The sequence below is a fragment of the Tachyglossus aculeatus genome, chromosome 7 (assembly GCF_015852505.1).
Source record: "Tachyglossus aculeatus isolate mTacAcu1 chromosome 7, mTacAcu1.pri, whole genome shotgun sequence".
Lineage (NCBI taxonomy): Eukaryota > Metazoa > Chordata > Mammalia > Monotremata > Tachyglossidae > Tachyglossus > Tachyglossus aculeatus.
This window is the reverse complement of record NC_052072.1, coordinates 44,074,197-44,145,711: the sequence shown is the minus strand read 5'-3', so window position 1 is coordinate 44,145,711 and position 71,515 is coordinate 44,074,197. Positions and strand designations below refer to the sequence as shown.

The 71,515-nt window shown below is 45.0% G+C and overlaps 1 protein-coding gene and 1 long non-coding RNA gene across 7 annotated transcripts; one reads left to right on the top strand and one right to left on the bottom strand.

Moving 5' to 3' along the window:
* Positions 1-23,838: 23,838 nt before the first annotated feature.
* BCL6 (BCL6 transcription repressor) lies at positions 23,839-49,622 on the bottom strand. 5 transcript variants are annotated; one of them, XM_038749217.1, is made up of 11 exons: positions 40,446-41,064; positions 39,711-40,275; positions 38,346-38,384; positions 37,151-37,322; positions 36,590-36,811; positions 33,753-34,739; positions 32,801-32,985; positions 31,061-31,228; positions 27,199-27,329; positions 26,651-26,788; positions 24,876-25,019 (listed from the first exon to the last, which is right to left on the bottom strand). In XM_038749217.1, exons 4-11 carry the CDS (start codon positions 37,309-37,311, stop codon positions 24,876-24,878), a joined length of 2,136 nt encoding a protein of 711 aa, XP_038605145.1. In that variant the 5' UTR covers positions 37,312-37,322; positions 38,346-38,384; positions 39,711-40,275; positions 40,446-41,064. The 5 variants fall into 5 exon arrangements, with proteins under 5 accessions (XP_038605147.1, XP_038605145.1, XP_038605144.1 ...); XM_038749219.1 differs by having other exon boundaries at positions 23,839-25,019; positions 39,711-41,064; XM_038749216.1 differs by lacking the exons at positions 39,711-40,275; positions 40,446-41,064 and adding an exon at positions 49,400-49,622.
* Positions 25,524-47,176, top strand: LOC119930663. Of its 2 annotated transcripts, none has more exons than XR_005451848.1 (6): positions 25,524-25,654; positions 26,468-26,568; positions 39,562-39,645; positions 40,940-41,015; positions 44,541-44,714; positions 46,101-47,176. It is a non-coding gene; the product is annotated as an uncharacterized LOC119930663 (long non-coding RNA). The 2 variants fall into 2 exon arrangements; XR_005451847.1 differs by having other exon boundaries at positions 46,047-47,176.
* Positions 49,623-71,515: the final 21,893 nt, after the last annotated feature.

The window sequence follows — 71,515 nt, the reverse complement described above, 5'->3', positions numbered from 1 at the left end:
GGTAGGGACCGTCTCTATATGTTGCCAACTTGTACTTCCCAAGTGCTTAGTACAGTGCTCTGCACACAGTAAGCACTCAATAAATACTATTGAATGAATGAATTGGTGTGCAAAAGATCTGTAACATATAAAAGAGTTTAAAGGGAAGCAGTGTTGCCTAGTGGAACGAGCGCACACCTGGGAGTCGGAGGACCTGGGTTCTAAGTCCAACTCCAGCACTTGTCTGCTATGTGACCTTGGGCAAACCACCTCTCTGTGCCTCAGTTACCTCATCTGTAAAATGGGGATTAAGACTGAGAGTCCCTTGTGGGACATGGACTGTGCCCAACCTTATCTTGTATCATGTATTATCGTGTAGCAACCCCAGTGCTTAGTATAGGAAGTAAGCGTTGAACAGATACCATTGAAAAAGGGAACTGTTTATATCTGGGTAAACCCTCAGGTAACCCAGTCTTCTAAATAACTATGTCTTAAGAGATGAATGTGGTTTACAGGTAAAATGGATAATTTTACATATTAATTGTAAATATGATTCAGATAACTAAATGTTCCGTACAGATTCATGTACGTTTTCACCACCAATGCCTCCTTAGATTCTTGTTCATGATGGCAACACAATGTCTGTTGCAATGATGTGTGTCCTTGGATAAACAAACACAAATAGGGACACGTTTTTTCTTAGTCAAGGAAAAAAATAAGGGCTAGTCAAGATCCCTTGTTAAAATTTTCATTTTTTATGTTATTTTGTTAAGCACTTACTACGTACCAAACACTGTACAAGCTAATCATGGCTTAGTTGAAAAAGCACGGGCTTGGGAATCAGAGGATGTGGGTTCTAATTCCAGCTCTGCCACTTGTCTGCTATGTGACCTTGGGCAAGTTGCTTAACTTTTCTGTGCCTGAGTTACCTCATCTGTAAAATGGGGATTAAGACTGTGAGCCCCACGTGGGACAACCTGATTACCTTGTATCTATCCCAGTGCTTAGAACAGTGCTTGGCACATGGTAAGTGCTTAACAAATACCATAATTATTATCATTATCTATTATCTCCCCCTCGTCCCCCTCTCCATCCCCCCATCTTACCTCCTTCCCTTCCCCGCAGCACCTGTATATATGTATATATGTTTGTACATATTTATCACTCTATTTATTTATTTATCTTACTTGTACATATCTATTCTATTTATTTTATTTTGTTAGTATGTTTGGTTTCGTTCTGTGTCTCCCCCTTCTAGACTGTGAGCCAGCTGTTGGATAGGGACTGTCTCTACGTGTTGCCGACTTGTACTTCCCAAGCACTTAGTACAGTGCTCTTCACACAGTAAGTGCTCAATAAATACGATTGATTGATTGATCATTATTCTAATCAAGCTGGACACAATTCCTCTCCCACATAGGGCCCACAGTCTTAAACCCCATTTTACAGAGGACTGAACTGAGGCACAGAGAAGTGAAATCAATCAATCAATCAATCAGAGTTGCCCATGGTCACACAGCCAACAAGTGATGGAGCTGGGATTAGAACCCAGGTTCTTCTGACTCCCAGGCCCATTAGGCCACACTGCTCCTCACTAACTGGGAGTATGGAAAATGGGAGGTTCACTGCTTGGCCCCCTATCCCTGGATGCTGGCCTTCCCACAGACAATGTCCCTGAACTCTCCTCCAATCAGGCCACCATTCTTCTAATCTTGTCTTCTCCCTTGGAAGACTTGCACCCATTTATTCAATCAGTCGATCAGACATTTGTCCTTATTTAGCACTCTATGCAGAGCACTGTACTAAGCACTTGGGAGAGTACAATGAGCCTACAGTGATTTTTCAGTCTTGATGATGGCAGGTCCAGTCATAGTCTCAAACTGCACCAACATGATGAGGAGTGTGAGAGTGGGGTGCACCTCCCAGGGGAGGAGAGTTCCAGAAAGCCTGAGACTGTGGGGGTTGTGAGTCCTAGAGAATGAGAGGGCAGTGTAGACACCATTGCAAAGGGTGGGCACATCCTCTCCCTCACCTGCCTCCCAGACTCCTCTGGGATTCATCTTCGGATCATCACGGTGACTCTGATCCCGGAAAGAATAGGGTTTGATCTCCTTCTGTATATAATCATTAGCTTCAAAGATTCAGTCTCACGGTGACGGGAAAGGATGCAAACCCTTTAAAGAAGGATAATGACCATTGCTCATGGAATCCCATGGGACTGAGATTGTGAGTCTCATGTGGGACAGGGATTGTGCCCAACCTGATTAGCTTGTATCTACTCCAGTGATTGGTTCAGTGCCTGGCATATAGTAAGCACTTAACAAATACAATAAAAAAGAAAGTAGAGGAAACACCAGGTAGCAGAATCTGGAGTTGGTTCCCTGAAACCCCCTTCCTTTTATATTTCTGTTGTCCTAGGAAGAAAGTATAGATCTGGTGCCAACAGCCTAGTTTGTCCATCATTCGTTATGACTTTTGCTGTGGTGACCACAAAGGTCTTCTCTTTAACTACTTTGCACATTTTATCAAACTGCCCAAGATGGCACCAACCTTACTGGTTCCACAGCTGATTATCTCCCACTGTAAGCTCTTCTGGTACAGATAATAATAGTAGTATTTGTTAAGTGCTTACTATGTGCCAAGCACTGTTCTAAGCACTGAGGTAGGTACAAGGTAATCAGGTTGTTCCATGTTGGGCTCACAGTCTTAATCCCCGTTTTGCAGATGAGGTAAATGAGGCACAGAGAAGTGAAGTGATTTGCCCAAGGGCACACAGCAGACAAGTGGCAGAGCCAGGATTAGAACCTAGGTCCTTCTGACTGCCAGGCCCGTGCTCTAACCACTAGGCCACAGTGCTTCTTTATGCGATGCCAGATCCAACAGTCTTGAACTAAGTGGAAAGTGAGCAATTTCATTCCTACTAAGAATGCGCTCTGCACACAGTAAGCACTCAATAAATACGATTGAATGAATACTAAGATTTGTATTGGGAATTTACAGACAGAAACAGCATGACCTAGTGGTTAGAGCATGGGCTTGGGAGTCAGAAGGACCTGGGTTCTAATCCTGGCTCTGCCCCTTTTCTGGGATGTGACCTTGTTCAAGTTACTTATCGTCTCTGAGCCTCAGTTACCTCAATTGTGAAATGGGGGTTAAGACTGTGATCCCCACCTGGGAGGTTATTACCTTGTATCTAACTCAGTGCTTAGAACAGTGTCTGGCATATAATAAGCATCTAATACCATAAAAAAAGGAAAGGCTTTGCAAAAAAGTCCTTCAGAAAGAGCCCGCCAAAAGACTTCGTTCCCAGGTCAGTTCAAGGGTTACAGTAGGAATCAGGACACACGGGGCGAACAAGATGGGAATTATGGAGCAATGTCACTGTCTCATTCCCCAGCTCCAACCCTGCCATGAAGAGTGACTGTTGAGATGGTGGGGACTCCCAGAGAGAACTAGAACTGAACCACACAGGACAGTCTTCAGGTACATGCTGACCTCTCCTTTGAGTTCTGAAATATCCCAACACAGAGGGGACGCCTAGAAACCAGTCTCCCCCGTGACCAATCTACCAGCATCCCAGGTGTGTGGCCCCAGGTCAGATCACCTGAAGAGACAGACAGTTGATTTCTCTTCTGGTAACAAGCCTCTCGTGACTCCCCGGTAACACTTCCTTTTGCACAGGCAATGTAGGGATCATTATGTTCTTTTGTTTGGAGTCCATATTGGCCCATAAGTGGGGTGAAGGGAGCAGAGAAAGCTTAATGACTGTAGTAGTAGTAATCGTGTTTCCTGGGCACATACTGTGTGCAAAGCACTGCACTAAACACTGGGAAAAATACATGGATGAGAAAGCAAAATGGTCTCTGATACCCACTGGGCTGCCTTCCTGCAAAGTCTCATAGTAATTCCTAATTCTTTGACCATGTGGCCGCTGAGCCCAAAGAGGCTTGCACTGTTGGAAAGACTTCCCTATTTCATTAATCATGCTCTAGCCAAAATGTGAAAACTTTGCTCTGGCAGTTCCTAGGATAAGAGGGAAAAGCTAGAGGGAACTTATGACTGGGAAACTATTTATTTAATTAAGACCATGCTCCATAAAGATTACAGATGGGAGGAGCTGTTGGAGTTTATGAGGTGATGTGGGAGTCTTCTGTAAAGTGGTAATGGTACTCTATCCACTAGGCTATGCTGCTTGGAAGAGAGAAAATGGAGACAATGGATGTGTATACAACCCATTTGAGGAACTCGAAAAGGAATGGAAGCAGGAAAATGGGGTGATAGCTGGAACGATTTAAAAAAGGCTTTTTTATGTATAGCGGAGCCTTGTGCATGTTGGAAGTGTGAAAGGAGTCATTAGAGAATGTAATGGTTGAAGATGGCAGTCAAGGAGGGAAGAAGGGTAGGGGAAAGTGTTTCTGAAATTCATTCGTATTTATTGAACGCTTACTGTGTGCAGGGCACTTGAGAGTATGATACAATAAACAGACACATTCCCTGCCCACAGTGCACTTACAGTCTAGAGATGGAGAAAGAGACAACAATACAAATAAATTACAAATATGTACATAAATGCTGTGGGACTTGGAGGGGGAAGGGCAAAGGGAGCAAGTCAGGGCAATACAGAGGGAGTGGGAAAAGAGGAAAGCCTCTTTTCTGGGTGGGGGGATTTGCCTTAAGTATGGCTCTGAAGGTGGGGAGAGCAATTGTCTGTCAGATTTGAGGAGGGATGGCGTTCCAGGCCAGAGGCAGGATGTGGATTAAGGGTTGGCAGAGAGATGGACGAGATCAGAGGCAGAGTCCGAGAGCCTCTTGAGAGATGGCTTGGAAGGTTAAGTGAATGGATCCAGGGGTGAGAGTTGAGTAGGTGAGGGGTAGCTTTGGGTAGCTTGTACTTAAAAGGTTCAGTTTTATCATTATAAACAATATAGAGAAACAGTGCAGCTTAGTGGATCGAGCACGGGCTTGGAAGTCAGAGGTTGTAGGTTCTAATCCTGGCTTTGCCACTTGTCATTCATTCATTCAATCATATTTATTGAGCGCTTACTGTGTGCAGAGCACTGTACTAAGCGCTTGGGAAGTACAAGTTGGCAAAGTATAGAGACGGTCCCTACCCAGCAGCGGGCTCACAGTCTAGAAGACTGTGACTTTGGGCAAGTCACTTAACTTCTCTGTGCCTCAGTTACCTCATCTGGAAAATGGGGATTAAGACTGTGCACCTCACCTGGGACAGCCTGATAACCTTGTATTTCCCCCAGTACTTAGAACAGTGCTTGGCACATAGTAAGCGCTTAACAAATACCATCATCATCATTATTATTATTACTATTATTATTATTATTGGAGGTCATCAAAGGAAAAAGAGGTGGGAGGAGGAAGTACTGGGGGCTTCAGGAGTGAGTTTCTGAAGTTTCAGGAGTTCTGAAACAATTGGTGGGGGCAGTGGACATGGGTATAAGCTTGTGGGCAGAGAATATGTACGTTCATTGTACTCTTTCAAGTGCTTAGTACAGTGCTCTGCACATAGTAAGTGCTCAGTAAGTACGACTGTATGAATGAGTGTGGGATGGAGGAGGAGTAAAAGTAATGTTGCTGAGCAGAAAGAAGTGAAGAATTAGAAGAATTAGAGCAAGCAAGAATGAATTCAGTGTGGTACCTGGAATTCCTCCAATAGCACCCTGTTGCATGAGCATAGGAAAGGAGAAAAACACTAGGGAGATGGAATTTAGTTCGGTAATGAAGGGTTGGATTTATCCTTCAAGGGAGGAGAGGGAAGGTAAGGAGTCCAGGAGTTGGTCCCTGTTCTTACTAGAATCCTCTAGACCGTAAGCTTGTTGTGAGCAGGGGATGTGTCATTTATTGTTGTATTGTACCCTCCCAAGGGCTTAGTACAGTGGTCTGCACACAGCAAGTGTTCAAAAAATACAACTGAGTGAATGAATGAAAGCCTTATGTCTCCCTCCATGGAGCTTCTGCAAAGAATTCACCTCACAAAGCTACTCTGCACATCCAAATGGCATCTGGACATAATGTCCTAGGGAGATGTGTGGTGGTCCTCAGGGGTGAACATCAAGCAGTTTTTCCGGGCCTGGCCAGGACCTGCCAAAATCTGGACATCCTGAGCTTTATTGTGATTCAACTGTTTTGCCACATGCATTAAAGCTGGTGTCCTCTGGTATTGGGAATTGAAGATAGTTTACTCCAGGGAGGATAAGGGCACTGTCAATCAAGGTCACTTTGGTGCTTGCCTGAGTCTCGTACTGAATCCAGGAGGAGGTGAGAGGAACCTGTGCTAGGTTCCTGCTACCTTTTAGGGTAGACCACAAAGCAAATTTTCTTCTCAATGAGAGCCCTGCTTCTGCATTCACAAATAGAAACCACTCCAACTTGTTGGGTAGGAGAGAGGGAGAGTTGGGAGTGATCAATCAGGACTTGTTTATGACTGTTTACACGAGTTTGTTTTTTTTATCTTGGGTGTGGTGATGGAGGCAGAGTGAGATGGAGTTTAAAGCACACATCCTGCCGCTGGAAAAGTCATGGAAGAGACTCTTTTCTGTGGAAAAGGAGAATGAGGAAGTGAGGGAGTCCAGGAGGCTGTGACAGAGAGGTGGCCAAAAGAAAGATGCAATGGGAAAGAGGAAGGATTGCTCCTGACCTACAACAAAAAGGAGACTTTTCTTCAAAGACATTTTAAAGAAGCAGCAACATTGTGTCCTTTGGGAAGGGTGTAGGGAAGAACAGCCTTTTGATTAAATAAAATGAGCCTGGACAGGCAGTATAAAGATATTCTATGATTTGATGAAACTGAATAGGTGGGCATATGAAATTCAAAGGCAGTAGGAGATAAATCACACTGAGGAGAAGGGTAGAACCTAGGAATACTTAGTACCTACCTGGGTACCAAGTAGCCAAAGGCTAAAGGACAAAGTTGGGCAGGAGAGTTGGTAGGAAAGAAGTTAGGGGGCTTTAGTTTATAAAGGAAAGAAGCATGAAGTGAAGAGGAAAATCATCGTTGGTGTTACTATTTTGTGGGGAAATAAAAATGCAGATTTTTAAGGAGAGATCAGAGGATAACCTACAATAATAATAATAATGGCATTTATTAAGCACTTATTATGTGCAAAGTACTGTTCTAAGCGCTGGGGAAGTTACAAGATCAGGTTGTCCCATGGGGAGCTCACAGTCTTAATCTCCATTTTACAGACGAGGGAACTGAGGCAGAAAAGTGACTTGCCCAAAGTCACACAGCTGACAATTGGCACAGCTGGGATTCAAACCCCTGACCCCTGACTCCAAAGCCCATGCTCTTTCCACCAAGCCATGCTGCTTCTCTAGTGCAGGGTAGAAAAGCTATTCCAAATTAGGGAAAAGGGCATGCTGCATTTTGAAAGATATGAAGGTTTATGAACTATGTCATCAGGTGATTTTTATAATATTCAAATGAAGAAAAATGTCATGAGGATCCTATACAAACCTCTTAATCCCTTTTATCTGGTCCAGGCAGCTCTCTGGTCTCTTCACAGGTGATGGAAGTACTTTCTCTTCTCTATCAACCGATCAATGGTATTTATTGAGCATTTACTGTGTGTACAGCATTGTATTATGCACTTGGGAGAGTACAACATAAAAGAGTTGGTAGACAAGGTCCCTGGTCCCAGTGAGCTTACAGTCTAGAGGAGGAGACAGATATTGATATAAATAAATTACAGATAAGTATATAAGTGCTGTGGAGTTGAGGGAAGGGTGAATAAAGGATGCAAATCCAAGTATAAGGGTGCGGCAGAAGAGGAAATGAAGGGCTAGCCAGAGAAGGCCTCTTGGAGAAGATGTGCTTTTTAGCCCATCTATGCAGTCCTTGTGCTAATTCTTACTTGTCCCTTGCAGACTCCAACTCCTGATTGCTTGATCATCCTGTTTGTCCTGCAGCCTGCCCTATCTTCATTCATTCATTCATTCATTCAATTGTATTTATTGAGCACTTACTGTGTGCAGAGCACTGTACTAAGCGCTTGGGAAGTACAAATTGGCAACATATGGAGACGGTCACTACCCAACAACGGGCTCACAGTCTAGAAGGGGGAGACAGACAACAAAACAAAACATGTGGACAGGTGTCATCAGAATAAATAGCAATAAAGCTAGATGCACATCATTAACAAAATAAATAGAATAGTAAATATGTACAAGTCAAATAAGTAGAGTAATAAATCTGTACAAACATATATACAGGTGCTGTGAGGAGGGGAAAGAGGTAGGGTGGGGGGATGGGGAGGAGAAGAGGAAAAAGGGGGCTCAGTCTGGGAAGGCCTCCTAGAGGAGGTGAGCTCTCAGTAGGGCTTTGAAGGGAGGAAGAGAGCTAGCTTGGTGGATTTGCGGAGGGAGGGCATTCCAGGCCAGGAGGAGGATGTGGGCCGGGGGTCGACGGCAGGACAGGCGAGAACGAGATATCTTCTGTCCTCCTGACCACATCAGCGAGTGTTTGTTTCCTGGTTCTTAACTCATGGTTCTCATCTTTCATTCCAGCCATTAGGACCCAATAACACCTCAGCTGTCTTCCTCCCTCTTCCCTACCTTCCCAGCTCCTTAGAAAAGCTTAAGGCTGTCATCCCTCCAGATGCTCACCCAGAGGCTGTGACTCACTAATTGGAAGTCAAACCCCAGTCAGACAGAATCCTCTTAATAATAATAATAATAATAATAATTGTGGTATTTGTTAAGCACCTACTATGTGACAGGAACTGTACTAATCACTGGAGTATACACAAGCAAGTTGGGTTGGATACAGTCCCTGTCCTACATGGGGATCACAGCCTCAATCCCCGTTTTACAGATGAGGTAACTGAGGCACAGAAAAGTGAAGTGACCTGCCCAAGGTCACCCAGAAGACAACTGGTGGAGACAGGATTAGAGCCTAGGTCCTTCTGATTCCCAGGTCCATGCTGTATTCACTAGGCCAGGCTGCTTCTCCTACAAGCTTCTTTCCTACAAGCCCAGGTTGATTTTCTCCCCAGCAAGAATCAGCACCAGTTACCTCACCTCCATTTTCCCACAAACTGCAGAGCTGCCCTGGGGCAGGTATGTTTGTGGGCCAGACAGAACAGTAAAGGAGAGGAGAATTTCCTTTCCTTTTTACTTTCTCCTAAGCTGCATATTACAAATAATAGGCAGGCAACCAAACTAATCTCTCATGAAATCCTGTAGCGAATGAATTATTCTCTGAGGTCAACAACTTACCCAAGCAAGGTGAACAAACTCTTCTGGGACTCTGATGTCTCATTTATTGCCCGGAAGGATTCATTGGCTAGCCTGTATCCTGCTGCCCTAGAACATTAAATTCCTATCACCTGGGTAAACATCTCTCTTCCCACAGAGCGGCTCACTCTCTGAAGCTTCACACGTTGTTACTGTCATGGTGACAATTAGCAGGAAAGATCTATGTAATTCTGGAAGTAGGCTCCTCTGAGAGGCTATCACTCCTGTCAGAAACTGTGGCTGGGGGAAGATCAACTCTGAAATCAATCAGTAAGTTGCAAGAGAAGCAGTGTGGCTTAGTGGAAAAGAGCCCAGAATTGGAAGTCAGAGTTTGTGGGTTCTAATCCCGGCTCCACCGCTTGTCAGCTGTGTGACTTTGGGCAAGTCACTTAACTTCTCTGTGCCTCAGTTACCTCATCTGGAAAATGGGGATGAAGACCGTGAGCCCTATGGGGGACAACCTGATTACCTTGTATCTACTCCAGCATTTAGAACAGTGCTCGGCACATAGTAAGTGCTTAACAAATACCAACATTATTATTATTATTATTGAGGTGTTAAGTGTAGAGTTCTGAACTAACCTGCTTTGCTTGTATACATCCCAGCACTTAGTACAGTGTCTGGCACATAAGCACATAACAAATTCCGCAATTATTATTATTGATAATAATAAGCACTTGGGAGAGTACACTACAAAGAGTTTTAGGAAAGTCTTCTGCATTTCCATTTTTTGATCAAATCAGGGAAAACAGAATGTAGAGGACAGAGCTCGACTGGAAATCATGATGTGGTTTTAGACTGACCTGATCACCTTTTCTCTGTTACCTTGGCTGATTCACAGTGTCAGTCACAGTGGCGCAGGTCCTGACCGTGTCTCCAGTTTCTGCAGCGACTGCAGGTCCTAGTCAGACTTCAGGTTCTGGTTCAGGATCATTGATACACGTCTCTAAATTGCTGACTTTGTGCTACAATCCAACCCGTACACTTCCAAAGCCAACTTATTCACTGTACCTCAGTCTTGTCTACCTCTCCAACCAACCCCTTGCCCATATCCTCCTCCTGACATGGAGCTCCCTCTCCCTCCATATACACCAGACCACCATTTCTTCCCATCTTCAAAGCCTCATTAAAATCACATCTCTCCAAAAGGCCTTACCCGATTAAAGCCCTCTTTCCCCCTATTCCCTCTCCCTGTTGCACTGTACTGCCTGTGGACTTGGACCTATACACTTTTAGCACTTGATATTTTCCCCACTCTCAACCCCACAGCACTGATGTATGTACTTCCCAAGCGCTTAGTACAGTGCTCTGCACACAGTAAGTGCTCAATAAATACGATTGAATGAATGAATGAATATCTGTAATTTATTATTTTAATGTATGTCTCCCCCTCAGGCTGAAAGCTCCTTGTGGACAGAGAATGTATCTGTCAACTCTATTGTATTTTCCAAGTGCTTAGTACAGCGCTCTGCACACAGTAAATGCTCAATAAATACCATTTATTGATGATCACAAAGACAGGAAACCCTTTCTAGGTGGTTTTGGCTTAAGACTGCAGATGCTGGAACTCCCCTGGTGGTATGAGTCCTCAGTCCCAAGTCATTTGATCAGTCAGTCAGTAGCATTCATTAGATTGCATTTATTGAGCACTTACTGTGTGCAAAACACTGTACAAAGCGCTTGGAAGAGTACAATACAACAATAGATACATTCCCTGATCAAAATAGGTTTACAGTATGGGGACGGGGGAAGGCAGACAATAAATAAATTGAGTGTTTGTTGTGTGCAGAGCTCCGTACTGAGCACTTGGGAGAATACACCACAGTACAGTTGGTGGACCCGATCCCTTCCTTCAAGAATGAGAAGCACATGGCCTAGTGGAAAGAGCATGGGCCTGGGAGTTAGAAGACCTAGGTTCTAATCTCGGCTCCGCCAGTTGTCTGCCGTGTGACTCTGAGCAAGGCACTTACTTAACTTCTCTGTGTCTCAGTTCTCATCTGTACATTGGGGATTAAAAGTGTAAGCCCCATGTGGGAGATGGACTGTGTCCAATCTGATTATCTTGCATCTACCCCAGTGTTCAGTGCAATTCGTGGCACATAGTAAACACCTAACAAGTGCTGTTAAAAAAAGGATCTTACAAAGTAGTGGAGCTTACAAGTTAGTTGAAATTCTTGGAAATCAGCGGTCCTTTGTCTCACTAGGCAAGAAGGACTCATGGGAACCAGGCCTTTCAGCATTCTCTGCCAAGAGAGCAGGGCACTTTCTTCTCCTTCCAGTGGGTCCCTTCTAGTCACGGTGGTCAGATGGGGTGATTCCTTCTCCTCCCAATACAGCATCCTCTTGGCCCCCCTTTTCTAGGGCTTTCACCCTTTGGGAAAGAGGCCCACATTTTCTTGTTTGGCCTCCAGAGACGTTTGTGGGCCCCCAAGTATGTTGTTCAGAGATGTAAGCAGAAGATGCAAGTGCAAATCAGGGGTTGTGATTGAAAACCAGGTCAAACATTCAGTCCAAGTGGGGTTTGTCAGTAGGTGGAAGCAGAACTCCCCTTGCAAAACCACTTGTTCTATTGGATGGGTGGGGGTTGTTGGAGCAGATTGAGGGTGACTAGGGAGGGGCTGCTTGATAGGGGGAGTAGTCCAAGGAATTTCTGTGGAAGGTGAATGTCGAGGGGCTAAGGAACTCTAGGCTAAGCAGTCCGGAGGATTATTAGGCCAAGGAAAACTGCTTCCCTTCCATGCCTGGGCTCTCCCTTATTCCATGGCTTAAATTAGCTGTTAGAGACAAGGGTCCCAGGTGGGTGTGGAAAGAAAGGGGAAAAAGCCTTCCTCAGATGGGTTTGGATCTATTTTTTTCTTCCCATGAAAAGGCTGCCTCTTCTTCTAACAGGGCATGATCCTGGTTAGGGTGTTGCTGAGGTCAGTCTGGGTTCCTGTCCCTTTCTCGGCAGAACCGGGACCACTAATAACAACAATAATAATAGTAATATTCATTCACTGCCATATTTATTGAGCACTTACTGTGTGCAGAACACTGTATTAAGCACTTGGAAAGTACAATTCAGTAATAAAGAGACAATCCCTGTCCACACCGGGCTTACAGTCTAGAAGGGGGGAGACAGACATCAAATCAAGTAAACAGGCATCAATATAAATAGAATTATAGATATGTACACACCAAAACAAGTAAACAGGCATCAATATAAATAGAATTATACTTATATTTATACACACAAATGATGTGGGTGGGGAGAGGGGACTGGAGCAAAGGGAGCAAAACAGGGTGATATGGAGGGGAGGGGACCTGAGAAAATGGGAGCTTAGTCTGGGAAGGCCTCTTGGAGGAGGTAAGCCTTCAGTAGGGCTTTGAAGGGGAGAAGTGTGATTGTTCAGCATATTTGAGGAGAGAAGGCATTCCAGGCCAGAGATAGGATGTGGGCCAGGGGTTGATGGTGGGACAGGCAAGAATGAGGCACAGTGAGAAGGTTAGCACCAGAGGAGCAGAGTATGCGGGCTGGGATGTGGAAGGAGAGAAAGGAGGTGAGGTAAGAAGGGCAAGGTGATGGAGGGCTTTGAAGCCAATAGTGAGGAGTTTTTGTTTGATCTGGAGGTTGATATGCAACCACTGGAGATTTTTGAGGAGGTGGGGTGACATGCCCAAAACGTTTCTTTAGAAAGATAATCCAGGCAGCAGACTGAAGTGGGGAGATGTAGGAGGTTGGGAGGTCAGAACGGAGGCTGATGCAGTAATACAGTTGGGATAGGATGAGTGATAGTACTAAGGTGGTAGCAGTTTGGATGGAGAGGAAAGGGCGGATCTTGGAGATGCTGTGAAGATGAGACTGGCAGGCTTTGGTACGGATTGGATTTAGAATTTGTTTAAAATACTGTGTGTCAAGCACTGGGGTAATGATAATGACAGTATTTTTAAAGCACTTATTCTGGGCCAAGCACATGGGGTTTTTTCAAGACAATCAGATCAGACACAGTCCCTTTCCTATACGAGACTTACAGTCTAAGGGGAGGGAGAAAAGATATTGACTGATCTCCATTTTACAGGTCAGGAAACTGAGGCACAGAGGACTTAAGTGGCTTGCCCAAGATCACATAGCAGGCAAATGACCAAGCTGGGATGAGAACCTAGGTCTTCGAACTCCCAGTCCTGTGTGTTTTCCACTAGACCAGGCTGCTGGATACAAGATAATCAGATTGGACACAGTCCCTGTCCCGGGGGGACAGGACATGTCCATCAACCACAGCAGCGTTTCCTGAGCCTCCCACCTGTAGTCAGATGCTTTGCTCCTGCCCTTGGCCCGGGCAAAGAGTTCAGGTGACTGCAGGATACCAGGCCAGGCTGACCAATAACACAGATATCCCAAACACTCAATTGCACTTAGCTTATACCCCTTGAACACCCGGTTTTCATCTTTTCTATGACTGACTACAGAAAGACACAGTCCTGAGGGCCCACGTGAAATTAGATGACCCTTTCAGGACACCAACCGATTTTCCGATGATGGTTGGAAACGACTGACTTATTCTGCCACCTTGTGGATATTTCTCAGGCTACAACAGCCGACTCCACCCAAAAATAGAAAAAATAAATAAATAAAAAGGTAATCTAAAAGCCAGTTGCCAAACAGGAGGCTTTGGGTTTTGTATTTAAACAAGGGGCAGGAAAAGCGAATTTATGACGGTGAGAAAGAGCATGGTGCCTGGGTTGTATTTTCAAGTCGACTATTGGTTGTTTGAGATATTAGGCTGGCTCTATCATTTGTAATCTGACGATGATCATTGTTTCCGTAACCCTCTTAGGCCTTTTCTGGGAGTTCTCCCCACCCTAAATACCTAAAACTCACTCTGAATCTTCCCCATTGCCTAACCACTTGGGTACTCTGTCACCCCAGAAGCAGCGAGGCTGTGTGAGCTCATCCTCTAGACAGTGAGCTCGCTGTGGGCAGGTATTGTCTCTTTTGATTGCTGTACTGTATTTTCCCAAGCTCTTAGTACAGTGCTCTGCACACAGTAAGCGCTCAATAAATAAGATTGAATGAATGGAAAGAGCACAGGCCTGGGAGTCAGAGTTCCTGGGTTCTAATCCTGAATTTCTGCCACTTGCCTGCTGTGTGACTTTGGGAAAGTCATTTAGCTTTTTGGTGCCTCAGTTTCCTCATCTGTAAAATGAGGATTAAATACCTTTTCTTCCTCCCCCTTAGACTGTGAGTCTCAAATGTGTGTGATCTAATTGTCTTGTATTGGTACATAGCAAGCACGTAACAAAACCACAGTTACTATTTCCCCACCATAGCACTTACATACATTTTCACTCGCTGCTTTGTTCTATCAGTAATCTTTTTAGTTTTATCTCTCTGTTTAGGCTGTAAGCTCCTTGAAACCAGGAATCATGATTACTAACTCTATTGTATTCTCCTAAGTACTTAGTACAGTGCTCTGCTCACAGTAGGTGTTCCAGTTTTACTGTTAGTTGATTAGTTGATGGTTAATGGGTTTTCTAAGCATTAACTCCATCAACTGCTTATAATCGGGCCTTGCTCTCTGCCACCTAATCACTTTTATTAACTTATCTATTTGTTATTGGTTTATCCATCCACCTATATTTATTACTTGTCTTTTATGTCCTTTTAGCTATTTTAGAGTCATCAATTTGTATCTTTTTATTTGTTCCTCTTCACAGGGGACGATGCTTTACTCTTTTTCTGTAGAGAACCAGCGTGACACAGTGGAAAGAGCCCGGGCTTGGGAGTCAGAGGTCATGGGTTCTAATCCCAGCTTTGCCACTTGTCAGCTGTGTGACTTTGGGCAAGTCACTTCACTTCTCTGTACCTCAGTTACCTCATCTGTAAAATGAGGATTAAGACTGTGAGCCCCACATGGGACAACCTGATCACCTTGTATCCCCCTCCAGTGCTTAGAATAGTGCTTGGCACATAGTAAGCGCTTAACAAATACCAACATTAATTAATTAATTAATTAATTAATTTCCCAAAGTACCTAGTGTTGTGCTCTGCACATAGTAGTTGCTTAATAAATATGTTGATCTCAGTAGCTCCCCCCTCTAGACTAAATACAATTTATTGTTGTATTGTACTCTCCCAAAATCTTAGTACAGTGCTCTGCACACAGTAAGTGCTCAATAAATATGATTGAATGAATTGAGACCTCACCATCTCTAACATTGTTCTCGCCTATTCCAATGTCGACCCCTGGCCCACATCCTCCCCCTGGCCTGGAATGCCCTCCCTCCACACATCCACCAAGCTAGCTCTCTTCCTCCCTTCAAAGCCCTACTGATAGCTCACCTCCTCCAGGTGGCCTTCCCAGACTGAGCCCCCTTTTTCCTCTCCTCCTCCCCATCCCCCCGCCCTACCTCCTTCCCTTCCCCACAGCACCTGTATATATGTTTGTACAGATTTATTACTCTATTTATGTTACTTGAACATATTTACTATTCTATTTATTTTGTTATTTATTCTGCTGACTTGACACCTGTCCACTTGTTTTGTTTTGTTGTCTGTCTCCCCCTTCTAGACTGTGAGCCATTGTTGGGTAGGGACCGTCTCTGTATGTTGCCAACTAGTACTTCCCAAGCGCTTAGTACAGTGCTCTGCACACAGTAAGCACTCAATAAATACGATTGAATGAATGAATAACAGAAATGCAGCCACTCTGGGGGGAAGTGAAGCAAGGGTCTGAGGCCTGCTAGCAACACCTCACTGACAAGGGCTAAGGAACCTGAAAGCACTGTTGCTAAATCCTGGCAGCTAAAGTGCAATTCATGGCTGCTCAGGCAGGCTCAAGAATAAAGAGAAGAGATTCCCTTCTCTTGGGGACACTTCTTATTCAGCCCAGAGGCAATTCTTAGAAGAATTTGGATAGATTCCTGGACTGTAAGCCAATTGTGGGCAGGGAATGTGACTACTGTTGTATTGTACTCTCCCAATTGCATAGTACAGTGCTCTGTACAAAGTAAGCAGACAATAAATAAGAATGAATGAATGAGTCAGGAGACCTAGGGGCTTCTAATCCTGGCTCTGTCACTTGCCTGCCACTTAATTTTTTAAAAGTCCATTCTAGAGATTTACTAATTTAATTCTGATGAAAATGTTGGACAAATGAAATGCTAAATAATACTGATTGAAAGGCAGGGGACTCTATATACCAAAAGCCAAGGTAGTGGGTCTAAATGAACCCACTTCTAGACTGTGAGCCCGCTGCTGGGTAGGGACCGTCTCTATATGTTGCCAACTTGTACTTCCCAAGCGCTTAGTACAGTGCTCTGCATACAGCAAGGGCTCAATAAATACGATTGAATGAATGAATAAATGGTCTCGAGAAAGTCACTTAACTTCTCTGTGCCTCCATTTCCTCACCTGTAAAATGGGAATTCATGAATAATACCTGTTCTTCCTCTTCCTTAGATAGATAAGCTCCATATGTGGGACAGGGACTCTGGTTTGTTTGTGTAATAATAATAATAATAATGATAATAATAATAATAATAATAATAATGGCATTTATTAAGCACTTACTATGTGCAAAGCACTGTTCTAAGCACTGGGGAGGTTACAAGGTGATCAGGTTGTTCCACGGGGAGCTCACAGTCTTAGTCCCCATTTTACAGATGAGGTAACTGAGGCACAGAGAAGTTAAGTGACTTGTCCAAAGTCACACAGCTGACAGTTGGTGGAGCGGGGATTTGAACCCCTGACCTCTGACTCCAAAGCCTGTGCTCTTTCCACTGAGCCATGCTGCTTCTCCTCAGTATATACTTCAGTGCCTACTATGATGCCTATCACATAGTAAATGCTTAACAAATGCTATAATAATTGTTATTATTACTACTACTAATGAAAGCTAATGTGTGTCGAACATCTGGAGATGGTAGGATCCCCTGTGCCCATGGATTTATTTTATGGATACAGAGCTTACAGAATGCAGAGTGGAGGTACGTCACACCAGTTGTCATTCAGGTGCCTCACCACTGATGTCACTCAGTTCTTTGGCCCTTCTCAGTTTTAAACTCAGTGTGAGCACTTGCTTCCTTACCAGGCTGCAAATCAGCGGGCACTGATCAAAGGTCTTTTCCAGCATAACTGCTCCTCTCGTTGGAGACCGCATCTCACCGCAGCGAGCCTGCAAGCTAACTTCGTGGGAGTAAGAGGTTTTAGGAATTCAGTACCACTCTTTCTCTCCCCAGCTCCTTTAATGTACCTGTAGCGCCAAGGTGGAGTCCAGCACAGCCTCTTGAGGATTCTAAATTCTAAGCTGTCCTCTGCCACTGAATCACTTTGGATTCTTGGACACATGATCTTCCTTCTGTGGACATTTTTCTCTTTAGAAAAAGACAGAGCCAAATCCTTATCCCTTCCTGACCTGCCTCATAACAGTCAGGAAAAGAAAATTCATGCTCCTCATTTTACAAGAGGGTAGTTGAGGTTCAGAAAAGACAGGTGGCTTGCTGAAGTAGGCTCTGGGGATCCAAAATCAGATTACTGACTCTTCCTCAGAGGGTGTTTGAGTGGCATCTTCAGGAGAAACCTTGTTTTTGTTTTCATTTTTCCTGGGAATGGTTCCTATTCAGGCTAGGTGGGAAAATGTGGATGAGAGCAGAGAAGAGGGACTCTAGCAAGAGAGAGAAGGCAGCTTTTGGGTATGTTACCTTTTTAAGAAATGGAGAGACCAACTGGAGGCTGATGGGAATCCAATTTGGAGAAAGTGGCCCTCTAAGCTAGAAAGGAGAGAAACCAGCCAGGGGCCTAATCCCCGACCCCCTCCATCTCTAGCCTGAAGTGTGAGGTGTGATGGCAGCAAGAGACCATCACAATTTTCAAAATGTTGGGAAAGCTGTGGCGGCTGTGACTGCTAGATGTTAGCCACCAGGAGCTGAAAACCACAGGGTCATATCCCGCTTATTGTATTTATCCTTATCCTTGTCTCTTGTTCTATTTTTGTGTTTCTAGTGTTGCATATTTCTTTATGGGTCCATGCCCATTCCTTCTGCCCTCTCTTATGCTTAGATTGGTAGTCAATTAATCATGTATTTTGAATGTTCTTGATCTTCCTTCTGTGGACATTTTTCTCTTGAGAAAAAGACAGAGCTAAATCCTTATCCCTTCCTGACCTGCCTCATAACAGTCAGGAAAAGAAGCACATAGGAAAAGAAGCATACAGTAAGCACATAATAAATTCCATGAATAACTGCTACTTCCACTAACCAAATGTGAAGGAGTTTTCTGAGTGACCTTTGATTTCTGAAGCAATATGTTGGTCATTGCTGTGAACTTCCTTTGGCCAGAGTGATGGTTGTCAGAGAGAAATGAGAACTTTGGATCCACCTAGTCTGGATCCTGACTTCCCTCTCCAACTTGTCTTGTAGCTAAACTGAGCCTCCACCTCACCAGTTGCTACAGGAGGCCATTTGCAGACCACCACTTACCTTATCCTCCAATCCTAGTCTCTTGACCATTAGTCCATCCTGGAATCGGGAAACCCATGGTCAAGTTTGTGGATCAGTTGATGGGAGGATCAATTTTTGTTGAAAGGAGAATAATAATGATAAAGTTGTGGAAGTTAAGCACTTACTATGTGCCAAGCCCCATACTAAGCCCTGGGGTGGATACAAGTTAATCAGTTCTCTCATGGGGCTCATAGTCTAAGTAGGAGGGAGAGAAGGTATTGAATCCCCATTTTGCAGATGAGGTAACTGAGGCACAGATAAGTGACTTAGCCAAGATCACCCAGAAGGTTCCTGGCAGAATGGGAATTAGAACCCAGGTCCTCTGATTCCCAAACCCATGCTTTTTCCACTGGGCCACACTGCTTCTCTGGGAGAAATGATGCTTGCTTTTATCCCTTCTCTTCCCAGGATCCTTGTTATTTCCCAGACACTATCTCACTCATCATTACTGTCTCCTTAAGGAATCATAAATTTCATTTTTACCACTCCAAAATTATGATAACTGGGACAAAGAGATTATGAGAGTGCCTGGCTAGTCCAAGGAAGCCCAGAAAGTGAGTGATGACAGTGCTGCTTCCCTTAAAATCAAATTGGGCTCACCCAAATAAATTCAGTGTCTAACATAGCTAAGGTTAATGAGAAAGCAGTTGGCTACAGATGGCTGTTGAGGGTACATATCTTAGACCTTGGTCTCCTGGCCCACCTTACTCTGAATCTGAGAAACTGGCTGATTTTAGCCTTGACTCTGGCTTCTTCCTTGTCAGAGCTCCTTCTAAGCAGTGACCTTCCATCTCATCTGCTGGCTTTCTGGACACAAACTTGACCATTCTCCTCCCTGTCTGCCACACTGGTTCAGTGGAGAGAAGCAGTGTGGCTCAGTGGAAAGAGCACAGGCTTTGGAGTCAGAGGTCAGGGGTTCAAATCCCGGCTCCACTAGCTGTCAGCTGTGTGACCTTGGGCAAGTTACTTAACTTCCCTGGGCCTCAGTTACCTCATCTGCAAAAAATGGGGATTAAGACTGTGAGCCCCCCGTGGGGCAACCTGATCACCTTGTAACCTCCCCAGCGCTTAGAACAGTGCTTTGCACATAGTAAGCACTTAATAAATACCATTATTATTATTGTTACCTAATCATTTCTCAGAGGAGTGGCCCAGTTTGGCCAGCTGAGACTTCACCATCAGCCTCAACAGGACCAGATCAGCTCCAGCCCAGTGGCAGGTGGTTAATTCTCAGCCATGTTGTGTTAAGCAGAAAATGAAGAACCAGGGGGTAGAGTCATGTAATCTGCAGGCTACATTGCAATTAGGAAGCAGGGGTTGGAAGGGGGAGGACAAGTCTCTTTGTCTTCATTTCCAGAGCAGAAAATCCCAGTTAAGACATGGAACCCTCTGGCCACAGCATCTCTCTCAGATTTATTTCTGGGTCATCCACCATTCCGGGATCCATCCAGCATCTGTCCAGAGCCTATAGGGAAGTTCCAGCCAAAGATGCCCAGAGGTCTCATGGAGGATTGGCGAAAGCTGGAGATTAATCTGTCAGTGGTACTTATTGATCATCTACTGTGTGCAAAGTGCTGTACTGACATACCATCACTGTCCATGCTTTCACCAGATCAAAGTAGCCCAGACTTATCCTAGTGAAGCTAGTAGCCTGACCCATGGTTGTTTCAACTGTCTGAATTTTCAGGCACCAGACATGATCCTTCAGCTTTCTTAAATAAATAGAGGTTAGGGCCAGAAACAAAGCTAGGGCAATAAATCTGTTAAGGGTATTTATTAATAATAATAATAATGATGGTATTTGTTAAGCACTTACTATGTGCAAAGCACTGTTCTAAGCGCTGGGGAGGTTACAAGGTGATCAAGTTGTCCCGCAGGGAGCTCACAGTCTTAATCCCTACTTTACAGATGAGGTAACTGAGGCCCAGAGAAATGAAGTGACTTGCCCAAAGTCACACAGCCGACAGTTGGCAGAGCCGGGATTTGAACCCATGACCTCTGGCTCCAAAGCCCGTGCTCTTTACACTGAGCCACGCTGCTCTGTGTGCAATGCACTGTACTAAGCACTGGGGAGAGTGCAATACAACATAATTGGTAGATATGTTCCCTGCCCTCAAAAGGTTGAGTGTGTTGGTGATTTGTGGTGTTTCTCTCTCCCTCTCCCCCCTCCCTCAAGAAGCTTCCCTTGCTGCCAGCAGCTCAGCAAACTGCCAGTCTGCAAACGGCTGTCAAACATCAATCAGATGTCAAAACAACCGAAAATGTACCAATGGCTGTCAAACGCTTGGCTCGGTCCAATTGCTTTCAGTAAGTGCAGCCTGAGGCCGTGAGGTCTGGCGACAAGAGCTGGAAGGCTTGGGCACTCTTCCCAGCTGCTGACACTGACTCACTTGGCGACCTTGAGTCAACCACTTATCTTGGCCAGCACTGCTGTAAAATGGGGATCGGGAAAGCCATCTAGTCTATCTTATAGAGGTGATGGCAAAAGAGACAAATGAAGTCCATTAATGGAGCACTAGAGAATGTACCTGAGGACATTTGGTATTATTAGCCATTTCATTTTGATTTTGTTCCACTTGCTGAAGGGCACATCCCCATCTGCATCCCCCTTCCTTTGACGAACACGGAGCAGATGAAGTCAAGGCCCAGGGCAGTATCTTGATAGTTCTCCAATCCAGCGCACAGCGGGGGGCACCTGCCTCTCTTCCAGAAGAAGCTTTTGAACACGCATTTAGGCTAAACTGTTGTATCTGTGTCTGTGACCAGCTCTCCATAGCTAAAATCCAAGTTTTTCCTTGGCTCTGAAGAGTACGCTGTATCCACCTGCCTGATTCTCTACTGAGAGAGCCTGTTTCTCCTTCCCCTGTTTTTGGTGCAAGAATGACTGTTCTGGGAAGCAGGAAGCCTGGGTTCTAGTCCTGGTTGTTCCTGTAGCTAATGTGGGTGAAGACTGCCCATGAACTTCATAATAATAATGATGGTATTTAAGTGCTTACCATGTGTCAAGCACTGTTCTAAGCGTTGGGTAGATATGAGCTAATTAGGTTGGATACAGCCCCTGTCCCACTGTCTTCATCCTTGTTTTACAGATGAGGGAACTGAGGCACAGAGAAGTTAAGTAACTTGCCCAAGGTCACACAGTAGACAAGTGGTGGAACTGGGATTAGAACCCAGGTGCTTCTAACTCCCAGACCTATGCTCTAGCCACTAGGCCATGCTGTTTCCCCCGTGTACTGCATCTCTGCTTGCCTACTCTCTCATTGCCCTCTGAGCCTCAGCGGGCAGTTGGCTGGCAGGGATGAGAGTGAGCAGCTGATGCTTGGGAAACCACTGGCACTAAATTCAATTCCTCCGTGCAGGTTCTCTGTCCGTAGGAGTCAAGTCTGAGACTCATCCGTCATTTCTGAAGGGAGAGGCACCTTCCAACCTTGAACAGAATTTCAATCAATGGTATTTACTGAGTGTTTACTATGTGCAGAGCACTGTACTAAGCACTTGGGAGAGTACAGTACAACAGAATTAGCAGACACGTTCCCTGTCCACCAGGTTTCCAAAATCTCCTATGAGTTTCACATTATTTCCGGAATGTTAGGTTAGAAAACAAACGAAATAGATTGTACCCTACTCAATGTATTGCATTTATTTTATTTTATGCAGAGTCCCTGAAACGCAATACAGTATGTAAACTTATATCAAAATATGCAAATTGGTAGCCTACTTTGATTTCAAATATCCTGAGGCCTTTAAAATAGGAGCAGAGTTCATTTTTAGATTTCATTATTTGCGAAGCCCTGGAAATTTAGACGTGCTAAACTTGCGTTACCCTTACATAGCAATAGAAGGTAACAATTTACGAGACGATTAAACTATGACTTTTAGCTTGAGCTATTTTAGTCTTCTGCGTATCTGGCTCTAGTGAATGACTGTCACCAGACAATATTGGGAAGGTGCTTTGCTTTTTTTTGGCAAATAATTCACTTGAGTTGGCTGAGTATCCCTGAAATGTCCTGAAAAGGCCTCAGGGTATAGAAAGTAATATTCTGGAGGAATCAAGCTTGGGTTGTCCTGTGAGAATGACAACCAAGGAAGTTTGCATGCAAAAAGCATTTGATACTGTCCTCAAGGCAGACAATGTGCTATCCTCTCTTCCTCCTCATGCCCCTCATCTAGTTTGGGATTAGTAGGATTGGGGGAGATGGGGAGAGAAAATAAGAAAAGGAAAGTGTCAGGTATTGTACTAAGCTCTTGGGAGAGTACGGTGTAGCAGACACATTTCCTACCCATAACCATTTGCAATTCTCTCGTGGGCAAGGAACATATCTACCAACTCTATTATATTGTACCCTCCCAAGTGCTTAGATGGTGTTCTGCACACACTAAACACTCACTAAATGATTAGCTGCCTAGAAATGGGATCTCTGTATCTCCCTTTTAAATAAGAAGATAACCTTTCCCTTATTAACCACCTCCACGAGGCAGAGGGGACATTCGACTTTTTGGAAGATCTCAAACCAGCACTTAGCCCTGTGTACAGAACGTAACTTGGTATTTATATATATTTATATATTTGATGCTTGTCTTTGTATGCTTAGAGTCATGCTTTGGAGGTGTGGTCTCCCAGGTAGGAGGGCAGGGAGCCTGTTTTTTTAGTTTGCTTTTAACAGCTTGTAGCACAGTAGCTAGCAATAACTGAGGCTCAAGAAAAGTCAAATATCCAAGTGAACCGGTAGCATTTTTCCATGTCTTTTAAAGGTTAAGGCAGCTTTATCTAGGGAGAAAGTCAGAGCTGTGGCTGCGGGTCCCAGATCAACACCCACCTCGCCCACACGTGCTTGAACATGCCACACTGATTTTCCTAGCTTCTTCCCTTGCATCGACCGTAGAGATATTAATAATCCCTGTTCCTCGCCTCCCTCCCAGAAAGACTAGGCGAGTGAAGCAGACAGTAGTTGTAGAGTGCTAAAAAAGAGCTTGAAATGATTGGTATTCCCAGGCCCTCCTAATATAAAAGGGACTACTGTAACCTAAGGTGAGAATTCGTTCCCTGGGAAGGTTAGAAGTGAGCGTCGTGTTACGGCAAACGCGAGAGTACCACCAGGACCCAGCAAGGAAAGACCGTGGAGCTGGTTTACATGACTTTTCATCATTTTATTCTCATATTTGTACAGCTATATTTTACAATGCAGTAATGCAGTTTAGACACAGCCCAAACCCTGTCTCCGGAGTATTTAGAACACAAGCATGACGCAGCATGTAATAAGACAAACATTCCCAAATAGAGTTTAGTTAGCGACAACTTTGAGTCGATGGGTCTGTCTGCACCTCATAAAGGAATTGGGCTCATATAGTCCATACATTGAAAACTTCCATGGAAAAAGGCACCGTGAGTACACATTGTACGTGTATATATATATATATGTATATATATATACTAACTGAAAACTAGAACAAAATTACACATTTCTTCCTTCTGCGGCTGTTTTTGTTTTCTTTTAATACACACTTTGTAAATTGTAAACCTTCACTTGCAAAAAAATACAAATACACTGATGCGTTTTAGACAAAATATTTTCTTACTTATACAGATGCAATACTTTAAAATATTTTGTAAGTGCTCTATCTCAATAAAGATTCTCAGATCCGTGTCTGCCTGCAGATACAAAATCGAGCCTTTAATGCATTTTTATATTTTTTAATATATCTTTTTTAGGTTTATATATATATTTATTTATATATATATATTTATATATATTTACAACTCTGCCATATATTCCTTCACCTTTGGTTAAAAAATTAAAGCCCTCTCTTTTATAGCATACTGAATTCTCTTTTAAAAGAATGCACATTTACATACAAAAGAAACATCTGTTCCCACAAAACATATACATTCCTCATTTTTCAGAACGAGTGAAGTCATATTCCAAAGCTTATACACACTCCACCGCGCCGCCACGTAAAATGACTTTTTCCGCTGACAGTATTTTACAGATAGACTGATCATTTCTTTTATGTCACTAGGGAAATTTTCTTTTTCCCCCACCTACGGTCTGCACTAATGGATGAAAGAGGCACTACATCATGGGATGAACATTTTTAAAGTGTTACAGTATCCTTTGGATAGCTTCTGGGGAGGGGGTGGGGAGGCAGGAGGCGAGCACTGCAGGTGAGCTTCAGCAAGCCTTGGGGAGCTCTGAGGGCAACTCAGCCGAGGAGACACGGTATTGGACCTTGGTGTTGGTGATGGCTCCGTGCTTCTGCCGCAGGTGAAGCCGTAACTGGCTCTTGTGGCGGAAGTGCAAGTTACACTTCTCACACTGGAAGGAACAGAGAGAGAGAAGAAGGGAGATCAGCACTGTCCTCAGCATCAATGGTATTTATTGAGCACTTTCTGTGTGCAGAGCACTGTACTGAGCTCTTGAAAAAGTACAAAGCAATGCAAGGTTAGCTCCAGCATCGACGGAGCCGGAGGCCATTTCCAAAAGGGTGTGAGCGTGTTTGTAAGCTCAGCTGTCCAAGGGTATCAATGATTTCCCATCACCATGCTGGGAGGTGGATGCTCACTTTTTTTCTCTGTGAAAAGAGCCAAGACCATTCCGAAGTGTTGAACCAATATGTAGCAAAGGGCAATTGGAATTGGAAGGTGGGGTTCCTCCTTAGAACAAAACAAAGGTAAAGGAAGGGAAAAGATGGGAAAATAAACTCTTTGAGGGCAGGGATTGTATCTACCAACTGTACTTTTCCAATCTTCCAAGCATTGTACTAAGTGCTTGGGAGAGTATAATAGAATTGATAAATGTGATTCCTGTCTTTGCAGAACTTAATCTAATGGAGGAGCTCACAAGTGCTTGAAGAGACTGAGAAAGGGGGTATCAGCGGGTCTCAAGTCTGTCTGGAGTGACCTGTTCACTGGTAGACCAGTACCTCAATTGAGATGCCCATCAGAGAGCAGGTGGTTCTTTCTCCTCCACTTTTTCTTGGGGTTTGTTTTTGAGGGAAAACTGATGTGAAAACTAGTAGTTGGAGAAGGAGAGGCTTGGAAGAGTCAGAGTTCTACTCTCCCAGCCCTGCCTGATTCACTCAGTAACAAAGGGTAAATGGCAGAAGGGAGAAATCTCGAAGCTAAGTTAAAAACCACACTGACGTTATAGGTTGTGAAACAAAGCCGTGTGACACCATGCTCAATTCCCTCCTTCCACACCTAGTGGAGAGAGAAGCAGCATGGCCTAGCGGAAAGAGCACGGGCCTGGGGGTCAGAGGATCTGGGTTCTAATTCCGGCCCCACCACTGGCGGGCTGTGTGACCTTGGGCAAGTCATTTAACTTCACTGTGCTTCAGCTCCCTCAACTGCAAAATGGGGATTCAATACTAGTTCTCCCTTCTACGTGGCTCAGTGGAAAGAGCACAGGCTTTGGAGTCAGAGGTCATGGGTTCAAATCCCAACTCTGCCAACTGTCAGCTGTGTGACTTTGGGCAAGTCACTTAAGTTCTCTGGGCCTCAGTTACCTCATCTGTAAAATGGGGATTAAGACTGTAAGCCCCCCGTGGGACAACCTGATCACCTTGTAACCTCCCCAGCGCTTAGATCAGTGCTTTGCACATAGTAAGTGCTTAATAAAAATGCTATCATTCCACTTAGACTGTGAGCCCCATGTGGACCGTGATTATCGTGCATCTACCCTAGCGCTTAGTATGATGCTTAACACAGAGCAAACACTTAGCAAATACCACAATTATTAACATTACTATTATTTCTGCATTACAGACTGGAGGCTGGGGTGATGAAAAAGGAAACAAGCTGTGAAAACACCCTCCGACTTCTGGTGTCACCATATCCTCTGCCCCAGCCCCCTGGTCTATCAGTACGTAAGTAGAAGGTGGCAATTATAGGGCCCTGAGGACTTGAGAGGTGCTCCCACCCAACTAGGTAAAAATGTGATGTACGTACATGGTAGGGCTTCTCTCCCGTGTGTATCCGTAAGTGGCTCTTGAGGGTCTGCAGGTGCCGAAAACGAGTGCCACAGATCTCACAGGGGTAGGGCTTCTCACCAGTGTGGATGAGCACGTGCGCGCGAAGATGTGCCACCTGTTGGAGAAAGAGACCATGTTAAAGACAGAAGGATTTAACAAGCAGCAGTGTGGCCTAGTGGATAGAGTATGAGCCTGGGAGTCAGAAGGATTTGGGCTCTAATCCCAGTTCTGTCACTTGCCTGCTATGTCACCTTGGACTTCTCTGTGCCTCAGTTCCCTCTTCTGTAAAATGGGGAGGAAGACTGTGAGACCCATGTGGGACATGGACTGGGGCCAAACTGAGAAGCCGTACCTACCCCAGTGCTTAGTATGGTGCCTGGCACATAGTAAGCGCCTAACAGATGCCATTTAAATGTTTTTTAAAGAAGGGATCAACACCATCAGTTGATTGAGGACTTCTGAGTCATCAAAGGCTCCAGGTTTGGAAAGTCTGAAACGCCCACCCCAAAAACCCATGGCCCTCACCTGGACAAATCGAGCTCCACAGGTCTCGCACTTGTACGGCTTCTCTCCAGAGTGAATGCGAGTGTGGGTTTTCAGGTTGGCCGGACGGTTGAACTGGGCTCCACAGATGTTGCATCGATAGGGTTTCTCACCTGTTGCCAGAAAAGTATCAGAGAGAATATATAATTGGAATGTCCCAATGGGAGACTGACCTCAGCCCCATTCAGTGTCTTCCCAGAACAATGGGAGGTCACAGCAAATATGAATCTTCACTGAAAAACTGGAGAAACTGGATACCCCAATAGGAAGAATATACACAGTGAGCTATGGTCCCAAACCCAGGAGTCCTAGTTCTCAAGCTAATGCTCTCCATCTTGTAGACCCCATATTCTTTTCTTCCCTTCCAGACACAGAATCTATATTTCTGTAAAATCTTAGCCAGGCTGATGATCAGCCTGGAACTCATTCCAGTTTCTTCTTCTGGGAAACAGAAATTTCCCCTCACCTTCTCTGAGGCAGAATCCCAACTACACACACTAGAGCTATAACCCATATATTAGACTTCTGAAAGCGGCACTAAACGAGCAAAGACCATTTTCTTTCAATCAAAGGGCCTGTGAAGCCCCAGAGTACAGGCTTTTGCTGGAAAAGAAAATGAAACAGTAATTTTAAAATTCTGCACAGTCCCCATCTAAGACCTAGTTCTAAGGAATAACCGAGTCCCAGAGGCAAGAGCCCCTGGCTTCTCTGTGAGGTCAAGAGGACCACTGTCCTCATTTTACATTTAGATTGGATTATTTACAGATCTAGAGAAGGGAAGGAGCCTTCTTAGGGATAATATGAAGGGGGTCTCTCGTGAGGGTGATATAAAAAGGGGTTAGCAGTCCTCATCCTTTTGATTCAAAAGGAACCTGAATGAAGAAAGGATATGGCCAGGAACTAAGGGATCTGGAATGCATCTTGCTCAAAGTATGAGGAAAAAGGAAGGTCACATGGTTTTGGGTCTTCTTGATACTAAGTGAGCACATCAGAATGCACATCTTGGAAAAGGCAGAGAAAGTTATTCACTTTAGGAATAAAAACACTCTCTGCCCCATTTCCCATAGCCTTGGTCCTGAGAATTCTGAATGTTGACATTGGATGGTGGTGGTGTCAGAGGGTTAAAAAACTAACTCCACCACAATTAAAACTATAATCTTCTCCAGTCAAGCAACTAAAAAAAAACTCATGGAGAGTTACTTGTGGGAGAGAGTGATTTAGGGTTGGGGAAGGCAACTTGGGAGTGAGGAATAATGATAGAAGCAGTGTGGCTCAGTGGAAGGAGCCCGGGCTTTGGAGTCAGAGGTCATGGGTTCAAATCCCGGCTCCGCCAATTGTCAGCTGTGTGACTTTGGGCAAGTCACTTAATTTCTCTGTGCCTCAGTTCCCTCATCTGTAAAATGGAGATGAAGATTGTGAGCCCCTCGTGGGACAATCTGATCACCTCGTATCCTCCCCAGTGCTTAGAACAGTGCTTTGCACATAGTAAGTGCTTAATAAATGCTATTATTATTATTATTATGCTTGCCTCTGTCGTACCTTAATGGGATAAGGTGAGGATGGACAGAGATGAAGCCCATAGAGTGCTCTAAACTTCTCAGAAGAGCCCACAGTAAATGTTCCTTTCACCGATTCCTAACCTGGCTCTTCAAGTAAATAAAAAAAAAAAAGACTACTCCTACACACCCCTGCCTTCAACTCTGCTCACCTCCATCCATCACCACGCTAAGGGTTCCTGCTCCTTACTCAACTAAGTAGAGAATAATAATGATGGTATTTTTAAGTGCTTACTAAGTGTCAAGCACTATTCTAAGTGCTGGGGTAGATACAAGGTAATCAGGTTGTCCCATGTGGGGCTCACAGTTTTCATTCCCATTTTACAGATGAGGTAACTGAGGCATAGAAAAGTTAAGTGACTTGCCCAAAGTCACACAGCTGACAAGGAAGTACAAGCCGACTTGTACTTCCCAAACATATAGTACAGTGCTCTGCACACATTAAGTGCTCAATAAATACAGTTGAATGAATACAAGTGGCAGAGGTGGGATTAGAAACCAGGACCTCTGACTCCCAAGCCCATGCTCTTTCCACTAAGCCAGAGAAGCAGCACAGCCTAGTGAAAAGAGCTCAGGTCAGGAAGCCAGAGGATCTGGGTTTTGATTCCAAGCGCTTAGTACAGTGCTCTGCACACAGTAAGTGCTCAATAAATACAATTGATGATGATCCTGGCTCCACCACTTGTCGGTTTGTGTGAACATGGGCAAGTCACCTAACTTCTGGGTGCCTCTGTTCCCTCATCTGCAAAATGGGGACTCAATGCCTGTACTCCCTCCTACTAAGACTGTAAGCCCCATGTGGGACCTGCTTATCTTGTAAACACCCCAGGGCTTAGTACAGTGCTTGACACCTAGTAAGCATTTAACAAATACCATAACTCCCCCATCCATGGGGAGGCCTAGGGCCAAGACCTGCTCTTCCCAAAAGCCATGTGGCCTAGTGGAAGAGCACAGACCTGGGAGACCTGGCTTCTAAGCCTGGCTCTGCCTCTTGCCTGATATGTGACCTTGGAAAAGTTACTTCTTTCTCTGTGCTGCAGTTGCCTCATCTGTAAAATAGGTAATTAACACCTGTACTCCCTCCTACTTAGACTACAATCCCTTGCTTCTTTCAATCATATTTACTGAGTGCTCACTGTGTGCAGAGCACTGTACTAAGCGCTTGGGAAGTACAAGTTGGCAACATATAGAGACGGTCCCTACCCAACAGTGGGCTCACAGTCTTGAAGGGGGAGACAGAGAACAAAACAGAACATATTAACAAAATAAAATAAATAGAATATGTACAAGTAAAATAGAGTAATAAATACGTAAAAACATATATACATATATACAGGTGCTGTGGGAAAGGGAAGGAGGTAAGGCGGGGGGGATGAGGAGGGGGAGGAGGAGAAGAGGAAGGAGGGGGCTCAGTCTGGGAAGGCCTCCTGGAGGAGGTGAGCTCTCAGTAGGGCCTTGAAGGGAGGAAGCGAGCTAGCTTGGCAGATGTGCGGAGGGAGGGCATTCCAGGCCAGGGGGAGGATGTGGGCCAGGGATTGATGGCGGGACAGGCGAGAACAAGGCACGGTGAGGAGATTAGCGGCAGAGGAGCAGAGGGTGCGGGCTGGGCTGGAGAAGGAGAGAAGGGAGGTGAGGTAGGAGGGGGCGAGGTGATGGAGAGCTTTGAAGCCGAGGGTGAGGAGTTTCTGCCTGATGCGTAGGTTGATTGGTAGCCACTGGAGATTTTTGAGGAGGGGAGTAACATGCCCAGAGCGTTTCTGGACAAAGACAATCTGGGCAGCGGCGTGAAGTATGGATTGAAGTGGGGAGAGACAGGAGGATGGGAGATCGGAGAGGAGGCTGATACAGTAGTCCAGACGGGATAGGATGAGAGCTTGAACGAGCAGGGTAGCGGTTTGGATGGAGAGGAAAGGGCAGATCTTGGCAATGTTGCAGAGGTGAGACCGGCAGGTTTTGGTGACGGCTTGGATGTGAGGGGTGAACGACAGAGCGGGGTCGAGGATGACACCAAGGTTGCGGGCTTGTGAGACGGGAAGGATGGTAGTGCCATCAACAGTTATGGGAAAGTCAGGGAGAGGGCAGGGTTTGGGAGGGAAGACAAGGAGTTCAGTCTTGGACATGTTCAGTCTTGTTCCCTGCTCCCCATGTGGAGCAGGGAATGTGTCCGACCTGATTGTCTTATATCTATCCCAGCGCTTAGTACAGAGGTTGGCCATGTAGTAAATGCTTAACAAGTGCCACAATCCTGATTATTCCTGTGGGGAGTGAGGGAGGGATGGGGCGAGTACCTGTGTGGACCGTCTTGTGGCTGGCAAGATTGCCCTTGTAGCGGAAGGAAGCTTGGCAGCGGTCACACTTGTAGGGCTTGTCGCTGTGAGTCTGCAGGGTGTGCCTCTTGAGAGAGGCCTCTTCTGAGAAGCGGCAGTCGCACTCGTTGCAAAAGAAAGCCCCATTTTCTGAAGGAGATCAAGGGAAAACGGTGAGCAACTGGGATGAATAAGCAGGCCAGCACTTTTGGTGAACCCAGGGCCCAAAGGGACCTGATAGAAGCAGCGTGGCTTAGTGGAAAGAGCACGGGCTTCGGAATGAGAGGTCGTGGGCCCGCCTCCGCCACTTGTCTGCTGTGACCTTGGGCAAGTCACTTAACTTCTCTGTGCCTATTACCTCATCTGTAAAATGGTGATTGGAAGTGTGAGCCCCACGTGGGACACCTGATTACCCTGTCTCCCAGACCTGGTCTCCCTCTGTCTCCCAGTGCTTAGAACAGTGCTTGGCAATAATAATTATTATTATTACTGTTATGGGATTTACTGAGAGATTCAGTTGATCTGGGGGAGCTGGTTATGGAGGGGAAAGGAAACAATAGCCTCCCTACCCCACTGGTTAGAGCTTAAGAGTTTAATGCATATTCCTCCCTCAAAAACCCAGAAGACTGATCTTCACCGTTTAAGAATCTATTTAATTATTCAGGATCCCTCACTTCTCTGGTGCGTTATCTAAGGAGCTCTTTGCCCTTTTTATGCTATTTAGCAAGCACTTACTAGTGTCAAGCAGCACTGGGGTAGATACACATTTATCAGGTTGAGACATTCCCTGTCCCACATGGGGCTCACAGTCTAAACTGGAGGAAGGAGGATTCAATCCCCATTTTGCAGATGAGGTATGAGACACAAAGAAGTTAAGCGATTTGCCCAAGCTCACACAGCAAGCAATCAGCAGAGCCGGGAAAAGAATCCAGGTCCTCTGATTCCCAGTCCTCTGACTCTTTCCACTAGGCCATGCTGCTTCTCGAGTCACTATTTCATTATTATTCACAAACACCCTGGAGGTAGAAAAGTAGTCAGAAATTTCCATGTATCTCATAGATGGGGAAACTGAGGTAGAGATAGGGACATAGGCTTGATCCTAGATCACCTAGTTGACACAGACCACAGAGCACAAGGATCCCGGCTTCCTTTAGAGCTTAGAGCTCAGCCCACTTCCCTCTGTGCTAGGGCTCTCAAAATGGGTGGATGGATTTCCTAGTAGTTGTGTTGCTAATATTCCCAGTATTAAGAACAGGAAATCTGCTACTGTTGAACATTTTCTGCGTGCCCATAGGCTGTATCTGTACAGCCAAAGCAGACATAATGAATCCTGGGATGTTCTCTCAGGCAATCTTTACCTCCCATATATCTGCCCTGGCCTGAAGTAAAGACAGTAAGCTCTTTGTGGGCAAGGATTGTACCTACCAACTCTATTGTATTGTACTCTCCCAAGCCCTTAGTACAGTGCTCAGTAAGTGCTCAATAAATACAACTGACTGAAGCACAATGGTCAGTTTTTACAACCAAATAATCCACCCCAACTCTGGTATCTTGGAAGTACGGTTTCCTTCAAGCCAGTGTTGGCATTGTCAATAATAACAAATGATCAGATGTTGGGAAGTAAGTGGGTCAAAAACAGGCCATAAAGACACCATGATGAGGGAGGAAACACATCCTATCAAAGGTTCCCCACCCCCAACCCTCATCCTAACCAGAACTCACCACAGCTGGAGTCAGAGTACTCAGACTGAGTCTCCCCGATCTCCTCAGGGAAGGTGGAGCCCGGAGGGTGAAGGCACATCTCAGCATGCTGCGGGGATTGGGAGCCGCAGGAACTGCACTTAGATGAGTGGGAGAACAGTGGTGAGTGGCTCTCGCTGCTGCTCCGTGGGGAGCCATCCAGAGATCTGGCAGGGTGAACAAATTGCAAAAAAAAAAAAAATCAAGAAATTATAATTAATCAATTAATAACTGAATTCATGCTTCTAAGGGGAAATCTGGTTTGCTCCCCAACTGCCATTTTCACCCCTTCTCACTACCAGGTAAGAACCCCAGTGTGCAAACCCCCTTGGCCTCATCCAAAAAACAGATGTCTCCTAGATCACCCTAGCTGCCCCGATCTGCAAGCTCTTTGCAGTGCTACTGGGAGTCCCTTGCTGGGCAGGACTATTTGACAATCCTGGACCTGGAAGGGATCTCAAGAAAGCAACTAGTCCAGCTTCCTGCCTTCAGGCAGGCAAACACCAAAACCATCCAGGACAGGTGAGGAGTTCAGAATTAGAGATTTCGCTCTCACAACTGGCAGCCTGGTCCAATTACTCCCATTTAACAGACAGGGAGGTGGCAAAGCAAGTGTTTCATCACTAGTCAATCAATGGTATTTTCTGAGTGCTTACTGTGTGCAGAGCACTATACTAGGTGCTCCGGAGAGTACAGTACAACAGAGTTGGGAGACGTGTTTCCTGCCCACAAGGAGCTCATAGAGTAGAGGAACTGTAAGCTGGGCTGGGAGAAGTCGGAAGGCCCGGCTCCAGTCCAAACCTGAGACCAAGCCCCACCACGGCATGTATGGACCGGTAGCTGGTGGTCCACGCCTTCAACCCTTCCACCACCAGCGTCCAAGGAAACACACCGAAGCAAAGTGTCCAAGGTGGTGTTTCCCCCACTGAATTACCTGTTGACGATGTTGTTAAGCCTGCTGGCCTGGGGGACGGTGGAATCCTCCCCGTTGGCGCTCATCTTGGTTGGGGACTGGATGTCAAGGTTCTCTGGCTCCATGGACTGCTGGCAGGAGGATGCCGGGACATAGGTGCGAGGGGAGAGGCGTCCCGGGTCACCCGGCTCTGCGCCGTCCGTCTTGTTGGTCTGGTTGAGCGAATTGAGCACAATGAACTTATACTTCTTCCAGTTGCATGCCTTTGGGTCGCTGGGGCTCTTGGCCACGGGGGAGCCCGAGCCCTGGCGGATGCAGGCGTTCTTGCTGCTGCTGGACTCGGTCGGGGAGTTGGGCTGGCAGTCCGACTTCTGGGGGCTCTGGGGGCTCACCAGGCCCTTCCGGTTCAGGGGCGCATTCGGGGCCTCAAAGTGTAGGCTGATCTCATCCTCCGAGGAGGTTCTCTCCTCCTCCTTGCCGGTTTTGTCGCAGGGAAAGTAAAGGTTGTTCCGGACCAAGGGGGCAGCAGTCTTGAGGCCCTCAGCCACACTGTAGTGCATGTCACTCCTCACCTCCTCAGGAGACGTTTCCTTGGGGGAATAGATGGTGGCGTGGCACAGGCTGGATGGGACCTCCATGGCGGCCCTGTTGTAGTCCGTGGGGACTGTCCTGGAACTATCGCAGGGCAGCCCTCGCTCTTTGGGGAAGGGGTTGGCTCTGGGCAGGTCCGTCATAGGCATTCTGACATCTCTCAGTTCATCGTCAGAGAAGAGAAAGTTGTTCACGGGAAGGTGGCTGTAGACAGGGTAGGAGGCGGGAGATGCAGGCAGGCTGTTGTACAAGTTGGGGGCGAAGGCTCGCCCGTCACACAAGGGGGCACTGCGGCGTGGCATGCTGCTCTCGCCCATCTCCCGGCCAGGGTACGCCATGACATCTTGGGGCAGCAGCATGCGGCCAACCAGAAACTCTTCCCGCGAAGGCTTGATGGCAGAGATCATCTCGGCTTCACTGCAGGGGGAGAAGAGAGAAGAGGGGGCGACATCGGACCCCGACCAGATAATCATTTTGGAGCTCAATTGGATCACAGTGGCTTTTTAATCAAAAGGAGCTGACCTAAACTGTGCGGGTAAGTGAACCCACCTTCCCGATCAAATCAGTGATATTTCATTCATTCATTCATTCAACTGTATTTATTGAGCACTTACTGTGTGCAGAGCACTGTACTAAGAGCTTGGGAAGTACAAGTTGGCAACATATAGAGACGGTCCCTACCCAACAGTGGGCTCACAGTCTAGAAGGGGGAAACAGAGACAAAACAAAAAAATATTAACAAAAAAAAATAGAATAAACATGTACAAATAAAATAAATACATGGAGTAATAAATACGTACAAACATATATACACGTGCTGTGGGGAGGGGAAGGAGGTAAGGTGGGGGGGGATGGGGAGGGAGAGGAGGGGGAGAGGAAGATGGGGGCTCAGTCTGGGAAGGCGGCCTGGAGGAGGTGAGCTCTCAGTAGGGCCTTGAAGGGAGGAAGAGAGCTAGCTTGGTGGATGGGCAGAGGGAGGGCATTCCAAGCCAGGGGGAGGTCGTGGGCCGGGGGTCGACAGTGGGACAGGCGAGAACGAGGCATGGTGAGGAGATTAGTGGCAGAGGAGTGGAGGGTGTGGGCTGGGCTGGAGAAGGAGAGAAGGGAGGTGAGGTAGGAGGGGGCGAGGTGATGGAGAGCCTTGAAGCCCAGGGTTACGAGTTTCTGCCTGATGCGTAGGTTGATTGGTAGCCACTGGAGATTTTTGAGGAGGGGAGTAACATGCCCAGAGTGTTTCTGGACAATGACAATCTGGGCAGCAGCATGAAGTATGGATTGAAGTGGGGAGAGACAGGAGGATGGGCGATCGGAGAGGAGGCTGATACAGTAGTCCAGACGGGATAGGATGAGAGCTTGAACGAGCAGGGTAGCGGTTTGGATGGAGAAGAAAGGGCAGATCTTGGCAATGTTGCGGAGGTGAGACCGGCAGGTTTTGGTGACGGCTTGGATGTGAGCGGTGAACGAGAGAGAGGAGTCGAGGATGACACCAAGGTTGCGGGCTTGTGAGACGGGAAGGATGGTAGTGCCATCAACAGTGATGGGAAAGTCAGGGAGAGGGCAGGGTTCGGGAGGGAAGACAAGGAGTTCAGACAAGGAGTTCAGTCTTGGACATGTTCAGTTTTAGATGGTAGTATTTACTGACTGGTTACTTTGGAAACAGCACAATACAACAGAGTTGGTAGAAACGATCCCTTCTCCGAAGGAGTTTATGATTTGGTGGGGGAGGCAGATGCTAAAATATAATATTTGCTAAAATGCTAAAGACAGATGCTAAAATAATAATTGTATCATTTGTGAAGCGCTTATTATGTGCCTGGCACTGTACTAAGCATTGGGGTGGATACAAGCATTTCGGCTTGGACACAGTCCCTGTCTGGCGTGGGGCTCAGTCTCAATCCCCATTTTACAGATGAGGTAACTGAAGCACAGAGAATTCAAGTGACTTGCTCAAGGTCACGCAGCAGACAAGTGGCAGAGCCTGGATTAAAACCCGTGATCTTCTGTGTAACAGGTAGAGAGAGACCTCCCTTCTCCTCCAACCATCAGGATAAATTCCATAAGAGAAGGCTGGAGCCTTCTGAGAGTCTATCCACCCTAAACCTCCGTGAGTAAGAATGGGGATGGGTGGCAGAGGAATTCAAAATCCCCCCCCCCCCCACCACCCCCGACGATTTTGGGATTGGTGTGGGCTCTTCCTCTGGGAGGCTGCTGCTGGGGGAGGAGAAGGAAGGGAGCCAAGACCAGTGGGCCCAGAGAAAGAGGCTCACCTGGCCTTGATGAACTTTCGGCACGTGTCCACAACGTGCTCCATCTGCAGGTAGAGTGCGGTGGCCATGACTGCCATGATGTTGCTCTCCCGCAGGTTCAGGCGAGATGTATACATGAAGTCCAGGAGGATGCAGAACCCCTCAGGGTTGATTTCTGGATCTAGGTTAATCATGTTCAGATTGCACTTCAACTGATCTGTGAAGATGCTGTAAAATAGGCCGCTGCAAAAAAAAAAGGGGGGGGGGGGCGGAAGGAGAGAAGAAAGTCACTTACTCATTGGGCTTCCAATACTTCCCTTTATGACTAGGAGTAGATTCCACTGGCTAATCAAGAAGTTCCCTCTCTCCAGGTTCATCTTTCCTTGGAAGCCAATCCAAGCCATGCCTGACCCCATTGCATCCCTAAGTTTGCTAATTCCCCCGCCTGCATGCCTAACTTTACTAGGGCTCAGAATGGACAGGAATTAAGTTAACTGTCCACTTCTAGCGGGAAGCATGATGTTGGCATGTGGGGCTTTGTCTCGACAGCCCACCGTTCTCTGTAAGGGTCTGTCGTCATACCTGCAAGCCATGAGGACCGTCTTGTGGGCCCGGAACTGCTCTCGGTTCACCACAATGACAACATCAGTCAAGATATCCCGGCTTCTGAGGCGGTTGAGGTTGAGGAGGACATCACTAGCATGGCGGGTGAACTGGATGCAACTGTCCGCTGGCAAAGCCATTGTGTTTGTGCCTGGAAAGAGAGGGATGGGAGAAAGCATGTCCAAAAGCCTGATTAGAGTCAGTCAAAGGAGGGAATTTGGTTCAGCGGGCTAAGCAAAAGTGTGTGAAACCAGGAGTTCTAATCTGTAATCACTGGATCTGTTACTGCATCAGCAAAATGGGATAAATTGTAATCATGATACTTTTTAAGAACTTATTCTATGCTAAGCATAGAGTAGATAGAAGACAGACTGTTCATGTATAACGTGGAGTTGGCACTCTACAGAGTAGAGAGCTGGTATTATCTCCATTTTATGGATGAGGAAATTGAGGCTCAGACTTACCTTCCCATGTCACATAGCAGGCCAGTGGAAGAACAGGGATAAGACCCTGAGTCTTCTGACACTGAGCCCACGATTCTTTCTACTAGGCCTCCTAAAGAATGGCAACATAATTCATTATTTCTCAGGATCGCTCTTAGAAGGAAGGAACTATTCCTTATTCTAATCTACTTTAAAAGGGTATTTGTTAAGTACTTACTATGTGCCAGGCACTGTACTAAATGCTGGGGTAGATACAAGTTAATCAGGTTGGACATGGGACTCACGGTCTTCATCCCTATCTTACAGATGAGGTAACAGACACAGAGAAGTGAAATGACTTGCCCAAGGTTGCATAGCAGACAAGTTCTCAAATTTCTCAAGATCTTAATACAGTGCTCTGCACTCAGTAAATATTACTGATGATGACCATGATTATATTTCAAGCATCTCTTTATTTAGATGTGGTTGCAGTCTAAAAGAATTTGAAAATGCAACCTCGCGCAACCGGGTTATACTCTGCAAGCAATGGGCACTCAGACACAATTTGTGAGAAAGTTCATGATGGTTAGGATAATGATGGTAGGGGTAAGAATGATGCAGGAAAGAGGTCTGTCCTTTTCCTTCCTCTTATGAAAAAATAGATTTTTTCCAGGTGGTAATGACTAAGAATACCCATTTATGTTGGTTCTAATGAAGGACATTTTAAAAGGCATCAAATTAAGTTTACCTACCCGATGCCTCAATTCACTGTCCAAGATTTCTTCTAAAATCTGCAGGGAAGAGAAAAACAAACAGAAAATCGATTTAGGAATGCAAAATGGGATACGGCATTCTTGTGTTCAGAGTCAGGTCTTGAGTTTTGCTTTGACAGGCACATTAGGGCAGTAGAAAGCCTCTTTAAAGAGCACAGTACGAGGCTTTGCAACAGGATAGCACAGGTTTCCAATGCATTCTTACTGCGACCACAGGCATCAGAAAACTACGTAAACACATCCTCTCCCTCCTCCTCAGTTACGGGAATAGGAAAAGGGTAGTTCCCTCCCAAAGCCTGAGACTGTACCACATCCAGAGGCGGTGTGGGATAAAGAAAAGAAGATAAAAAGCAGTGGCTGCTAATTCCCATCTTCATCATTCACATTATTAGAATTAACCTTTGAGCACCAACAGTGGAGAGGTGTTCTTTCAACATCTATTTAGAAATGACTCCTGTTGAGTGAGCCTACCCTAGAGTTCCGCTCTCATCTCTCCCATGAACATTTAAGTTGAGTTTTTTCTCCTCTCCCCGTTTCTGTAGAGCCGAAAGGCATTAAGTCCCAAAGCTTCTGAGATTTGTGATCTCCAATGCCATCTGCTGGATGAAGCTTCCAAACAGCTGGCTACGTATACCTAGGTATACCTGGTATAGGTACACCTAAGAGACTGGGAAATAAACATCAGCTAGTTGTGACCCGTGAAAAATTCACAATATTTTAGTGTTTCCCGTCTCACTCCTCAGGGAAATGGCCCAACTCTCCTAAAATGCAACGGACTCTGCCCTTTAAAATAAAAAGGGGAGTAAATGATTACTCGTGCGGAGGATGTCGCTCTTCCCCGAAACTCTTCTCTTCCAGTTAATGTTTGCCTTTTAGTCTTAGTGCACGGAATGAGACTTCAAGGCATTCATTTAAACTATTTGTATCTTCAAAGCTGCTCTGAATCTTACTAACTGGAGTCTCCAAAATGAGTCGTTTCCTTGAGGCTGCAAATGTTCTGACCTTTCTTTACAGCCCAGGTGCCACCCACACAACAACCTCACCAGCTTTAAGAGAAGCAAGCCATAAAGTTTGCCTCCTCTGCCTCGGAACCCCTTCACGGCATGCAGTAACAAATGAAAAAATACCAAACGGGTCTGTATGGCAAACGAGGCTTCTTCAACAAAAAATTCAAAAGCATCCTTTCCACTTACAGGAGGAGTCGCCTTTCAAACTCCCCACACTTTGGAGATCTGAGAAGTTGGCTTGAAGACAGTGACAGTCATTCGCAAAAATAAAGGTATTTTCCGTGTAAGATATCACGTTAGCTACCATAGTAGCCAGGGGAAGCCAATAGAATTTTACCTTGGCAGAGTGAACCAACTGCACCGATCTCAGCAATGGGAATTCTGCTGTGCCTGAGTAATAAATCTTCAGGGTCTTCCATCTTTTTTTAAGGCTTACTTTACGTAAGCAGCCCTGTCTCGGGAGGTCAGGGTTCACGAAAAAGGGTGGGTTTAAGCGCATATTTAACTCCCAAGGTCCTCCCCTCAGGATTTGACAACTCTGCTCCTCGGGCAGCTGTTCTTCACTAGCCCGGTTAAGTCACCCCAAATGACATTACTGCCTGGAAAAAAGAACTCTCTAAAGGAAAAACCAAGCGGAAATCCAACAGAAGAAGGGGGGGAGGGCTTGGACAGTGGTTCCCTATTGCAGCAGTGACCGAAACTCTTTGGAGGGTGGTTCGTTTACCTGGGTACTAAAAGAGGGAAGCCGGGGGGAGACTCCAGCAGAGGTATTACAGGAACAGAACCTTGGCAAGGAGTTTTCCTGCTTCAAGAGGGCTCTGTGCCTCCCAAAGTTCCTTTTCCCCTTCTCTTCCAATTTCTGCCAGGAGAGGGGCTGGTGTTGAACCAGCCGGGGGTGCATACTACAAAAGGGAAATCCACTTTCAAACCACTCTTCGCTCTAATCCCTCCCCAGACCCTGGTGGGACGCGAGGCATCGCAAGCCACATTCCTGCAAAGACTCGTAATCCTCCCCCATTCGCTCAAACACCCGGAAAAAAAATTTTAAAAAAAATTTAAAAAGCCATCGTACCTGACTCCAAACCATTCCCCACCCCCAGGGGCATAGCCGGCTCTGAGCCTCGTCCGTCTCGAATCCTGGGGAGATGAATGACTGGATCGGGGCTATTGTAGCATCCCTTAGTGTGTTTAGAGTAAAATAAAACTTTTCATGCACATCGTAAGCTAACATTTTTTTTTTCTACGGGGTAAAAGGAAGGAGGGGGGCGGAAAGGAGGGGAGGAGAAAGGGGGATGTTACAGCCCTCTCTCATTCCCGGAATGTAGTCGATTGAGACTAGGCGTATTTCAGAGAACGCTCTCGCCTATCACCAGCTCCAAACAGAAGTAACTTTCCAGGAAGTAGCGCTGGGCTTTGCTGGCTTCGGCCTGGGAGCTTTTTCTGCACGGTTCCCTCCCCTTGCCCGCAGTCCGGGCCAGCAAATTCCCGGGAGAGAATTCAGGAGCAGAGTGGCTAGGGGGAGGGGAGGGGTGGGAAAGATTACTAATGCTCCTCTCTCTTCCCCAGCCCGGAAATTTGCATTGCCGCCCCAGGGGAGGGACTCATCTCGCCTTGGGCAATACCCTGGAAGTGGCGCAACTTGGTAATAAAAACAATAATAATAATGACATTTGTTAAGCGCTTACTATGTGCCAAGCGCTGTTGTAAGTGCCGGGGGAGATAAAAGGTAATCAGGTTGTCCCACGTGGAGATCACAGTCTTAGCCCCCATTTTCCAGATGAGGGAACTGAGGCACAGAGAAATTGTGACTTGCTCATGGGATTAGAACTCCTGACCTCTGATTCCCAAGCCCCTGCGCTTTCCACTGAGCCATGCTGCTTCTCAGGGGAGACACTTGAGGGATGGAGGGGACGGGGGGAGAGGAAGCCCGGACTCTGGGGTCCGAATGCTAAGCAGAAACCGAGCCCGAAGGGAACCCAATCCGAAAGTCCCTTCCGCCTACGTTTTCAAGAAGGAGAAGCCGGCCCGGGTGGGTTTCTGCCCCGAGTTTGCAAGGATCGGAGTTGCCGAGGCAAACGGGGAAGGGGCTTGGGATTTCCGAGGCCCATTTCCCCGAAATCCCGCCTCCCCCCCCCCTCCAACTCCCGTCTCTGGGGGCTCATCGCACTGTACTCGACGCTTGGGGAAAGTAGTACAAAAAGAGCTCATCCCTGCCACAAGAAGCAAAAGACGTTTGCTTCCTCCCTGTTTAGCTGTCAAGGAACTGCAGGCGTAGAAAAATCGCACGGGAAAGAGGCATTGGGCAAAACGCGTGCAAGTGCATTTAACACATCTGCTAACTTATGTTGTCCTCTCCCAAACGCTTAGAACAGTGTTCTGCACATAGCAGGGGCTTAATCGATACTATCGAGTGATAGATGCAGGTGGATGACGCTGTGATGAAGCAATGGAGATGGTGATGCCCTTAGATCTCTCCCGGAGGACGACCCTCTGTTCAGGACCGACAAGTTGGACGAAGCAACTGATTATAGTTCTCGTGGCTTGCCAGTGGTGCGTGTGCTCATTCTCCCATCCCTAGCCGGATTGTTCCTACTGAGGCTCAGAGTGCAAGGTGTGAGTATAAGAGCAAGGGTACGGCACATTGCAGGGTGCATGTGTGGTCTTCGCCCACGCCGGACAGTTTAAGGTAAAGCCGGAACTAGAACCCAGCACTCCTGGTTCCCACCGCGGGGCTCTTGCCCCTGGCCCAACAGCAAAGTTCAGGTGATGGAAAACTCATTGCTCAACGGCTTGGGCATTCCTGCCAACTGATGGCGATTTGCTGCCCCTGGGCTTTGTGAGGGGGCGCTTCTGCAGGCATTGAGCTATTCTGCCCCTTTTCTGGGGCTGGATTGGCATAGCTAGGCAGAAGGAGATCAATCAATCGTATTTATTGAGCGCTTACTGTGTGCAGAGCACTGTACTAAGCGCTTGGGAAGTACAAATTGGCAACATATAGAGACAGTCCCTGGCTCAGTGGAAAGAGCTTGGGCTTTGGAGTCATTGGTCATGGGTTCAAATCCCTGCTCCGCCAACTGTCAGCTGTGTGATTTTGGGTAAGTCACTTCACTTCTCTGTGCCTCAGTTACCTCATCTGTAAAGTGGGGATTAAGACTGTGAGCTCCCCGTGGGACAACCTGATCACCTTGTAACCTCCCCGGCGCTTAGAACAGTGCTTTGCACATAGCGCTTAATAAATGCTAATATTATAATAAGCTTTTTAGATTTTTCTAACTTGCTGAAACAGGTGGCTGTGAAGGTGGGGGTTAAAACTCTTTGAAAAGTAAGCCAGGGTTCGCCAAACCTCTCGAGCCTAGAACCAATCAGAAAATAAAGGGTTTCAACGAGGATAAGGAGGGAGAGGGGGAGTACCCAGCATCTAAGGGGAGTGACATTGGTAAAGAGCAACAGATTCACCTAGAAGGCCCCAGGGAGAGCTGCAGGCTTTAATACAGTGGCATTGCACACTGCTAAACGATTCTGTTGTGTATGCATGTGTTTAAGACTACATTTGGTTTCCAAAGCGCAGCAGCTTTATTTATTAACATATTTGCTTCTGTTTGGGTGCCTCGGGTCAAACCGCCTTGTTTTTGTTCTAAAAACTCCACGCGCAGACACTTTTTTTTTTAAGAAGCAAAAATTGCACATCAAAGGAGCCTCGATGGTGCTGGTAGCCACTCGTTTCCCCTGTAGGCCTGGTGTCTAGGTCGCTCGGTAGCACGCCTGTCCTGACTTTCAGTTTGATCTATTTCCTGCCCAACACTACTTTGTGAGCAAACAAGCTTCTAGGAAATTTAACAAAAATTGAGGGATGGGTTTTATCGTAATTTGTACTTGTAAAACATGGGTATTTTGTCCTACCCTTCCCAAGGAGAATCTCGCAACATTCTGTCTTAGAAATGCCCCAGGAAATCAACGAGATGAATGGGCACTGGCAAGATAAAGTAGTTTGGGATTTAGGGACTCGAGTGGGTAACTTCAAGAAGGTTTACCTGACCTCGTTTGAAAAATACATCAGCACACCCTTCCCTCCCCGCCCCCCCAACAATGCATTTTAAATTGTATTTGAACATAGGGTAGCCAAGCTCTTTATTCATGTTAATGAAGATGGAAAGAAGTAACTGTCCTTGGAAAGCGATGAGTCAAACATGACAGCACTTAAAAAAATTTCCATGCATGAATTTCCAAAACGAATGCACGAGCCTTTCTCAAAAGACAAGCAACCTCCAATAGCGTGTGCTGTGAGAGCAGCTGAAAATGATCCACTATATTAACTGCTGACTCGGGCTGTGGGCATACGCACTTCCGAGTCCTGTCTAATACAAGGGAGGACGGCGCCCCACTATTTTAGAGAAGCAGCATGGCTCAGGGGAAAGAGCCCGGGCTTTGGAGTCAGAGGTCATGGGTTCAAATCCCGACTCTGCCACTTGTCAGCTGTGTGACTTTAGGCAAGTCACTTCACTTCTCTGGGCCTCAGTTCCCTCATCTGTAAAATGGGGATTAAGACTGCGAGCCCCCCCCAGGACAGCCTGATCACCTTGTTACCTTCCCAGCGGTTAGAACAGTGCTTTGCACATAGTAAGTGCTTAACAAATACCATCATTATTATAACGCACTTGACTTTTCCCTCCTAGTGGTCCAAAGCCCACATTACTCGATTTTAAGACACTTGGGACAGCAAGAGTGAATAGTCTTGGTTCAGAGACAGTCCGAGGAAGGGGTGGGGGACATTAAACGCACAAGCCTCCCTTTTCCTTGCCCTGACTGCCTGTAAAGTCTCCGAGAAAATTCAATAAGTGACGGTACAAGTCCTGCCTGCGGGCTGTGAGAACGACCGAGGGAGCAAAGATCATAGCCAGACTGGTCAAAAGGCAATCAGCTCTTGGGGTGTGTATGAATATATATATATATATATATATATATATATATATATATATATATATGTGTGTGTGTGTGTGTGTGTGTGTGTGTGTGTTTTAATAAGTGCTGATTAACACACACAAGCAAGAGATCTTAAAAAAAGACTTTGGGAATGTAAAAATCTGCAGCTCCCCTCACAAAAAAGGTATGATAACCGATGCTTTGATTGTTTTTCCCCCTTTCTTTAAATTCCATCATTGTTTGCTAGGTCCAGTTTATTTCTCGTGGATACTAGATGGCACCTTGAGGGCGTGGGAGCAACGCACAGGTCTGCAAGCAGCGTGGGGCTCCAACGAGCTGGACCTCAGTTTCCCCTTTTCCAAGCTCCCCCTTCGGACGACGCGGTGGTCATTTTCCACCGGTGGACGGCTCATCCCGTAAGGTCAGTCAAGTCCTCGGGGGTGAAGGGGGCCACGGCGTTTGCAGGGTCTTATTGAGTGGACGCCTCCTCCGGGCATCCCGCGAGTACGCGGCCCTTTCTTTCCCCGACGGAGATCCGCTAGTTCGCCCGGACCGGGGCGCCTCGCCAGGGAGCGGCCGCTAGGTGGCAGGCTAAGCCCGGGTTAAAGCCTCTTCCACTTATTTTTGTTTTTCCATCAACTCGTGGAGGAAAAAAATATAGGGGGGTGGGGGGGGGGAAGACCAAGAAAAAACAAAAACAAAGCATAATTTGGTCGAGACAAGTCAGTCTACCTTTGAAGGCGTCTCTAGCAACTTTATGAGAGGTATGTGCGTGCTTTCCAACCACAGGGCTTCGGAGAGTCCTAGAATTTTGGACCGGGGGGCAGGGAGAAGAGAGGGTTGTTTGTTTTTATGTTTTTGGCTTCCCAGGCCACACAGTCCTTCCTTCTGTCTACCCGCACGCAGAAGTCCAATCGCCCACACTTCCTTACAAGTTGTCATAAAGAGCCCCTCTTCCAGGGTATTTCCAACAATCCCTCCGTCCATCCCTTCCCCCGCCGCCCCCTCGGACGCGGCCTTGCACGTGGTCACTAAAAGGGGCTCTGCGGGGGAAGAGAAGTGTCCTGGGAAAGACCAGATCCAAGCTGACCGTCCAGGGGCACTCGCCCCTCACAGTCCTTTCATCATCATCATCAATCGTATTTATTGAGCGCTTACTGTGTGCAGAGCACTGTACTAAGCGCTTGGGAAGTACAAGTTGGCAACATATAGAGACAGTCCCTACCCAACAGTGGGCTCACTGCTCTGCACAAGTCACCATTAGATTGACTGATGGAAGGCGGTGGCCGTGGGGGGCGAAAGCTCCCTCTGCCCCGGATTCAGGACCGGCGCTCTCCCCGTCCCACCTGTTGCGCGAAGCGTTCAGCGTTGGCCGCGCAACTGTAACCGCCGCTGCTCGCCACCGTCCAGCAGAACCGCCGTCCAACCGCACCAACCGAAGTCTGCCGGCACCCCCATCCCCACCCACCCACGGAAGACCCTCGTGGGCCACAATATGCGTCTTTCCGCCGCCCCCCCCCCTCATACGCATAACATTTTAGAAAAATGTAAGCGAGATACATTTGGATTCAAGACACCGCGTCACGAATACCCACTACCTCCCCTTTTCCTACGATAGTGGAAAAGTAGATGCGTGGTTAGAGTTATTTTTTCATAGAGGGAGATCAGCCGCCGAGGGAATTTAAAAAGACATCTCTCTCTTTAAATTCCCGTACTAGGGTGAGAAAGGATCTGTCTCTCCCCCTCTCCCTAGTTCAGCCTTCCCAAGTTTTCACACCATTCCCGAATTTTGGATTTCTGCTACCAGGCCTCCGAGCGGATGACCTCAGAGGACCGACGGAGGTCGCTGCTGCTCTTTCTACCAACTGCCAAACCTTCAACCTTTCAAAACAAAAAAAGTTAGGGCCTGGAAGGGAGGGAAGGAGGAATTTTGACATCGTCACAGCTCCGATTTGCCCAACCGAATACTGTACTCCCCAAACTGGAACTCTTCAACAAGGTATCGGCAAACGGCTCCGCGGAGTTGGCAACCTCTCCTCGACTTAAATGTCTGTGCCTGCCTCCCTTCCCCCCACCAAACCCTCGCAAGGGTCAGAACCAGTTTCTTGGGACTCGGGTCCTCTCCAGAAAGCAGGGTCCAGAAGACCTCCAAACAGGCCCGATTCACAGCCATTAATTCAATCGTATGTATTGAGCGCTTACTGTGTGCAGGGCACTGTACTAAGCGCTTGAAAAGTACAATTCGGCGACAAATACCACTTCGCATTTAATCCCACTGGGATCCCTTTTTCTTTTTCTAAACAACCTCCATCATCGCCATCTACAATTCTCCGGCAACGAGCACTAGATGGCCATTTATATTCGACTTTCTATTTATAAGTGGGTCGAGGGGGGGGGGGTAAAAAAAAAAAAGAGATGGCGATGGATAGGAGAGCCCACCCCTCATCCCATCTGCAAAGCAGTCTTTTCTTTTCCACCAGGGGCTCGTTTGCAAGGACGACCCAAGGCGTCAGTTTACTAAAGAAGCCAAAACTTCCATCTCCCCACACCCCCTCCCAACCTTCTCAAAAAAAAGGGGGGGGGGGGAGGAAAGGAATGCGCTTCGGCTCTCTCCTTAGAGATCATGTTTGATGCCGCTACCTCCAGGAATAGCGTGTGGACAGGGGCCAGATGAACTTCAACTTGGGCTGCAGATTTACGAGGCTTTGTCGCTATGCCAAAGGTTGTGGTAGTAAATAGTGAACAAAATAGAGACCTGTCCCCTGCCATATGGGGCTCCTTCCCCTTCCACTCTTTTTTTAAAAAAGTTATTTATTAAAACCACCCCCCACACAAGCACCTTGCAGGGAAAAATAAAGGAAGCTATCTGTCTTTGGAGAGGAAGTCGGTAGCATCATTACGGTAAAGCCACGACCATTATTTCTAAGACGCTTTTATATGCTTTGGGTTTTCTCCCCCTTCCTTACCCCATCTCTCTTTCCTGCCCCACTTTTCGGACGAGCGTAAACCTAAGTCCGTCAGACCCTTCCTGAGTCCACTTTCAGTGTTTCTCCTTAAGAGGAATCGGTCGCAGGCCGCCCTCCTCGGGACCATAAACTAATTGAAAAATCCATAAAAGATTAGATCTGTTTTCTTTCGGAGAAGCAGAGGGCTAAATGACCGAATTAACGATGCTTCTTCACATTCTCACGCGCGGGTGCATCACACACAGATCTTCCCACTTGGGGCCATTCCCACTATTTAAAAAAAGATACCAAAAAAAAAAACCAAAACAGTCCTTGGTCATATCCGCTCCCACCTCTTAGCCTGACTAATTTTGTAATAACAGTGGCTTTGGGTAGTAAAGAATGGGGGGGGGGGGGGTTAACTATACTTATTGCAATGTTAACAACAAAGGATTCCATTTTCAACTAGTGATTTAATAACAGCGCGTCACATTTCCCAGGATCTAAAGTCAACCGCGGTGTTGAATATTCATTTCTAAAGAGACATTTTGCATGATCATTATTACACATAGCAACTTGTTGCCTCTCCAGAGTCAGTTTAAAAAAAAAAACCTGACACACACGCCCACACACAAAAAAAACATCGTGATACAACAGTCCCGATTCCCGCTAATCTCTTCCCAATCCCGCCATCTCGTCCCCTGTTCCTCGTAGTCAGGGACATCCACAGGTTGCCGAAACACGCCTGCCTCGCAGTCTCGCTGGCAAAGTCACTGGCACAGGGATCACGCTCCCTCCTGCTTCCTAAAGAGCGCTAAACCCTCTGCGAACTATCCTGCTCCCCTCCTCGGTGGGATCAGGAAGAATTGCGGAGACTTCTCCCTCCCCCTCTAATGAAGAGGGAGGTAGAGGGGGTGGGGAGCGGAAGACACAACCAGTCCATCTAGTAGTCTGAAGCCTGGTGTGTGTCTGCTACACCAAATCCCGCAATTTCCCCCTGTGTCATCTATTATATATAAATAAAACGCGAAAAAAAAAACAGCCATTGGAAGGCAACCCAGAGTCACGCAGAGCTCGAAACACAACAACACCGCCTGCGAGGAGTGCTTTTCCCCTTCCATACCCCATCCTACCCCACTTAGTTGTCCTGTCAAAGCCCTTGAACCTTCCCCCCACACAAAACTCCGCTGCAGGTGCACCCCATCCGACCCTTCCCCGGGGTGGGTTTAGAGGGGTAGCCAGGAGTTCCCCTTCCCTAAAGGCAATGAGAAAAAAAGCCAAAACGCTCACATGTTTGAATGCAAAAATAAAAAGGCATTTAAAAGGACATTCGTCTCTTTAAAAAAAAAAAGAGCAAAGGCCATTAAATGGAATTAGAGAACGACGCTTCATCTGGGATCATGACAAAACCAAGGAGTTTGCTTCCACATTTTTTTCCCCCCCAAAATCTCTGCTCCTCCCGGTGTCACTTAATCTAAACGGCTGAGGCTGATGGAAGAGAGCCAACCAACGCAGCGAGGAATCAGCCTCTTCGCCCGCTGAGAGAAAGGAGGGAAAGGAAAGGAAAGGAGACAAGAAAAACGGGGACGAGGGACAGGGAAGGGAAAAGAGGAAAGGACGGGAAAGAGAAGGCAGATCGCAACCGAGAGGAAAGAAAAAAAAATCAACCCTGTGCAAAAGCCACATAAATTCAGCAACACCGCAAGAAGCAGCTCTAAAACCCGTGTTCTCTCTGCCCGTCTGGTGGCAGTCACCCTACATTCACGGATCACCCCCAAAACATCACCTCGCCCTCCCTAGTCTCACCTCCCCTCCCACCCTCCTTCTCTCCCCCACCTCCTTTGCGAAGACCAAAACAACACGAAAAACACCCGATCTACTCAGAGCAATAGGAAAAAAAAAAAAAATCTATAACCTAGAACGGGAGACGTGGGACTAATAATCTGCATTTATTTTAACACCTGCTAGAAAGAAAAATATATATATATCAACAGATATACACAGGAAACTTGGAGCCCAAGCAATTGGCAAGAGCAAAAAAAAAAAAAAAGAATTAAAGGGTAAAATAATGATCATGAGCGGCAGCGGCACCAACAGCAGCAGCAGCAGGAGGAGGAGGAGGAGGAGTAGCAGCGGCGGCAGCAGCAGCAGCAATAATCACCTGGTCTCCGGGCTTTCCTAGAAACTCCTTGCATCACCACTTCTAAGAACCCCAGTTCTAAGAATCAACACAGCCCAATTCTCGGAATTTGAGCTGCCGACTTTACCACTGCAACACGGCAGGGGAGGCCCGGGTGTCAGGGCCGTCCCTCCCGGGCCGTCTCTCCCCGCCCAACCGTCCCCTAAATCGGGTTTTCTGCCTGCCCTCCGGCTGCTTAAAATCGCCTCTGTAGGGTGAGCTCGGCGACGGGAATATTGGGCGAGGGGCTGGGAATATCAACCGGCCACGTTCCCCTTTCTGGCCAGTTGGGATGGTACGGTCCTCGCCGCGGCTGTCACGTGGGGCCCTCCTCTGTGACGTCGACGGCTTCAATGTAGCGAGTTCGGCCTCTGAAATTCTGAGAACTAATTTGCTATTCGGTGACATAAGAAGGGGGGAGATCGCTCCCACCGCCTGCCCGGGGTCCGGGGCTTAATTCCCTGTCTCGCGCCCATAAACCCATCCTCTTCCACCACCGGCTCCTCCAGCTAAATGCACAAAAGGGGGCGAGAGGTTTGCACCACTATATAGGTCTGTGTAGATATTACCAATAAACATACATGAGAGGCAGAGGGAGCTGGTTTCCAGCTAGAATTTCACGAGAAAATATTTGCAGAGCGGTTTTGTTTTTGGTGGGCCTTTTTCTTTTTTCTTTTTTTGGTGTGGCTTTTTGTTTTTGGTTTTTTGCTTCTGATTTTGCCTCTCGCAAGTTGTGGGTTGCATGTAAATCCAAGGATCCGGCTTCAGTTTGGATTTTTCTTGTAGGTGTATTTTTAACCTCTCGGCTCGTACTTTGAACGGGGATTTATTATTTATCGTTATTGAAAGAAGCTTAAGTTTTGGTCGTAGTCTTAATCCCCCGTTTTTTCCTGCCGCATTTTTTTGGCTTGGCTTTTTCTAAAGGGGGAACAGGCTGCTTTGAACAAAATGCTCAGAGGATTATGTTGGGTTGTTGTTCTGTTTTTATTTCCCCCCCCTTTCCAGGACTGTAAATGGTGGGTTTGCTTTTTTTGTTGTTGTTGTTGACTTATGAAATCCATTTCATGTTGTAATATGTATGAATGCATGCGTGTGAGAGAGTGTGTCTCTGTACGTTTACAAGATCGTGTGAGCAAAAAATACACGCCCGTCTGAATTTTCTGCTTTTTCCTTTGAGGTCTTTGTCAGTTCAGACCAAGGACTTTTTTTTTTTTAAATGACTTAATCCACGTTTAAAGATCTGGCCTTGTTTTGCCAGTGGAGGAGACTAGTATCACGCATTCTGCATTTATCTGTGGAACAGGCAGTGCTGTAATGCAAAGCTGCTCTCTGCACTTTACTGATGATTTGTTGCAGCGTGAGAGAGGAAACAAGGAGAGAAACGAGGGGGTCCTTCACCTTTTTTTGAAAGCAAATGCAAAGCATAATTTCAGGTTGGATCTCCTCACTGACCTGATTGTGCAAATTGACTGATTTCTCTTATTTACTTAAATATTGTTAGGGCTTTCCCGCTTCTACTTATCCCATATTAGAGGTAACCCGGTTTCTTTTATATGTCTTTTTTTTTTACATGTGGGAAGGGGAAAATGCCATTTCATAATTCTCAACAATTAACCCCAAATTGGTGGACCAGTGAACCATAATGGTTCAGAATGTTCCGAGCTCAGCTGATCAGATTCCTTTGGCTAGTCATTAAATTACAGATGCGTTCCCAAGGTCTTTAGCCCTTATATAAAGTTATCAAACATGCGCTGTTTCTCAGTAAAGTTCTCAAAGTGTTATAAACTGTGCTGGGTTAGGGGAAAGAGGGCTGTAGAAATGCTTGCTGTGTTCCAGGCATACCTGCTGCCTGTCCTATCTAATAAAAAGTTAAGGCAATTGAGCTAAATGAACACACGGGACACTGAACGTGCTCACTGTTTACTGTGAGAAGAATCTGTCTTTGGTTTGAAAAAAAGACAACAGACGCTTATAGGGATGTTATCAGGGTCTCGTTGTTTGTTTGTTTTGTTTTTCCCCAAAGCTGGGAATTATGAAACAGGCGAAATGTTTTTGGTTTCTGTCCCCATGAAATCTGAATATCTTAGTACATATTGACTGATGGGTAGCTGCAGTCTCTGCAGAAAATAATACATGGAAGAGGATAAAAAAAATACTTAGGCCTAATCATTTCAGTGGTTGAAATTAACTTCCTACTCAAAGTATATTTGATTATGTCAAAGGTGTTTTAATCCCACCATAGTTCAAGGTGTTCAATTTTTTTTCACATTGTAACCACTCCTATTTTTTTTGAGGATTTGGAGCATCGATTCCTAAAATTCCAAACTGTTTGTTCAGTGTTAAAAAGAATCCACAGCAGGCATATATTTTTTTCCATGTCATCTTTTACCTGCTTAAAGGTAGTAGGATTGTGTACTCTTAGGCATTTTGCCTGTTCAGGTTGGCCCGGATCCCAAGCACAATCTCATCCCACACTTCTCCATCTCCCTCCTATAATTTTCAGTCACATTCCTCACAAATGTTCCCGTCATGCTTTAGCCCTCCATCCACACCAACCAACTTCCTTCCTCAGCCCACTCCGGCACTCCTAGCTGAACCCCACGGGGGCACTGCAGAGCAGAGGGAATGAAATATTCCCAACCTTTCCCTCCACCATAACAATCTCTGCAGTAGAGGGTGGAGGAGGGGGACCACTATGAGATCATCTTAAAACTTCAAGCTCTGGTCAGGCTTTCAGAGGAAGAAATTCAGCTTGGCCCAAATCTGATCACTAACCTGTGCCAAGGATGGTTGCAAATTTGTATCCACTTAAAAATTTTCTGTCTTCTCACACGTATCCTGGGGAGCTGAGGGGTGGGAGCCCACTATCAGCTTTTATGCGCTCTGACCGGTCAATATCAAATAAAGACATCAGTATGAATGGTAGCTTGTTTAAAAGTGATCCCTTAAAAGGTAGGAAAGACAATGGGTCAGATTTTAAGTGGGTCATTTTATATTCCTCGATTAATTGGGTGAAACAGGCCGATCGAACAACTCCGTGTTATCTGGATGTTCACGCCTTCCGAATAATGAAGTCTTTGGTATAAACTAAGGGCTGCTGATTGACCAAATCTGCCCCTGGGTTTCTGAGCCAATGAGCAGTTATTCAGTCCACTTAAATTTCCCTCTGTAATTTCCATAATCCTCTCAGCCCGTTCCAACAAAGCCTATAGCATCATCAGTGCGTTCCACTTCAGTTGTGGCCATCAGGTAAGGGGTATCGGCAAGGACCGGTTCAGTAGTGAAGTCATTATGGTTCTTGGGAGACAAAAAAAAACCCCAAAACTCCATAAAACCCCAAATCATTCAGATCAGTACGAGGAATATGCACGGTTCAGAAACACAATGACAATTCCACTTTCAAGGCCACCTGAAGTACATAGGCAGATTCTAGGAACTAAGTGGACCTTAAGAAAGAGGTGCCCTGTTCCCTCCTTACAGTATATAAATTGTTTTAATATTTATTGAGCACAAAAACTAAAATAGAGAGGGTCCCGGGAGTTTGCTATGGTAATGCTTCCCTTAGTTGCAGCTGCTGGATAAATATAATCCATACAACAAGATGAAAATATATTTATAATGTAAACCCTATTTAAAGAAAAGATCAGCTTCCACATCTGATTTCTTTCCTAAAAGCTATTTCCAGAGATCTATTACATTTTATTCAGCCACGAAAGAAAACTTAAACACTTGGAAAAATGAACTGGCCTCCAATCTCTCCTCCACGGTCCCCCTCTCAAACTCACACCCCAGATTTGCAACAATGATCTTAACACACACTTGCAGAACTCTCTCAGCTTGTCACTCTAGGACACGCAGTCCTGCCCTAACCACCCCCCAACCCCGCACCCAAGGAGGCAAGAATGGAACAGAGCAGCACTCTTGTCGCTCCTGGTTCTGGAGTTTGGAGAACTCAAATGCGATTTTGAGAGGGTTGTGTGTTTATAGAGAGGTGTCATTTTATATAATTAGGGTGGCTGGCACTGCACCCTCTGTGTTATCTTGTTTCCTAGTCTAACCTACTTTATTTATTTATTTATTTATTTTTGGTCAGAGGCTGCTGCTAAGCAGGAACTTATACTTGGTGCAATCTCGGAGCCCCTGGTGGGTGTCTGATTTCGGTCCGCATTCTGGTTTTCGATATGAGTGTAACCAGCGCAGGAATATCATGACACTGCTTAAGAGGTGTGTGTGTGTGAGAGAGAGAGAGAGAGTGTGTGTGTGTGTATGCAGGCGCCTATGTATGATGTTATCTACCTGACATTTAGTTTTGCCCATCCATTCCCTCTATTTGCATAAAATCACATGGCTTTAGATTTGGCATTACCACAACAAACTAGTTTTGCTTCACGCTTTGTTGCCACGCAGACGAAAAGAAGGTTTTCTTTCTGAATATGGGTCATGAAAATGACTTTAAGAACTAAATTTTTCCTATCCCTAGATTTATGCCAGCAATCCAGCTTCCAGAAAAGGACTGTTACAGTTTCATATCAATCCAAAGGTCCGGTATCTGCTTCCCAGACTGTTCTTTCTCCGTCCATTTTTTTTCTTTTTAAATTTAGAAGCCTTCGTAACAGTCAGCCGTTTCCCCCCCCAAACACTTATTTTCCTAAATGCTCCTTCAGTTTCTTTTTAAAGGACCCTGGGATGGAAATAAACTCTGGGATCTGAAAATAAATAAAAGTCTCAGAGTTACCAATGGCTTGTTTATTGCATTCGATCACTGTCTGTTTGGATAGCGAGGTTTTCACTTCCCATGATGTCCTAGCATGAGAGAAGGCAGCAGCTGGACTGTAAAAAGGAGAGGGAAAGGCAACACTTCAGTGTTTGTAAACTACAGAGGGTTTCTATTGAGCCTTCTTTGCTTGCCTCTGTCCCTCCTTACAATGTAAATCTAGAAGTGGAAAAACTTGATTTGCGTGTTGGGCCTGCATTTTTTCCCCCCCTCCTTACCCACGCCCTCTGTACACCTGACCGTGTTGAAGCCTATCTAAAGGCTGTCTGATTGCACCGAGCCCTGAAGAATGTGCACAGGGACTGCCCTGGTACTTTTCCATTCACAACCCCACAGTGGCTTTTCTTGTTTATTTCATCCTCCACACAGAAACCTTTCTACTGCCTGAAATCCTAGTCATTTAACTGCTCCCTGAGGTCAGAACACTGGTTGTTGTTGCTTGGGCTAGTCATAATAATATATACATATATGTACATATCCACATGCATATCTTGCTCCCGGTGTTCTATGCTCATGGGGGAGGGAGGGTTTAAAATTTAAACTACAAAGTAAAGTAGGCATGTGCCTAATCACCCAGAATCCTCCCCCTATCAATTTTTAACCAATCAGAGAGCAAAGTCTGGGATTGTGCTGAGTATGTCCAAAAGCCAATTGCAGATAAATGGGTGTTCTGGGTGGAGAAGCCCATCTGCCAGACCTTGTACTTTTGATCTCCAACATCACCAAAAACAAATATCACTCTTCCCAATTTTTTTGTCTGCTCCTAGAGCCCCTTTCGACTTGTGACAATTGATGATATAGGTACACTGGAAAGCCAAATGTTCCTTACAGTTTTAAGGTTCTGTGGGGTGGGAGGAGAGGTGTGTGTGTGTGAGTGTGCGTGTATGTATTTAAAGCATGTCTTAATATTCAAGTGATTTAAAAAAACAAAAAACAACAACAAAAAAACCTAGACAGAGATTCCTGCTAAGAAGTTTAGAGATGGCTCCACCTCCACAGAAATAAATGGCAATTTTTTTGATCTGAGAGGAAATAACAGATCAGGGGCATTCCTTCCTTTAGAAGAAAAAAAATGCCTTGATCTTATAGCACAAACTTTGATAGTGAAGTACATGCATTTCATAACTATTTCCTTCAGTTATTTGATCACCATTCTTTAAAAGAAAGGCCTAGTGCTTGTCCAGGTTAGTCAGTCAAATCAGTAAACCTTGCCTTTTTTGAGAAGCAGCAGTCTTCCCACTCCCTCTCAAAGATGTCATAGCCAGAGGCTATGATATTAGTATCAGCATTTACCTCAACGTTTGGAAGAATATGTTTCCAAAGGAACATTTTTGACCAGAATCTCCATTTCTTCATTTAGAGCAATCATTCACTGGAAGTAAAGAAGGGCCTTTAAGGACCTGCAGCAACTCTTTCTGGTCTTTTAAATCCCATTTAAATGCAAAGTTCTCTAATAACCTGATCCTGTGTTCTGGTTAGGGGAGAAGAGGGGCAAGCCAAGTGAGCCAAAAAAAGGACCAATATGACTGTCGACATCATCATCATTATCATCAAAAACAGCATTAATTGAATATTTCCTTGGGCAGAGGGCTATGTTGGGTGTTTGGGGACATGCACAGATCTTGCCCTTGAGGACTTTACAATCTAATGGAGGGGGCAGAAAAGCGGTGATGACCAAATAGACAAAAGGTTTAAAAAATAGTAAGTATCAATACAGTTGATGAATTGATAAAAAGTGGGTAAATAAGTACAAAGGTTAAGGTAGCTGATGAGGTGACATAATCAGGAATCTGAGGGATTCGTTCAAATGTTCTTGGAGGAGGTATTTTTTTAAGTTGGCTTTGAAGGTGGGGAAAGAATAAACACCTTGGGTGCAGTGATCATGTCTACCAGCACTATAGTACTGTATTCTTCCAAGTGCTTAGTGCACACAGTAAGTGCTTAATAAATACCACTGAGTCCAAGCAGAAGGAAAGACATGAGTAATAGGATGGAGGTGAGATTATCTCAGGTGAGGTATAGTTAGAAAGTTAGCTTGGAAGGAGTGAAGAATAGCAGAAGAGAGTGAAGAGATAAGAGAGACAGAGGAGCATCTTGAGTCCATTGGTTAGAAGTCTATGTTTTATGCAGAAAGAAATGGGTAGCTTGGGGAGGATTTTGAGGTGGGAAGGCATGTGCTCTAGATAGCATTTCAAGATGTGAACTGCTAGCTGTAGATAGTCTGAAGTGGGGGATGGGCTTGATACCGGAAGACCAAAACGGAAACTGTGAGGTGATGAGGGCTGTAACCAGGGTAGTGGTCAGAAGGGCGGAGAGGATGGTTTGTATTCGTGAAATATTATAGAGAAAGAACTGACAAGATTGACTGACTGAATGTAGGAGGGGAATAACAGAGACAAAGATGGCAACAGGTCTGTGAGATGGCGGTGATATTAACATAGGTTGGCAAGTCATAAAGAGGAGAATCAGTCAGTTGTATTTATTGAGTGCTTACTCTGTGCGGAGTACAGTACTGAGTGTTTGGGAAAGTACAATACAACTTCGTTGGTAGATACTTTCCCTGCCTGCAGTGAGCTTCTAGTCTAGAGGAGGAGGTTCAAGGGGAAAAATAAGGAATTTGTTTTTTGAAATATTGAGTTTAATGTACTAGTTTTCCATCTAGGTCGAGATTTCCTGGAGGTAGGGTGAGAAGCAGTTTGGCCTAATGGATAGATGGATAGAGCACAGGCTTGGGTGTGGATAGAGGAGGACCTGGCTTCTAATCCCAGCTCCACCACTTCCCTGCCATGTGACCTTGGGAGAGTCACTTTACTTTTCTGTGCCTCAGTTACCTCATCTGTAAAAATGGGGATTAAGGCTGCAAACTCAACATGGGACAGAGTCCGTATCCAACCCAATTACCTTGTATCTACCCCAGTGCTTAGTGCAGTGCCTGGCACATAGTAACAAAGACCATAATAATAATTATTATTATTATTAAAAATAATAATAATTTTATCACTATGAATTGTGAAGGCAGAGCAAGGCTGGAGATGTAGATTTGGAAGTCATCAATATCCCTTCAAGGCCCTGCTGAGAGCTCACCTCCTCCAGGAGGCCTTCCCAGACTGAGCCCCTTCCTTCCTCTCGTCCCCCTCTCCATCCCCCCCATCTTACCTCCTTCCCTTCCCCACAGCACCTGTATATATGTGTATATGTTTGTACATATTTATTACTCTATTTATTTATTTATTTATTTTATTTGTACATATCTATTCTATTTATTTAATTTTGTTAGTATGTTTGGTTTTGTTCTCTGTCTCCCCCTTTTAGACTGTGAGCCCACTGTTGGGGAGGGACTGTCTCTATGTGTTGCCGATTTGTGCTTCCCAAGCGCTTAGTACAGTGCTCTGCACATAGTAAGCGCTCAATAAATACGATTGATGATGATGATAGAATTAGTAGCTGAAACCCTGTGAATAGTCGAGGTCGTGAGACAAGGAGAGGAGCTCCTTAGACAAGTTCCAAAGCTGAACTTTATGGGACCCCCACAGTTTCAGAGTGAGGGGAGGATGAAAAGTCAGTAAAGGAAAAGGAGAAGGGGTCATGAGGGAGCAAGAGAAAGATTCTCGGATAAAGGAGTGGTCAACAGTGCCAAAAGCAGCAGAGAAGCTAAGGTGATTTAGAGCAGGATTCCAATGAGAGTCCATTCATTTTAACTGAAGGAGGACAGTGGAGACTTCCATGAGTGTGATGTCAATCAATCAATCAGTCAGTTGCATGTATTGAGTGCTTACTGTGTGCAGAGCACTGTACTAAGTGCTTGGGTGAGTACAGATTAAATGAGGCAACAGGGGAAATCATCACGGGTGACATGATAGTAGCGATGTCACTGTAATGATCCATCTGGGGTATTTGGCAGGTGGGTGGCAGGCTGCTGAGTTATGAGAGGGGCTCGGTTACTTGTGGTCCTGGAGTGCACCACCCCAGGGATAAATGCCATGTCCAAGGGGAGCTCTGGTGGCCCTTGAACTGCATCATGAAATTAGTGTCCTGATCAGATTTGGTAGTCCTACAGTTGGGATCCAGATCCTGGGCCATTTGTTCATTTTGTAGATAACTTGATTTCATCCTACTAAACAGTTGTCTCCAAGTCTGAGAAAAATGAATGCTGTTACAAAAATGCCCAATTTACACCCAGAGAAAAGTTTTTATACTGGGAGAATATGGTTCGGGCCATAACCAAAATTGAACCTCATTGAAATATACCAATATTGCTCCCCTAGTGTGGATTTTACTCTTTTTTCCCCTTTTAAATGAGACTGCCTCTTCATTTGCACAGGCCAGTCACATTGCTTGTATGGATTTTGAAGGTTGTGTCACGCAAGTAAAAAGCAGGTTTGTTGTGAGAACTCATCTGGGATCTTTAGGCACTTGTGTCTGAGTATTCTTGCTGCTATTGATATTGTTTGATTGATGGATATAAATAAATAGAGGAAACTGGAATAAGTTGATCCGTCATTTCATCCATTCTTTTATTCGGATTTTCCTTTTCCTCAGGGATGGGAAAGTTAAGTTTGAAGGGTCATGCATATCATCATCATCAATCGTATTTATTGAGTGCTTACTGTGTGCAGAGCACTGTACTAAGTGCTTGGGAAGTACAAGTTGGCAACATATAGAGACAGTCCCTACCCAACAGTGGGCTCACAGTCTAAAAGAGTGGGCTCACAGTCTATTCAAGATCTATGCAATCTTCTTTTCAGTGAGATGATCTTTCTTCTATCAAGGGGAAGCAAGTTGTCATAAACTTACATTAGCCTGCAATCAAGCAATAATAATTGTGGTATTTTTAAAGTGCTTACCATGTGCCAAGCATTGTACTAAACACTGGAATAGATAGAAGATGGTTGTCCCACATGGGGCTCACAGTCTAAGTAGGAGGGAGAGCAGTTATTGAATTTCTGTTTGGCAGGTGAGGGAACTGATGCACAGAGAAGTTGTGACTTTCCCAAGGTCACATAGCAGGTATGTGGGAGTACCCACTCAGATAACTCTCAGGCCCTTGCTCTTCCCTTAGGCCATGCTGCTTCAATGATTGTTATTGATTGAGGCCTATGGGAAGCAGCATGGCATGGTGGCTGGAGCATGGGCCTGGGAGCCAGAAGGTCATGGGTTCTAATCCTGGCTCTGCCACTTGTTTGCTGAGTGGCCTTGGGCAAGTCACTTCTCTGTGCCTCAGTTATCTCATCTGTAAAACGGGGATTAAGACTGTGAGCTCCATGCGGGACAGGGACTGTGTCCAACCCAATTTCCTTTTTATCCCCCCCACCCTGCAGCACTTAGTACAGTGCCTGACACATAGTAAGTGCTTAACAAATACCACAATTATTCTTCTTATTATTATCATGTGTAGAGAAGCAGCGTGGCTTAGTGGAAAGAGAATGGGCCTGGGAGTCAGAGGTCATGGGTTCTAACCCCGGCTCCACCACTTGTCTGCTGTGTGACCTTGGGCAAGCCACTTAACTTCTCTGGGCCTCAGTTACCTCAGCTATAAAATGGGTATTAAGACTGTGAGCCCCACGTGGGACAACCTGCTTACCTTGTATCTATCCCAGCACTTAGAACAGTGCTCAGCACACAGAACTTAACAAATACCATTATTATTATTATTATTATTATTATTATTATTATTATTTTATTATCATCATCACTGTATTAGATGCTTGGGGAAGTATAGAAGAGTAAGTATTCATGATCCCTGTCCTGAAGAAGCTTATAGTCTGCAGATTTATACTGGGGAGAACATGATACTCTTCCATCTCCTCAAGCAGAAGAAGGTTCTGGATTCACCCAAAGCAGCTGAGTCTGGGGAGGGGTGGGGACAAAGAGGTGATGAAGAGCATTCACGAAGGGGGTTCACAAGTTAAGGCTAGTCATGCACCATCTCCAGAGCCAAAGGGAAGAATCAAGATCACAATTTTTCTATCTTAGTTCCTGTCAGTGGGTCAATGTAAGGCCACCTTGCTCCAATATGAGGGATGTGATTTATCCCAGTGGAGAACTAGAAGCCAGAAATAAAAGGTTAAGTACACTGAACCCTGTCCTCCCTCCTGAAGTTCTTAGAGGCTTGACAAAGCCTTCTCAGAAATCACCTTCAACTCCCTCTGATACTCCATTTCCTATAGGTGTATACCAACTTCAAATGGAGAATTGTATCTAGGTGCTGCTGGTTCTTTTCTCTCTCTCCCACTGAGGCTCTTGGAGACATGCTAAGAAGGTGTCCGAGGGGAACAGGACAGTTGGAACTGATACTGATGCTCCCAAAGATACAAATGTCCTCATGTCAGGGCTGGTAGGCCGGGGAAAGTCAGGGATAGGGAGTAGGGAAAGGAACAGATGCATTTCATCTGTGCAGGGACTTTAGTTCACAGACGCAACCTTCCCTGACCACCTAGGAGGAGATTGGGTATTTTTTCTAAGGGCATTTATTAAACTTTTATTATATGCTAGAGCACTGTGCTGAGGGATGGAATTTATATGACCGTAAGCTCTTTATTTATTTATTTATTTATTTATTTATATTAATATGTGTTTCCTCCTCTAGACTGTAAGCTAGTTGTGGGCAGGGAATGTGCATGTTATATTGGTATATTGTACTCTCCCAAGTCCTCTATAGGCAGTAAACATTCACTGAATACCACTGATTGATTGATATAAGATGATCAGATCAGATACAACCTGTATCCCACTGAGGACCAACAAGAAGGGAGAACAAGTATCTTATGCCATTTTACAGATGAAGGAACTGATTGCTCACCATCTCACAGCAGGCCATTGCAAGAGACACGACAAGGATCTGGCTCTCCTGACTCCCAGTCCTGTGTGCTTTCCACTAGACAACACTGCCTCCCCACACGAAGACATTATCATGGCTTAGTGGAAAGAGCACGGGCTTTGGAGCCAGAAGGACCTGGGTTCTAATCCTGGCTCTGCCACTTATCAGTTGTGTGACTTGGGGCAAGTAACTTAACTTCTCTGTGCTTCAGTTACCTCGTCTGGAAAATGGGGGAGAAGACTGTGAACCTCACGTGGGACAACCTGATTACCTTACATCTACCTCAGCGCTTAGAACAGAGCTTGGTATGTAGTAAGCGCTTAACAAATACCACCCTTATTATTATATCAGGAATGTTGGCCCCTCCTATCCCTCCCCAAGTGCCTAGTTCAGTGTTCAATAAATGCTGTTGTTGATGATGAAGGTGGTGGTGATGATGATAATGATTATGATGTGGATTTGGAATTTCATGGTAGAGAAGCAGAGTGGCCTAACGGATGGAGCACGGGCCTGGGAGACAGAAGGACCTGGGTTCTAATCCTGTCTCCGCCACTTGTCTTCTTTGTGACCTTCGACATGTCATTTCACTTCTCTGTGCTTCAGTTCCCTCATCCGTAAAATGGGGATTAGGACTGTGAGCCCCATGTGGGACAAGTACTGTGTTCAACCTGATTTGTTCGTTTGTATCTACCCCAGTGCTTAATACAGGGCCTGGCACATAGTAAATGCTTATCAAATACCACAGTTATTATTATTATGGTATTTGGGAGAAATTAAATACAATGAAACATTATAGCCCTGATGCTTTTTGGTGATATTAAAAATTCAGAGGAATAGCATTACGGATTATAGCTGGAATAAGGCACGTTTGAAAGTTCTCCTTTCTGATTTTTTAGCAAGCAATCATTGTGGACTTCACACTTCCAGTACCATTTATAGCTCCCATTTTTGAGGATTTCTTCATCAGTGGTTAGTACAGTACTCTGAAAACAGTAAATGTTCAATAAATACTATTGATGAATCCATTTATTCACTCAAAGGTAGAGAAGAAAAACAAAACTAAATTAATGCCTTCTTGTTCTTGAAATGCAGAATTGGAAATGGAACCATTTCCCAGTAGTGGGAACTGAAATCCAGTTTTAGATCCTCCTTTTTAATGCCTTCTTCCTCTTTCCTTCCTCCTCCTCCTCTTGCCCCTCCCATTTCTCCTTCTCCCTCTCCTAAATCGAAAGATAGTTGCTTTGAGTTACCATGCCATTTAGGAAAGATATAAGGGGCATCTTAGGACTTCACGGTTGATTTCTACAATCAACCGGGTAACCTATGATCGTAGGGACGGGAAGCAAATTAGTTGATTTTTGAATCATTGAACTAAGGGGTTAAAATCCCTCTCCTCCCAACCCCCTACCACAGGACATTTGAACTGAAGGAATAGCTTATGAACTCTTACCTTTGTGTAATAATAATAATAATAATAATTGAATTTATTAAGCGCTTATTATGTGCAAAGCACTGTTCTAAGCGCTGGGGAGGTTACAAAGTGATCAGGTTGTCCCATGGGAGGCTCACAGTCTTAATCCCCATTTTACAGATGAGGTAACTGAGGCACAGAGAAGTTAAGTGACTTGCCCAGAGTCACACAGCTGACAATTGGTGGAGCCGGAATTTGAACCCATGACCTCTGACTCCAAAGCCCGTGCTCTTTCCACTGAGCCACACTGCTTCTCTACAAGTACCAGTGCCCATCTCCACCTACCCTCGCCCCAAACATATTTTATCCTGCGAATTCTGAGTTGAGCCCATGCTTCCAAACAGGAATTCTTGGACCTGGTTTCCCTTGCTTCACCAACCTGTGTATTTTTAGTGACAGTACAGATACAATAATATAGCAATTCCTCAAAACATAATGCTCTTCTTAGGAGAGCCCACAGCATATGGGATCTCATATTTTAATGGCATTTGTTAAGGTCTTACTACGTGTCAAGCATTGTTCTAAGCACTGGAGTAGATACAAAATAATCAAGGTGGACACAGAATGTAATGTTTTTCTTAGAAGAAAAAACATCCCTGCCTTCAAAGCCTTATTGAAGGCTAATCGTTTTCAAGTGGCCTTCCCCGACTAAGCCCACAATTCATCTTCTCCCACTCCCTTCTGCCCTATCCTTGCACCCTTTATTTGCTTCCTTTATTCTCCCCACCCTCAGTCCCAGGGCACTTATGTACAAATCCGTAATTTATTTCTTTATTTATATTAATGTCTGTCTGTCTCCCCCTCCAGCCTATAAGGTCACTGTGGGCAAGGAACATGTGTACCAACTCTGTTATGTTATACTCTCCCAAGCATTTAGTACGGTGCTCTGCATGCAGTAGGTGCTCAACAAATACAATTGATTGATTGATTGAGAGCCCCCAGTGCTTGAGATCTCATTTCTTCTATTTCTTGGAAGGAGAGGTGGAAGAAGGATAGATGGGACTTGTAAATAAACAAATTCAGTGACGGAACTGGCACTTTACCTATTAATTTGGGGAGCTTTCTACTGGACCAGTCATGGGCAATGTTTCTCTGTAGTCATGCTGATTAGAGGCAGGAACTTGGTGTATGGTTGAGGCTGGTGTGTTGCTTCCAAGGGGGACCACAGCTTTATCTGCTACTGCTTCTAGGGTCAAATCACTGCAGACGCCCTCTGAGTCCCTGTCCTATTCATTCATTTATTCAATCGCATTTATTGAGCGCTTACTGTGTGTCGAGCACTGTACTAAGCGCTTGGGAAGTACAAGTTGGCAACGTATAGATATGGTCCCTACACAACAGCGGGCTCACAGTCTAGAAATGCTGCTGCCATCCTACCTGCTGAGTGAGGACGACAGAGGAAGACTTGGGCAGAGGAGGGTATGTGGCTAAGGAGGAGACGCCATAGCAGTGTGTCCTAATGAATAGAGCATGGACCTTGGAGTTAGAAGGACATGGGTTGTCTTATGTGTGACCCTGGGCAAGTCATTTCACTTCTTTGGGCTTCAGTTAACTCATCTGTAAAATGGGGATTAAGACTGTGAGCCTTATGTGGGACAGGGACTGCGTCTAACCTGATTAGCTTGTATCTACCCCAAGGCTTAGTAAAAATGCCTAGCACATAGTAAGCACTTAACAAATATCATAAAAAACAACATAGAATTCAGTAATAGCAACAGTTAAATTTCACTGGAGATTAGAGAAGCAGCGTGGCTCAATGGAAAGAGCATGGGCTTTGGAGTCAGACGTCATGGGTTTGAATCCCGGCTTTGCCACTTCTCAGCTGTGTGACTTAACTTCTCTGGGCCTCAGTTCCCTTACCTGTACAATGGGGATTAAGACTGTGAGCCCCCTTGTGGGACAACCTGATCACTTTGTAACCACCCCAGCACTTAGAACAGTGCTTTGCACATAGTAAGTACTTAATAAATGCCATTATTATTATTATCATTATTATTCTAAAGTTGGCCAGGATAATTTGGCATCGATCAATCAATCAGTGGTATCTATTGAGCACTTACTGTGTGCTGTGCACTGTTTTAAGAGCTTGGGAAAGTATAATATAACAGAGTTGGTAGAAACATTCCCCACCCAAAGTGAGCATACTGTCTAAAGGGGGAGTGGGGTTCTAATATAAATAAATGTTTCAGATAAGTACGTCAATGCCATGGGGCTGAGGAAGAGGTGAATATTAAATGCCAAAAGGTACAGTTCCAAGTGTATAGTCAATGCAGAAGAGAGCACGGGATTCAGGAAAAAGAGGGCTTAATTAGGGAAGGCTTTTTGAAGGAGATGTGACCTTAAGGCTTTGAAGGTAGGGAAAGTGTTGATCTGGTGTATATGGAAGGGGAGGGAGTTCTGGGGCAGGGGGAAAGGGGTCGGCAGTGAGATAGATGAGATTGGGACACCGTGGACAAACTAGTGCTAGGAGAGTGAAGTGTGCAAGCTGGGAATGCCACCTTCGCCACGTGTACTGGGACTTTCCAACACCTATACTATGTTCATTATTCCATTGCCATCCTTTGTTCTGTTTTTGACATACTGAATAATCACTGTGTGTGCAGTCACAGTTTGGAAGCTGCTGGGGGTGGCATTCCAGTTAGAAAATGAACTTTCAGCCCCAGTACATTGTATTTGGAAAGTTCTGCTCGATATAATAATTATTAATAAGAGCAATAATAACGGCACCTGTTAAGCATTTACTAGGTGCCAAGCATGGAACTAAGTACTGGGGTAGTTACAAGATAAAAAGGTTGAGTTCAGTCCCTGTCCCACATAAGGCTCACAGTTGAAATAGGAGGGAGAACAGGTACTGAATCGCCATTTTATAAAAGAGAAAACTGAGTCACTGAGAAGTGAAGTCATTTGCCAAAGGTCCCACAGTAGACAAGTGGCAGAGCTGGGATTAGAACCCAAGTTCTCTGACTCCTAGGCCTGTGCTCTTTCTACTAGGCTATGCTGCTTTTTAGGCAACATATATGTTTCATTTTAAAGGGAAGAGGTGAGATCCAAGTCACATCTTTGCAAAAACTGCCAGGAGCCACTTTATTAACTAACCTCCCTCAATTTGCAATTTAATGTTTTCACTGCCCATCCCCACTGGTAATTCATAAGGTCTTAAGTTGTGTTGGCTGTAGTCCAAAAAGACATGCATAATACTGAGCATCAGCAGAAAGAGAATAGAAAACAAAAAAAAAATTAAGAAAACCATAGAAAAACCTTGGGTGGGTCTAGTCGCCCCTTCATAGGAAAAGTGTTGAAACCGGAAGCAGCTAGGCCTAGTGGGTAGAGCCTGAGAGTCAGAATGTCATGGGTTCCAATTCCAGCTCCACCACTTGTCTGTTGTGTGACCTTGGGCATGTCACTTACCTTCTCGGGGCCTCAGTTCCCTCATCTGTAAAATGGGGTTTGAGACTGTGAGTCCCATGTGGGACAAGGACTGTGTCCAACCCGATTTGATTGTATCCACCCCAGCACGTAGTACAGTGCCTGGAACATAGTAAGTGCTTAACAAATACCATTATTATTATTATTAATAAGAGAAAGGCAACTGAGATGATCAGAAGGATGAAATCGATTTCTTAGAATGAAAGAATGAAAATATTAGGACTTCAGTTTGGAAAGCGGTAGACTGAGAGGGGATATGATTGAAATTGACAAAGTCTTGGAAGATAATAATAATGGCATTTGTTAAGTGCTTACTGTGTGCCAAGCACTGTTCTAAGCAGTGGATGTGGTAGAACAAACCAATCAATCAATCATATTTATTGAGCGCTTCCTGTATGCTAAGTGCTTGGGAGAGTAGAATAGGACAGTATAGCAGACAAATTCTGTGTCCACAATGAGCTTACAGTCTAGAGAGAGTCCGACATTAGTATAAGTAAATTAATTATAGATATAGCAAATGCAAAATTCTTGTTTTCTTGATCCCACAATAGCAGTATGAGGGAGTGCTCATTGAAGTGTAAATATGGTGGATTCAAAATTAACAAAAGGGAGCATTTATTTACTCAGCGTGTAAATGAGCATGGGCTCTTGGAACCACAGGATGTTTTGCAGGCTGAAAATATAAGGAGGTTCAAGAGGAGTTTGGATCTATTCACAAGCTAATCGACCCTGTAAACCTCAGCTTTTTAGTGACATTTTAGAAGGGGGGATGACAACTTTTTGAGAGAAATGAACAGATTTATATATTAACAAAGCAAGATGCCTGTGCATTTTTCATCTGAAATGTTATAAAACGTGATTACATTGCAACCAAGTATTCCTTGTGACAAACTAGCATGCATTGCAGGATTCCCTCCTTACATGATTTTGGCAGCCTGGAAGTGAGTTTTTAGTTTGTCTCCAGAGTGGTACCAGCCCATGAATGAGAAGGAGACTTAGAGGAACTCAGAGCTAAAAGCGTCCTACTAGAGAAAGAAATCCAGAGGGAAAAATATGCTGTTGGTTTCCTACAACATTCTCAGTTCCTTTGCTTTATGCCTTTTCAATGTAAGCTTATAATGAAACTAATAGAATTTTATAATAATATAATAATTTAATAATCATTGAACAGGTGTAATGAACTAGCTAAGGGGAATCATTGCTCCTGTTCCTGGATGACCGCCATAATGTAAGCGCTCAATAAATACAATTGAGTGAATAATAGGCCTATTTGAGGGATGGTTGGAGATTTAACATCTTCAACCATGAGGAGGGATGTTAATGAGAAGGATGGTTGCCCTTGTCACGTTGTTCTGCCAAATACCTTGTCAGGGGCAGATTACTAAGAAGGGAGCATCACAGCCCTGTTGGGTGATGGCATTGCTTATTCTCTTAAGTAAAGCTCTGAAGCTGCATGGTCTAGTGGAAATATCACAGGACAGGGAATCAGGGGGCCTAGCTTCTAATCCCAGCTCCATCACTTGCCTTTTGCATGACCTTGGTCATGTCATTTAACTTCCGAGTTCCTCAGTTTACTCACCTATAAATGGGGACTAAATATCTGTCTCCCCCTTACACTGTGGGCCTCATTTGGGACAGGGAGTGTGTCCAATCTGATTGCATTATTTCTATCTCAGTGTTCAATACAGTACTTTGCACAAAGTAAGCACTTAACACACCACCATTATTGTTATTATTACTATTATTAATGGTGGATGAAAAGGAGGAGGGCATCCTCATTATCTCCCTACGTGTTTATGCCGAGAGTCGTTCCCCAAAAATCTCCCTTGGCCCTCAGCTGGTGTAATATCCCTTGCCTCAGTTCTCAAGATCAGTGGTTAATGAAACCCATTCCTCTCTCCTGTGTTGGAGGAGGCAAAGTCAAATATCAGAGCACAGTTGGAAAGAGAGTAACTAAAGACTCATATTCAGTCCAGACACCAATTAACAGGCCAGATCTCAACTAACAGGTCCTGTTGGGGCTTGCATTTCTGAGAACTTTGCATAATTGGCTCTATTTCCAGTCATGTTGCACTTAAGATAGAATCAGGCCTGTGATTTTCAACCAGGGTGTCATGACCTGGGGCTGGGAATGTCAGTAAAACTTATGGAAGAAGAAAGCAAAGATCAAATCAGGTGTTTTCTTTTTTAAAAGGGCAAAAATGGGAAATTCAAGCTTGATTTTTAAGCAAAGGGAATCAGATAACCACAACAGGTCACGTTTTGAAAGCTGCTACATATGTGATATAAAAGGAATGTGGTTCTTTTTTTTAATCATCACCTTGGGATGTATTTTTTAAGTGCTTACTATGTGTCCAGCACTGTTGTAAGTGTTGGGTTAGGTGCCTGTTTGTCAGGATGGACACAGTCCAAATAGGGGCTCACAATCCAAGAAGAAGAGAGTAGGATTTTACCCCCATTGTACATTTGAGGAAACAAAAGCACAGAAAAGAAAAGTTAAGTGACTGTTCCGAGGTCACACAGCAAGCAACTAGCAGAGCCAGGATTAGAACCTGGGTCCTCTGATTCCCAGCCCTCTTCTTTTTCCACTAGGCCAGACTGCTTCCCAAAATGAATGACCATACTCAGCTGTGGAAGTAGTAGTAATGGTAGTAGCATTTATTCAGTACATGCTTGGTGTAGGGGGACTGTACTAGGTGCTTGGGAAGGACAGAATAAAGAAGTGACATATTCGCTGCCCACTCTAGTGTGGGAGATAAATGCAAAAATATTACAACTGGAGTGGTCACCAATAAATTCAAGAGGAATAAATTAAGGGGCACTGGTCATATTAGATAGGAAAAGTTAAAGATGTTAGAAAGTTTATCCTTGGATTTGAATGTCAAGGAAGGCAGGTAGCACATTATTTCTCCATAGTCAGAGGGCAGAAAAATGAGTTGGAGGTACTATGTGCATTTTCCATGTTTTTGTATAGTAAAAAAAAGTCTCTTTCCTCTCCTCCTTCAAATGTCAATGTAATTCATCCATTCACTTTCAGATGATGCCCTTTGCTACTCTATATCACTTCCTTTTAGACAAATGCAGAAAAGAACTTCATATATTTCTTAATATTTTTGAGCAGTGGCCTTCAGTTTTCAATATCTAGAGAGGGAACTGGGTACTTGTCCTAGTTCCTTTTTTCTTAGTGAAGGTTTTAGCCCAAATTCTCTTTGGCAAAGTTAGTATAAAAGGAAATACTAAGTCCATTCCAGGGAATATAACAGCTCTATTGAAAGGTCTTGGTTTCCCAATATTTTTAAAGGAGTGTACATTGAAAATGGGTCTCCTGACTCTGGGTTAGCTTTTTACCATGTTTATTATGGCAAAATACAGATACACTGATGATGGTATATATGATGAATGTGATGTATGCATCTTGTTAAGCAAATCCATGGGCCTTTACAAGCATATTCTTGTGTTTAAAAGTGGTGAAGGATGGCAAAGATTTCAGAAGGCATAAAAAAGTAAAGATTTTGTGATTGTGTAAAAATCAGTTCATTAGGCTTAACATAGATTTCAGTCTCCTTCTGGCACCTGATTCATCACAGTTCACTATGGTATTGGAAATCATGTTTAGAAGAGGGATCTGATTAGTTATATTTTGAAAACCATTATGGACCTGATGGCCACTATTTGCCTTTCCTCTACAGTGACAAGCCCTACTTTGAGTGTTGTATGCTAATAGGTCGAGAGAGAGCCTGCCTGAGATTTTTGCCATATAATATATTTCTTATTTGTCACAAATAGTGAGGTAAGTAAGGAGCAAGGAGGATTTAGCAGTCACTGAAGACATTGATGGATTTGATTTATGCATTCTTTCCCTAGGGTTTGAGATTTTAGCTAATGATAAGACATTTCCAAAACAGTCCTGGCTCAGATCAAAAGGGCAACTCATCACACTCAAAGGACCACAGTAGTGAAATAGAGTCAAGTCCTAATTGGGGATGCTTTGTGTGTGGTGTTTAAAACAGACAAGAGTGAAAACAGAAACAAGATTTGGATGGTACCTGGACCTCTCATTTAGTTGGAAATCACTTATGTTAATTAATTTCTGGTTTGGTATATTTTCCATTTCTTTGTAAATTGTGCATTTTAGTAGGCTACTTTCAACAAATTGTTTCACATTCCAGATCTGAAAGGTTCCAGGGACAATGATCCAGCATCAGATAGTGTTTGTTTTCTCTGTCTCTCTTCCTGTCTCTCTTTCTCTTTTTAGGAGCCACACTTCTAGAGTATAGTTGACAGGCACTGCAAGACTTCCCTGGTCCCTTTCCAAATTTCCCCCAGAGATTTGAGACATTAACACCAAAGCTTCTGAATTATTCCAAAAGACATTTTCTGGATGCCCATAGGCCTATTAGATCCACAATCACGGATAAAAGTTTGGAGGTCAAGACTTTGGTCCAAGATCCAGCAATGAATCGCTTTGTGTCCTGGAACAAGTCAGTTCACTTCATTTCTTTACTGTGCCTCAGTTTCCCTGTTGAAATATTGAGGCCATCAACCCCTGCCTCTTGCCATCTTCCCAAAGATGTTCTGATGCTCAGTGAAATCATATCCATCAAATTCATTCAATCGTATTTATTGAGCGCTTACTGTGTGCAGAGCACTGTACTAAGCACTCCATCAAATGCTTTTAGTGCCTGGAGAAAGGTGCTCCATTTTTTAATTAATCTCTTTTCAATTCATATAACAATTTTACCCCAAAGAGCTCAGAGAGCTTCCAATATGGAACATTTGGCACTATAAAACAAAACAAAACAAAAAAAACATTTATTAGAGGAACAGGAAGAGGCAAGGAAATCGAGTAGAGACTCAAGACAGAAGAATGGAGGTTGGAAAAATAAGCAGTAAAAAATTCATACAAGAAAATGGGAGCAGGTAAAAGCCCCTACTTTCCAAGGTTTCCAGGAGACAATTCCCTTTCAGATAATGTTTTAGTTTTAGGCAAAACTTAACTGAGGATTCCAATCAACGATACTAGTACAGCATCTTTTGCAAATGAGTATTTAGTAGAAACTACTAATGATGAAGAGGAAGAAAATGAGGATGATCTCAAATGCAGTGTCAGTCCAAGAGGATTGGAAAGCATCACTGTCTGGCAGGTCCTTTGAACTGGGCTCTGGGAACATTGTAAACCTTCTAATGGTATTACAAGGCTCAGGTAACCAAAAGCTCTTGCCAGTGAGTTTCACTATAGGGCACGAGTAAATGAGCCACACAAACATCCCTTAATTTAAGAAAAATAATGTGTTAGGCTTGAAAAGTGTGTAATGCAGATTTCATTAATTTTACAATTTGTGTGAAGGGTTAGAAGTTATAGATTAATACTTTTCTTTTAAGGTTTGAAAGGCTCCTTCTCCTCCCTATATACTCAGGGCACCCACAGCAAGGAAGATGAGAAATTGACCTTCAACATTGTATTGTCTAAAAGGTCTGTGGCATTAAGTCAAAGAGCCCATGAAAAATGTCATTCTCCAAGGCTATCATTCTAGAAACTCTTTCCCACACTTAGGAGAAAGGTTGGACTGGTTACCCAAACCAGATGATTTAGTGTATTGAATTGATTTT

Excerpts from the sequence above, each read along its gene's own strand:
- BCL6 (XM_038749216.1), bottom strand. The coding sequence starts at position 37,311 with ATGGCTTTGCCAGCGGACAGTTGCATCCAGTTCACCCGCCATGCTAGT. Across the intron at positions 32,986-33,752 it reads CTTAACAACATCGTCAACAG|ATCTCTGGATGGCTCCCCAC; the intron begins GTAATTCAGTGG and ends TCACCCTGCCAG. Across the intron at positions 26,789-27,198 it reads GTGGAGCTCGATTTGTCCAG|GTGGCACATCTTCGCGCGCA; the intron begins GTGAGGGCCATG and ends TTTCTCCAACAG.